The 60948-nt window shown below is 48.6% G+C and overlaps 1 protein-coding gene across 5 annotated transcripts; it reads right to left on the minus strand.

Annotated features, from left to right (window-relative positions):
* Positions 1–7063: 7063 nt before the first annotated feature.
* Positions 7064–59434, minus strand: LOC311594401 (bcl-2-like protein 1). 5 transcript variants are annotated; one of them, XM_084776048.1, is made up of 4 exons: positions 58344–58795; positions 57945–58075; positions 56979–57654; positions 7064–8698 (listed from the first exon to the last, which is right to left on the minus strand). In XM_084776048.1, exons 3-4 carry the CDS (start codon positions 57540–57542, stop codon positions 8561–8563), a joined length of 702 nt encoding a protein of 233 aa, XP_084632174.1. In that variant the 5' UTR covers positions 57543–57654; positions 57945–58075; positions 58344–58795; the 3' UTR covers positions 7064–8560. The 5 variants fall into 5 exon arrangements, with proteins under 5 accessions (XP_084632174.1, XP_084632176.1, XP_084632175.1 ...); XM_084776050.1 differs by lacking the exons at positions 57945–58075; positions 58344–58795 and adding an exon at positions 59146–59434; XM_084776049.1 differs by lacking the exons at positions 57945–58075; positions 58344–58795 and adding an exon at positions 59032–59434.
* Between the last annotated feature and the right edge of the window lie 1514 nt (positions 59435–60948).

Here is a 60948-nt window from a genome sequence, read left to right on the forward strand (position 1 = left end):
TTCCAGAGGCCCTGAGTTCAATTCCCAGCAACCACATCGTGGCTTATAACCATCTATAATGAGATCTGGTGCTGTCTTTTGGCCCGAAGGCACAGATGCAAGCAGAACATTGTTTTTTTTGTTGTTGTTGTTCTGTTTTTTGTTTTGGTTTTTCAAGACAGGGTTTCTCTGTGTAGCCTTGGCTGTCCTAGACTCACTTTGTAGACCAGGCTGGCCTTGAACTCACAGCAATCCACCTGCCTCTGCCTCCTGAGTGCTGGTGGGATTAAAGTGTGCACCACCACGCCCGGCTGCAGGCAGAACATCGTATACATAATAAATAAATCTTAATTTAAAAAAAAACAAATCCGTACACTACCCTTCCTTTTGTGCGCCTTCCCTACCTTTCTTTCTCTCTCTTGCTTTCTTTTCTTTGTTTGTTTTTGTCTTGCCATGTAGCCTGTAGCTTGTCATGTAGACCAGGCTGGCCTCGAACTCACAGCAATCCGCCTGCCTCTGCCTCCCGAGTGCTGGGATTACAGATGCATTCCACCAGTCCTGGCTTCTGGAGACAGATCTGAGCAGAGTACCTACACCCATTCCCACCCCTCCCCCCCTACCCCTACCTCCCCCCTCCCCCCCAGCCCTACCTCCCCCCAGCCCTACCTCCCCCCGCCCCACGGTGAAGGATAGATTTAGGGAAGCAGTAACAACAATATTCATCCAACCAACAAATCTGCATACCAAGTATGTCCTAGACTCCGGGGCACAGCAAATGAGGCTTCCTACTAGGGCCGTTAATTCTGGAATTGTGAATCTGACAGTCTGCAACGGGAAAAGGAACATTAGCCAGATGGCCAGTCTAGTAAATCCGAGTACAAATGAATGGCAACTAAAGAAGCCAAGTGGTATCGGGATGGCCGATCAGGGGCTTAGTCTGGAGGGCTTCCCTGAGGAGGTGTCCTCCATCACGAAAGATGAAAGGCGAAAGAGGCCAGGTAGAGAGAGAGTACTGTGCAAGGGCCCCCTGGCTGTCCTGGAACTTGCTCTGTGGACTAAGCTAGCCTCAAACTCACAGAAATCCACCTGCCTCTGCCTTTGCCTCCTGAGTGCTGGGATTAAAGGCATGGGCCACCACTCCAGCCATGTTCTCTCTCTCTCTCTCCCTCCCTCCCTCTCTCTCTCTCTCTGTCTCTCTTGGTTTTTCAAGACAGGGTTTCTCTGTGTAGCCTTGGCTGTCCTGGATTTGCTTTGTAGACCAGGCTGGCCTCGAACTCACAGATACCTGCCTGCCTCTGCTGGGATTACAGGCATGTGCCACCATGCCTAGCTGAGATTGCGTCTCAATATACAGAATCTAACAAACCAGCCCAGAACACAACAGACCCTTGGCGTGGAACCTGTGAAAATAAGATCAGCTCACTTAGGAGCAAGACAGGCAAAGCTGCTGCAATGCTTCCTTGTTATTATTTCTTTACTTATTTTTATGCGAGGCTGAAGGTAGAAGCCAGGGCCTTGTATATGTCAGGCAAGTGTTCCCTCCTCCCCCCGCCCCCCAAGCTGGCAAACCTGCTTTACTGGGCAGAAGGGGCTCTACTCCCAGAGGTACCCTCCATGGAGGTAGCGACAGGTTTTGGCTTGACTTCTGGGATTATACAAAAATCTGATAATTATCCAACAGTGCCTGGCATGGTTTCTAAAGATGTTTTCCTTCCTGTGATCAAGAATTTTAGCCTTGGGGATGGAGGGATGGCTCAGTAGTTAGGAGCACTGGCTGTTCTTCCAGAAGACCTGGGTTGGATTCTCAGCACTTGTGTTGCAGTTCATACCCACTTGTAGCTCCAGTCCCAGGAGATCTGATGCCCTCTTTCGGTCAGCACTAGGCACACACATAGTACACAGAGACATACATTCAGGAAATACACCCATATATACAAAACAGTAATAAAAATAAAATAATTGGGCAAGAGTGGCTGTGAGTTCGAGGCCAGCCTGGTCTACAAAGTGAGTCTAGGCTACACAGAGAAACTCTATATTGAAACCCCCACATGCACCTCTCCCCCCAAAAAAAGAATTCTGGCCCTTCTTGTTGGACTAATAGATGGTGACTTAATCCAGGAACCACCCAGTCCCTCCTGTGGCTGCAGCCATGGGCCTCAGGGTTTGCTCTGAGCTTGGGATAAGGCTGAGGAACTAATTGCAGCTCCTGAAGATGCCAAGCAAGTCCATGGTTACCAAGAGCAGGATAGAAGAAACATCCGTCGCTCCAGTGAGCATCGCTCTGGTTAGCATCGCTCCAGTGAGCATAGCAATAGGCTGCATTAACTTCATGTTACCGTTTGAGGGAAAACATTTTCTTAAACAATAACTGTGTCCACATCAGACTCGCTGGGGAGACGGCAAAGGAGACAGACACCATGAAGACAATGGTTCAGCTTCTGCCTCCATCGCACTGTCCCTCAGCTCTAACAGAGGTGCCACACAGGTGGTGGCACACGCTTCTGATCCCAATACTCATGAAGCAGAGTTCAAGGCCAGCATGGTCTACATTACGAGACCCATGCCAGACAGAGCTACACAGTAAGAACCTAAGTGAAAACAAAACAAAGGAGAGAACACCTACCCCCCCCCTCAGGCAAGAAGCTAAAGAAGAGAGATGGGGGTGGGGATGCAGCCTGGGGGTCGGGTGGGGGCGGTAACTTTCTTGTTTAGCATGTGTGAAGCCCTGGGGTTGATCCACAGCAGCTGGGGCAGGAGGCTCAGAGGGTCAAGGTTGCCGGGAGGTGGTGGCGCACTAGTTGGAGGCCAGCCTGATCTACAGAGTAAGTTCCAGGACAGCTAAGGCTATTGCACAGAGAACCCTGACCCCCACCCCCATCCTCCAAAAGTTCAACACATAGGAAGTTACATGAGGCTCTATCTCAACAAAACAAAACCAACAAGAGAAAAAGGTGGTGGGGGCGGGGAGAAGATTGGGAATTCCATAATTCCCCTTGAGGTCACACCCCCAAAGACCTAGGGACTTCTGTTAAGTCCTACCTCCTAAAAGTTTCATTACCTCCTACCAGCACCAGCCTGGGCACAGAGCCTTTGATATGCGGGCCTCTCTCTGAGGTCCATCACCAGAGCCACAGTAGCTGGCCACAGTCTTCCCTGCCTCACTTTACCACTTCAGGGAGATCCACAGTAAGGTGGTTTCACAGGTTAGCCTGACAACTCTGATGTAGTGGCTACTTGCCAGGTGAGTTCTGGAGCATTGTATAAGCGTTGCATCTGTGATACCCACCGCACATGGTGGGTGTGAGCATCATGCTACCCTCTTGGGATGTCACCATCCTGGGATGAACCTAGGGCCTTGCACGTGCCAGCAAGCTCTATTTCCACCTCCACTCCCACTTTTTAGGGAGAGGCAGTCTTGTTACCTAGTTTAGGCTGGCCTTGAATTTGCAGTCCTCTTGCTTTAGTCTCCCAAGTGCTGGGATTACAGGTATGTACCACCAAACCAGCCCCCTCCCTCTTTATTTATCAGGTAAAGAACCCTGGAACCTAGAATGAGCTACTTACCCCAGGCCATCTGTTGCTGACTAGCTCTCAGACACACTCTGTTCTGTCCTTGGGCTTTGCTGCTCTCCCTATGAAGCAGGCACAGAGAGAGATAGGTTCTTCTCTTCTGGCCATGATCTTCAGTGGGTAGCTGTGCAATTTGGCTGTCGGTGAGGACCACTCATTTGCTCTGGTTTTTTTTTTTTAATATTTATTTATTTATTATGTATACAACGTTGTATCTGCATGTACAACTGCACACCAGAAAAGGGCACCAGATCTCATTACAGATGGTTGTGAGCCACCATGTGGTTGCTGGGAATTGAACTCAGGACCTCTGGAAGAGCAGACAGTGTTCTTAACCTCTGAGCCATCTCTCCAACCCGTTTTATTTCTTGGTCTTTCTTTTTTGGTTATTCAAGACAGGGTTTCTCTGTGTAACAGCTCTGGCTGTCCTGGAACTCTTTTTGTAGACCAGGCTGGCTTCGAACTCAGACATCACCTTCCTCTGCCTCTGCCTCCCAAGTGTTGGGATTAAAGGTATGCACCATTGTGTCCTGGCTAGTTATTTCTTTAAATTATTTTTACTACATCTTATTTACTTATGTATGCAAGCATGTGAGGGTGTGCAAGTGCCACAGCACATGTACAGAGGTCAGCACGTGCAGGAGTGTGTTCTCCCCCTCCGCCTCCACTGAACTCAGGTTGTCAGGCTTGGCAGCAAGCACCCTTCCTCAGTGAGCCATCTTGTTCCTCTTCCCTGTAGGATTTGATACTCTTTGTTGCAATGCAGCTCTAACAGCTTTTGGGATTGGGATGTTTGCTTTTACATTAGTCCAACTTGAGCCTGACTTGCGACTTCCTGAGCAGGGTCACTTCCTCCTGAGTAGGAAGTGCAAAAACCCTGCAATTGACAGGCCACTATATCAAGTTTACATTACTTTCTATGTATTTCCAGAAAACCCTATTTTTAAAAAAATGTATTTATTTATTATGTAGACAGTGTATATTAGATCACATTATAGATGGTTGTGAGCCACCACGTGGTTGCTGGGAATTGAACTCTGGACCTCTGGAAGAGCAGACAGTGCTCTTAACCACTGAGCCATCACTCCAGCCCCAGAAAACCCTATTTTTACTTTACACCCACATTCTTATTTTTTTATTTTTAGTTTTTTGAGACAGGGTTTCTCTTTGTGGCCTTGGCTGTTCTGGGCTCACTTTATAGACCAGCTGGCTTTGAACTCAGAAAGATCCACCTGCCTCTGCCTCCCAAGTGCTGGGATTACAGGAGTGCGCCACCCTGTCTCGAAAAACAAACAAACAAGTCAGGGGCCTAGTGGCTAGCTAGTCCTTGGGGCTTGAACTCACGTTGCCAGCTTTGGCAGCAAGCATCTTTACTCACAGAACCATCACTCTGGCCCCTCTTAGGAAGTTTCCTGCATGACTTGTTAACTTTGAAAACCTGTTCAAGTAGTTAGCGCTCGAAGCTGCGATAGAACTGCCACAAGTGAGAGGCTAGCCTGGATGAGTCAATCTCAGATCAACCCAGGCTTCAGGGTGAGATCCTGTCACAAACATGCAAGGAAGAGTTGAGGGGGTAGCTAGTGACCTAGCATGTTCCAGGCTCAGGGCTGGATTATCAGATCACCAGAAATGAATAATTTAGCTAAACAGAGAAACAGGCAAGCACGTGGGCTCTTTGTCCCAGCTCTGTGTGGTGGTGCAGGCATGCTGTAGACATACAGCTGTCTCAATGGGAGTGTGTTAACAGACACATGCAGAGAGCTGTCCCTCATGGCTTCCATCCAGTCAAAGCAGAGAGGAGGGAAAGAGGGCTCTAGCACAGCGCTCCAGGCACAGGTCCTAGGAGACATTCAGGTAGCTAGCCATCCTGGGCAGATGATGCTCCAAATTCTGGGGCCTGGGGAACTAGAAGAGGTCCGTAGGCTTGCTGTTTGTATGTGTGCTTCACCATTTCTCAAATGTCATTGACAAGTAGATTTGGCTGGACATGGTGGCGCACGCCTTTAATCCCAGCACCTGGGAGGCAGAGGCAGGTGGATCGACCTGAGTTTGAGGCCAGCCAGGACAGCCAAGGCTACACAGAGAAACCCTGTCTCAAAAAACCGAAAGATTTAGAGCTCATAACTATAATGTGAGCACTCAGGAGGTGAAGGTAGGAGGTCATTCTTGTTTTAGAAGATATTCTGGGCTACAAGAGACCCTGTCTTGGAGTGTGTATGTGTGTGTTTTGTTTGAATGTATTTATGTGCACCATGTGTGTGCCTGGTGCCATTAAAGGCCAGAAGAAAGTGTCAGATTCTCTGGAACTATAGTTATAGACAGTTGTTCATATGAGAACATCGAGAAATAACTATTACATCAATGGCTGGGAAGCATCTCTCAGTGATAGAATGTTGACTCAATCTTTAGCATCATGCCCCGCCCCAAAACAAAAAGCCTTCTTTTTTTGAGACAAGGTTTTACTCTGTAGTTATAGCTGGCTTTAAAAACCTTTAATTAATCTTAGCACCTAGGAGGCAGAGGCAAGGCATCAATCAGTCACTGTGATTTTTTTGGTCAGCGTGGTCTACACACAGAGTTCCAGGCCAGCTAGGGCTACATGGTGAGATCATCTGAAAACAAAAACAACAAACAAAAACAACTTTATGCCTTTTCAAGATAGAGTTTCTCTGTAGACCAGGCTGGCCTCGACCTGCTTCTGGTTTCTGAGTGTTGGGATTAAAAGTGTGCTACTATGCCTGGCTTCTGTGTCATTTTCAAAAAAAGATTTTTTAAACTAGGTTTTTTGAGACAGAGTTTGTCTGTGTAACAGCCCTGGCTGTCCTGGACTCGCTTTGTAGACCAGGCTGGCCTCCAACTCACAGATATCCACCTGCTTCTGCCTCCAGAGTGATGGGATTATAGGCGTGGGCCACCATGGCCAAAAATTTTTTTTTGTGCATGTCTGAATAAATATGCACATGTGAGGGTACACATGCTTGTGCATGAGCAGAGTTGAGAGGGTCATATCTGCTGGGAATTTCATTTATTTGGGGACCACTCAGCTTATGAGATGGTGCTGTGATCTAAATTCTGCTCCTCAGGATTGTCATCTTTTCTCTAGAGCCATCTCTGAGACCTATCTTAATAATGTGACCTCAAGTCTGGTCATTTTATCCACTCTCAGGGCTGTCGTGCCTTGCCAGCAGCTAGTGGCTTTCTCATGGAAGCCCCAGGCCAGCCAGCACGCCCTCCACACACACCTTCTCCTCTAGTCTCACAAAGGCAGGTCTGGGCTGCAGCAGGGCTCAGGACACTCTTGTCCACTGACCATACACGTGCCGGTCAGGCTCACTAGGACGCCAGCTCCTGACGGTGCCCAAGTACTACGCCTACTCCCGTCAATGTAAGAAATGTGAAGAGCAGAAAGAAGTGTGGGGCTGCAGGAACTGTAAGGCACCACCCCGTGCCCAGGGCAGCAGAGCCGGCGCCCACCAACTCTCCCTTACCCATGCGGCGCAGTGCAGAGCCAAGGTTGTGGTTCACAGAGTCGACACCGTTTATTACTGAACTGCACTTTCACCTTCACACAAACTATTTCAAAGAGCTGGAACAAGTGTAGGGTGAGGGAAAGGAGGGCCAGGTGCCCCTCAGAAGCCAGGACCCCCAGTGGGCTTCCCCAGGCAAGGGCAGGGAGGGAGCATCAGGCTGTCAGTCTCTGGGCACCAGCTCTCCACGTGCACGCGCACAGCAAGCCAGCAGCTCCTCACACATAAATACAGACACGCTTAACAAAAATAGTATATCATCTTCACAAGGAATAAAAACTAGTCTCGAATATGTACAGCAGAGAGCCCGGGGCAGCCAGAGCTGAGCTGGGACCTCCAGGGATGAGACAGGCCAAGGGTGGAGCAGAGGAGAGAGAGGCCTGAAGGGCTCCTGGTCAGGCCGCAGTGACCGTGGCAGCCCTGCAGCCCAGGCTGGATGGGTGCAGGACACAAAGACTGAGTAGGACAAGCCCGTGCAGTCCTCCTCACCTGTGCACCAGCCTCTCCTTCCTGCCCTTCCTGCCTGAGGTAGGGAAGGCCCTGGGGCTCTCACAGCTGCTCTGTATAGCTCCCCTTCAGTTCTGGGCTGAGCCAGAGTCCCCGGCCCCTGGGGCCCAAGGCAAAGATGCCACAGGCTGATCTTGCAGGAAGTGAGGCAGCTGAAGTCATTAACAGCTCTGGGGCACCTATCTTGGGCCCAGTTGGTCCCTCAGTCATGGTCATGGGAGCCAGGGGAGGGGTAAAGAAGGGTGGTGCTAAGCTGCAAGAGCCACTTTAGCTCTAGCACGAAGGACTTTCTGCAGCTAAGCCCCTCCTTCTGGGTGGGGCTAGCCTTCAGCCAGAGGCCTCAGGAGAACATTCAGACCTGGGGTAGGGGCTTTGGCCAGGCCACAGCCTGGGAGGAGGTTCTGGTCCTTGCCTCTTTATCCCATCAGCCTGAATTTCTAATTAGTCAAAAGGGGCCTCTTAATGGCTCTTGGGGTGGAAATGGGAAAAGGGGGGCTGGGGGTGGGAGGAAGGCCCAGGGACACGGCAGGATGGGAAATGATCAATTCTGAGGCCACACACATCAAAACCAAGGCAATCTAGTCTCTTTCTGGGGAAGAGGTTTAGAAAGCTCTCCAGCTCCCTGTCAGAAAAGCACTCTTAGGCCGCTCAGGAGTTACAAGGGCCCCACCAACGAGGCAGGCCCCCCTTCCTCTAGCACACCCCTTCCTACTCCTGCGAGCCTCCAAGGGGCCGACTTGAGGGAAAACCTTGTGAATTTTGAGGCCAAGGGAATTGAGATGTGGGGGAAGGTGGCTCTCACAGAAGCATGGTAGGTTCTAGAAAGCTAACAGCAGGGGACTCGGTCTAGGCCCAACCCTATGATGGGGGAGGGGTGTGAGTTGCATGTAGTGGTTCTCCTGGTAGCAATGGTGGCTGAAGAGAGTTGTGGTGGGGGAGGGTGAGAGGCGAGAGGTGAGTGGGTGGTCAGTGTCTGGTCACTTCCGACTGAAGAGTGAGCCCAGCAGAACCACACCAGCCACAGTCATGCCCGTCAGGAACCAGCGGTTGAAACGCTCCTGGCCTTTCCGGCTCTCGGCTGCTGCATTGTTCCCGTAGAGATCCACAAAAGTGTCCTGTAGGGATGGAGAAGAAAAGATAGAGACGATGAATTCTTGCACTGAATGGGTAGTGAAAAGCGCGCCTCCATTGCAATGGCCATGGTTAGTGGAAAATCCATAACACTATTGCCCACCACGGCCAAAGAAACGGTTAAAGGCTGCCCTCTGAACCCCAGCCGGGGAAGACTAACCTAACACTCTGCTGAGAACACAGGGGCAGAGACAGTGCATTCTGCCTCCAGAAGCAAGAGCAGCTTGGAGAGAAGACCATCAGGAACTAGGAGACAACCAGAGTACAGGAGGTGGGATGGGGCAGTATCACACGAGGCTGAGTGGAGGCCAGCAGGGATGTCAGGTTCTCACGTGTCCATTGCTAGACCACAGGGAGGTGAGGAATTCCACTGGGACTCAGCTAGTGGTCTTAGGGCTTTCAGACTGGGAAGACCATTCCTGTCCCCACCCTACGGCTGTCAGTCGGGGCCCAGAAGGAGGTCAGGGGGGCACGTGACTCAATGGCACAGCCAACCCATGGAAGTGATAGCCTTGCATCCAGCAGGCTGCACTGGGCTGTCTCTTCCTCATGCAGCTGGGGCTGAGAAGCAAGGAACCCAATTAAGGTCACTCTACTTGGTCACGGATAGAACAAGAATCCAAACAGAGCTTGGCCCCTAGAAATAAGTGTTTACTGGTGTCAATGGAATGACAGAATTGAATGCTGACTTTAGAGCCCGGACTATTGCTTCTATGGGGCTACGTTAAACTCCATCTGGTCCCAATTGGCCAAGTGGAGGTTCCCTTGATAGGACTTTCATCTCCAGGTGGCTCTGCGCCCTACATCCCAGTGTGTTCACTCAGGATGCAGCCTGGTCCATCTCCCCCCACCCACCTCGAGAAAAAGTTTCTCTGTGTAGCCTTGGCTGTCCTGGACTTGCTTTGTAGACCAGGCTGGCCTCGAACTCACAGAGATGTGCCTGCCTCTGCCTGGCTGGGATTACAGGTGTGCTCCACTGAGCCCGGCTTCTGGTCCATTTCTTATCTACGATATCCACCACCATGCACCCCTAGGCCATGCTCTGTAGAGAGGACTGTTCAGAAACCCCGACCATATCACTGCACACTGCGTGCTGTCCTCCACTCTAGCAGCTTCCTGTACTTAGCAGGGAGTCTCTGCATCCCAGTACATAGCAGCAGCAGGGCACAAGCTCTGAGCAGATTGACGGGGAAAGATCAATGTTTACGATGCTGTAGGAGAGGCAGCCGTGAGCCGTGAGCCCTTATGGCAAAGCTCCCCATCCACATAGAGAAAAGAACCAGAGGCAGCAGGCAGATGCAAAGTCCTTTCTGACAACAACGCCCCCAGCTCTCCACACTCTATGTATTCCCAAGGTGTCCTCACCTCCCTCCCCACAGCTGTAGTCCTGTGAGTCTCTCTGCCTCCCTCACTGGCTACATGGTCTTTTTGTGGGTGCTCCTGGCCACACTGCCTAGAGCACCCACACTTCTGTCCACCCCCACCTTGTTGTAGTTTTTTTCTCAGCATACTCTTCTCTTCATCCACCCCTTTTCAGGAGACAGGGACTGGCCCTGAATTCTCACTCCTCCTGCCTCAGCCTCCTGAGTATTGGGAGCACTGTGGTTATAGGTGGCTATGCTTTGCTGTAATTTGCCTTCTGTACTAGATATGTCTAGTGAAGAGCTCAGATCCTGTTTGGTGATTACAATAGGGTCCAGCACAGAGCTGGTGTGCCATGAACTGTCATGCATTGGCTAACAAACAACTGTGCACACAGTCCTGCAACATTAAAACGGAGCCTGTTAGGTTTTAGTTCTTCTTTCTTTCTTTCTTTTTTTGTATTTTGAGACAGTGTTTCTCTGTGTAGAAGGCTGTCCTGGAAGTTACTCTGTAGACCAGGCTGGCCTTGAACTCACAGAGATCTGCCTGCTTCTGCCTTTCAAGTGCTGGGATTAAAGGCCTGCAGCATCACACCCAGCAGTTTTAGCTCTTTCTTTTTTTCTTTCTTCCTTCCTTTTTTTCTTTTCAAGACAGGGTTTCTCTGTGTAGCCTTGGCTATCCTAGACTCACTTTGTAGACCAGGCTGGCCTAGAACTCACAGAGATCCGCCTGCCTCTGCCTCCCAAGTGCTGGAATTAAAGGCGTGCGCCGCCACACCTGGCCATAACTCTTTCTTTTGGTTTTTCAAGACAAGGCTTCTCTATGTTATCTTGGCTATCCTGGACTCGCTTTGTAGATGAGGCTGGCCTCGAACTCATGGTGATCTGCCTCCCGAGTGCTAGGATTAAAGGCATGTGCCACCACGCCTGGCTAGTTTTAGCTCTTCCAATGAGATGTGTTCCTTATGTGTGTGTGATGTTGGTGAAAACAAGCCTACAGGGCTACCAGTCAGATAACAGTGATGCATAGCTATGAGGCACGGCTTTAATTCCAGTACTCAGGAAGCAGAGGCAGGTGGATCTCTATGAGTTTGAGGCCAGCCTGATTCACTTGGTGAGACCCTGTCTCAAAAAGAACTGACCATTGAACACACAGTTCTGTGTCATATTTAGTAGTACTTGTTAGTGGTAATAACTTTGTTATTTTTGAGTGTTCTGACACTTACAAGAAAAAGCTCAGCCGGGTGTGGTGGCACATGCTTTTAATTCTAGCACTCGGGAGGCAGAAGCAGCTGGATCTCTTGAGTTTGAGGCCAACCTGCTCTACAAAGTGAGTCTATGACAGCCAGGGAGACACAGAGAAACCCTGTTTTGAAAAACCAAACCAAACCCCTCACCACACACTGGATGTGGAGGTGCACGTCTTTAATCCCAGCACCCGGGAGGCAGAGGCAGGCAGATCTCTGTGAGATTGAGGCCAGCCTGGTCTACAAAGAGAGTCCAGACCAACCAAAGCTACACAGAGAAACCCTGTGTCAGGAGGGAAAAAAAACCTCACTATACACAGATGGGTGAGTTAGGCTGGTAATCTACAACCCTTCCTGGTTTTGCTGCCTCTCTGTGCTACACCATCATCTCTTGTGCTACCCTCTAGGTGTGTTAAGTACACACTCCAATATTCACAACAAAGTGGCCTGAGGACTTATTTCTGAGTTCATCCCTAGGAAGTTAAGCAACACGACTGCATACAAGGAGAGCAAATACATTGCACATCTACTAAGCCCCAGGTATTGCTCCATCTTCCCTCTGGGCCCTCAGAGGTAGGCCAGAGTCTCATTTCCCAGCAGAGGTAAGATGCCTGAAGCTCAAGGAGTGGAACACATTAACTAACAGATAGCAGGGCCGACTGCGGGGAGGGGGGCAGGGCTGCTGCGTCTTACAGAACATGTGGCATGGATGAGCCCCTGAGGTTCATCTTTAGCAACTCAGAGTGACTGCTGCTCCAGTTTTCATCTGCTGGGCATGTAGAACCGTCCTGTTGCAATGCCATAGGGTTTTGGGGCAAAGGAATGGTGGTGGAGAGCTGAGCGCCATCCCTGTCTCACCCATCTTGGCTAGCCTCTGTGTGAGAAGAGAACTCTTAATGAAGACAGAGGATGTAGCACAGTTGGTAGGGTGCCTGCCTAGCATGGATGAAGCCTTGAGTCCCTGGTCCCTTGCACATAACTGGTATGGTGGTACACGCCTTTAACCCCAGCATGAGAGAGATGGAGGCAAGATGACAGGTTCAAGGTTGTCCTCAGATCTATGGGTGGCCCAGGTAAAGCAACGGGAAGACGTGGGACTAGAACCCTGGGCTGGGAGAGGGACAGGAGAAAAGAGGCCACAGCTACAAGTGCTGGTTATCTCAGGGCCACAAGGAATCAAGGATGCTCAAGTGGCAGCCAAAACAGACAGCCTGGCTCCCGCACCGGAACTTTCCTGAAGAGGAGGGCTGACAGCCACAGGAAATGTTCAGCTCTGGGGCTGGGCTGAAGTAAACAGGCCCTGTCCCCATGAAGGCACAAAGCGCTCACTGTCCAGGAACAGTCATTCCAGGGTGGAGGGGCACAGAGAACAAGGCACTGACCACTCCTGCCTCTGTTCCTACTCTGCATTCTTGGCCAGGGTGAGCTTGCTCAGGGCTCCTTCCTTCTCCTTGGGGGAGCAGGGCTTTCAAGGGCGTGGGTCCTGGCAGTGGCTTTTGCAGAGAGTTGAGCAGAATAGGGCGTGCTGTTCCAGGGGCGGGGGCAGGAGAGGCTGTGGTGTGGGTATATTTAGCCCAGGTTCACACACACACACTTGGAAACAAACAGCCATTTTCTCAGCGGGCGACTGCTCTGGGTAAATAAACAGGACTGCTGAGCTCCCAGGTCTGGAAAAGCAGAGATAAGCCCCCACTGCTCCTCAGGGCTCCCACTGATTTTACTACACAGTAGGCAGGGGACTGAAGTCATGGGTGTTCCCAGAAAATCCCGGCGAGAAGGCCTCTAGGACTCTGGCTGGGTCCTAGTTAAGTGAGACAAGTCTCCCTTAGGAGTGGACGGCTGCCTTGGAGGAGCACGTGAGAGTTTTACGGTAGCTGAGGACACAACAGTTACGGACTCCCATGCAAGCAGAACAAGCAGAGGGTCAGCCCACAGCAGGTCTGCAGCAGGTCCTAGACTAAGACTCCAGTTTCCTAACTCACTCCAGGAGAAGCCCGGTCTGCGGCCCTTTACAGGTGTTTCCCTCCAACATCACTTGCACACACTCCAAGGGCCCCGAGTTCCATAGCCTTCATTTCTTCTCACACCTTTCTTCCTAACTCAGCCCACGAGACCCCACTGTGGTGCCCCCTCCTCCCTGCTCACCTCCCCATAACTCTGAAATGATCATGTCTTGTGTTCTCTGCACATTCAGTTACATCACTAATGTTCACAAATCCCCTACCATGTTTCAAGTCCAGCCCTGAAGCTAGGCAGTGAACAGGGTTTCCGGGAGATGTTTTATGTTCTAGTACATTCATTTTGTTTGTTTGTTTTTGAGACAAGGTTTCTCTGTGTAGCCTTGACTGTCCTGGACTCAGTTTGTAGACCAGGCTGGCCTTGAACTCACAGGGATCCACCTGCCTCTGCCTCCCAAGTGCCGGGATCACAGGCGTGCACCACCACACCCAGCTCTTCAAATACTTTCTTAGCAGCATTGAGATTACCTCCAAGGGCTGGAGAGATGGCTCAGCCATTACAGGCTAGGCTCACAACCAAAAATATAAGACATTACCTCCAAAAGGGCACTGTGAACACTTCTTAGATATTCCGATTGTTTGTGGCTGTATATAGGGCATAAAACGTGTTTTCACTATGGTATTCCAATTTCATGGGAAGGGACTTAGCACAAAAATGTCTAAAGAGATCCTAGAGGGAAGGTTTGAAAGAAAAGGGAGTGGGATGGGGTAGGGCTGGAGAGATGGCTCAGTGGTTAAAAGCACTGGCTGTTCTTCCAGGGGACACGGGTTTGACTGCTAGCAGTTAGCTGCGTGGTAGCTCACAACCATGTATCTAAGGTAACTCTAGTTCCAGGGATCTGATGCTCTCTTCTGGCCTCTGTTGGTACTACGTGCATGTGGTGCACAAACATACATTCAAGCAAAAACCTATACACATAATATAAAAAAGCAAGAAGAAGAGCAAGTATTACAAAAATAATAAGATAACTTGGTAAATGTCAGGGCTTTGAAGACAAGACTTGAGAGTACATGGTGTGGGTAGAGCAAAGCCTCAGGGTTATGTAGAGGAAGCCTCAATGATGAGCCAGGGCAGCCATAGAAGGCTTAGGTACAAAAGAGTATGCTCCCAGGGCTGTGGATGGTGCTCGGTGACAGAACTCTTGCCTGCCATACTTGATGTCTTGGATTTTTTTTAAATTTACCTTTCTTTTATGTGCACTGATGTTTTGCTTGCATGTATGTTTATATGAGATTGTCAGATCTTGGAGTTACAGACAGTTGTGCTAGGATTTGAACCCGGGTTCTCTGGGATAGTGGTTAAGTGTGCCTTTAACCACTGAGCCATCTCTCCAGCCCCGATGTCTTGGATCCTATGCCTAGGACCAAGGGGGTGAAAATCACGGACCACCATAGGTTCTAAAGGTACAAAGACCCCTGGCAGGATGGAGAAGAAGGAAGTCCCTATCTCTATGCTGGTCTCCCCTAACAGTCTTGGGGGTCAGTCCAAGCAGGACCAAGCCTAAGCCAGACCTTGAAACCTAGCTCACCTAAATCAGGTGTAGATGGACTTTAGACAGATCTCTGCCCAGAGGCAGCTAACTGAATGAGTCAAATTCTCACTACAACTCACGTCAACACCGAAGACGTCACGGTGACATGGTGTCTGGAGGAAGGGGCTCACCAGAGGCTGAATGGGCTGTCTTCCCTTTCTTCTCACTCACCTCTATCCATGCTTCCTTCCCAAGTGTGACTATGAGTAAGCATTCCGTCTCTCTGGTCTCTAGTGGCCTCATCTGTTAAACAGTGAGAATAAAACCATCCACTGACAGAGACCACACACTGAGCACTGAACCCAGAGCCTTGCATATGCTCAGTGCCTTCCCACTGACCTGTATGGCCTCTTCTTTACTTTCTCTTTACGATATGGGGGTCTCACTATATTGCCCAGGTTGGCCTTGGATTTTACAGGCAGCACGGGCTAGCCAGGAGCTAGAGATATTCCTGCCCCAGCCTTCCAAATAGCTGCGGTTATAGACCTGTGCTGGTGAGTTCTGGCCCTTTTTTGGGTTTGTGCCAGTCTGAGCTAAAGCACTTTCCCTCTGCTGGCCGTAGTCCCCAGTCCATCCACACTCCCATTCATGTGACAGATGATTCTTTGTCCCATCTCCCCAGCCTGCTTCTCCCCTGTTATCTCTAGGGCCTGGCAGAACATTTGGAATGTAGTAGGTGCTACAGGGGACTTTACCGCAGATGAATGAATGAATACTTGTGTTTAATGCTCTTAATAACCTTGGCAAATGTTAATGTGGAGGCTCTAGGTCACTCAAGATTCTTCCGTAAGGGGTGATGGACTTGTCATTCTTATTTATTCTGATTTCCCATCTTGCCACCAGCGTCTGCTATTATCTAACCCAAGGAAACCTAACCTCATCTGCCCCTGTAGTGGAAGCACACGGCACTTTTCCTCAGAGCCACCTTGCGAGGTGCTCTGACTTGCCCTTTCTATAGGTCAGCTCATCAGCTGTCCCCACATACTGTCACTGGGTACCACTGTTGCCTACTGGGGCTACAGATTTGTAGCTACAGTTAGGCTGAGCTCTTCTTGCTCACTTTCCAAAGAACAGACCTTCTTCTGCCCTGATAATAGGCCATGCTCATGTACCCCTGTGAAGGAAAGAGATCTGCATTCTAAGTTCAAGTAAACCATGGCTCAGAGCCATTAAGAGATCTTGCCAGGGGCTGGAGAGATGATGCAGTGGTTAAGAGCACTATTTGCTCTGCCAAAGGACCCGGGTTCAATTTCCAGCACCCACAGCAGCTCACAACTGTCTGTAATTTCAGTTCCAAGGGATATGACACCCTTACACCAACGCACATAAAATAAAATTAATTATCTTAAAAAAAAAAAAAAAAAGGAGAGAGACCTTTCCAAAGAGGGTAAGGCAGTTTAAACCCAATTCTAGGCTAGGGCCAGGCTACGGTCCTTCAAACAAGAGTAAGATGGTCTAAAGCTATCAGGCAAATGACTGAGTCCCACCCAGGCAGCTGAGAGGTGCCCCAGGGAAAGGATGTGCCGAAGACCAGGGAAAGTGAAAGCCTTCCATCTTGGCTTCAGTGAGGAACAAGCAAGCTCCGGTGCCAGACGGTGCTTCCTTCCTCCTGGGGGACTCTGGAAAGCCACCAGGCCTGTGCCCACTGCTTCCTTCCTGTTCGGTTATTTCAGGAAAGATGTGGGTGGAGAAGAGGAAGGGGCTCCTAGAAGTGACACTGTGCCAGAAATGGTGGCAGTGTGCCTTTCCCTGGCCTTGGCACAGCCCTGTATGGATAGGCTGAGTCACTTGCAGAATCACCTTCTGCTCCTAGCCTCAGTTTCTCCCAGGGAGAAGCTGATAAGTGCCAGCTGAGTAAACAAGCAGGGCCTTGTCAGGAGGGTGGGGGTGGGGAGGAGGCACACAGAGGCCTTATCTCTCTCTTGGCAGGAGTGTAGGCAGCACTGGGAAGGAGTGAGGCTTGTGGCTCCACTTCCCCTGGCATTCCTGGGGAGCTTTTGACCTGCGTGACGTGAGAGGAACATGTTCTCTGCTACCCTGAGGAACAGGCTTGGCTCTGGGCACGACAGGCAGCTGCCACTGCTGTGCTGGGCGGTGTGGAGATCAGGGGAGGCCACTGCTCAGTGAAGCAAGGCGATCTTCTGAGGGCTGCTTGGCTGAGGGTCTAGGCCACGTGAGCTTCAGGAAATCTTTGGGGACATTTTCACATCTTCCTCTAACTCTGTTGGTCATCTGTCAGCCTCTTCTTTCCTTCCCCTTCCCCCACCATTTAGTTCTAAGAAGAGGAGCCTGACAGATGTGCTCATTTCTCAGAACAGGAAGCGGCTGTGCAGGGAGGAGATAACACCTCGCTGGGGAATCGAGAAGTATCCGGCAGAGCAAGAGAGGCCTTCCAATTGCCCAGCTTTGAAACAGGCCACTCAGCTGGGCGCCAGGAGAGCATCACAGGCACTCTCTGTGCACTGGAGTTTGCAACCACCTGCTCCCAGAGGGCGGTGACATGACAACCAGTATTCATTAGGCCAGTGCCTTGAGTATAAGAAATCACCCAGCCCTCACAACAGCCACGAGGAGTGTAGGGCACGTTGCGATCCCAGAACTCAGTGGAGGCTGAGTCAGTTCTGCCAGGAGTTTGAGGACTGCATGGTCTGCACAGTGAGCTTCGGGCCAGTCAGGGCTGCCTGACACTCTCAACAACAAAACCAAACAAAATCCTCAAGAGCAAGCGCTGTTCTTACTCTTTCTGTCACGGACAAGGATGTATGTTACAGACAATGACAGAGGAGTAAAGAAGCACGGTGTCCCCAGGGTCATATCACACATCTGAGGTGAAGCTGGATCCTAGCAGCCTAGTTTCAGAGCCCAGCAAGTCACTGCTCTGTGAGGCCTTTTTTCTCATCTCAGCCATCTCAGCACAGTGACTTCCCACCCGCTCTCAAGTAGATGCTAACAGTCCTCTGAGCTCCCAGTGTGGGTGTGTGCCCTTATATACGCATGTGCACATGCACATGCCTGCTAAGGAAAGAAAAAGGCGTTGAATCCCCTGGATCTGGAGTTACAGGTGGCCATGAACTGCCAAGAACGGACGGCTGGCCTCTGCAGGAGCAGTGAGCTGCTGAGTCATCACTCCAGCCTAAGAACGACATCCTAACATTTGTATCCTTTGCATGCGATCCCAACACCACCAACTCTCTGATGGGGTCAAGGATGGACTGTCATGGTCACAGTTTGTCCCATGTACATGGTCTACACAGTAGGAAGTTACAGTCATCCCATAGCAGTTTCTCCTCTCTGTGTAGAACACTTTACATTGAGCAGCTGCACTGAACAGCCACTCTTTGGGGGAGCATGCACTCCTACTACCTAAGGCTGGCCTTGGATCTGCTCTCATCTTTGCTGTTCCAGCTGCCAAGGAAGGCACCTGTGGGCAGAAGCAGCTTTGCAGCCTCTCCTGGCCGGGGCCACTTTCCCAGCTGCTTGTTTCGTCCCCTGTGAACTGGAGGTGCTTCCCGGATAAGAACAAGCTGGGCTGTCAGAGCAAAGAGCACGCAGGTGGCCAGCAAGTCTGGCATGTAGAGTAAGATGTTTAGTTTTGAACATCTCATCTATGAAAAGGGATAAAAATTTACCTCAATTCAGATTACTATGAGGATTCAGCATAACACACGTGAATTGATACATAGTAGCTCTGAGGAACTGTTAGGTACAACTACTGTGCTCACTATGAGCCAAGGCACAATTTGAGTCTGGGTCTTCCCATGGGCTGGGAGGGAGGGAGGGAGGGAGAGCGAGCGAGCGTGTGAGGGTGTGCGTGTGTTTGTGTGTGTAGGGCCGGGCTGCTTACACGCCATACTGTTCTCCCTTAGGTTCTCTGGCATACTAGTCTCCTGGCCCAGCCTTCTCCTACTCTTAGGCTCATGGAGCACATCTTCAAGGAAGCCATCTGCTTACTTTTCCATTTGTCCATTAAGTTCTGGTTTCTGGGCCTAGGCTGGTGCTAGGTCCAGAGAAGGCGCTGACGAGAATAAAGGCCAGTTGTCTCCCTCTTCACTCCCATCTTTCTTGGCAACAGTACAAAGAAGGCCTCGCAATATCAAGCAACTAGGCAGGAAGCTGGCACTCTCCAGACACCAAGTCCTCAGAGGTTCATGCAGAAGGATGGGAAAGTTGTGGGAAAGTGGTAGAAAAGACATCTTCCGTGAGCACACGCCTCTAGTCCCAGCACTTGGGAGGCAGAGGCAGATCCTTGAGCTGGAGACCAGCCAGGTCTACAGCGTGAGTTTCAACCCTGTCTCAAAACAAACAAGCAAGCACACAGGCAAACACACCAACAGCCATCTTCTGTGGGGCAGTGAGAATGCTCGGCAGGTAAAGGTGCCTGCTGTCCATGTCTAACAACCTGAGTTCAATCCCCAGAACCTACATGGTGGAAGGAAAGAACCAACTCCCATGCATGTGCTATAGTACCTGTGCCCCACCACCTAAACATATGAATTTTAAAAAATGGCATCTCTGCACTGTGCTGGGACAACCGGGTGGGGTCCACAGCAGCCTCTCCTGCCTCCTTCCCAGGTCATCCCTGGCCTGGGGCTCAGTCCTGGCTGCTGTGGAAGAACACTGGCAGAGTGAGTTTTTCTTCCTAGCTCCACTGCTAGTTTGCTTGAGGTAAATCCACTCCCCGGGCTGGTGTTTCCCTACCTATAAAGTGAAGGAGGGGCTGAAGATGTGGCTCAGCAGTTAAAAGCACTTGTCCCTGCAGAAAATTCGGACTCAGTTCCCAGCAACCACATGGTGGCTAACAGCAATCCGTAACTCCAGTTCCAGAGAATCCAACTCTAGTGTCCTCCTCTGACACCCAAGGGCACCAAACACACGCGTAGTGCACAGACATACATGCAGTTGAAGCACTCATAACATAAAAAAATAAACCTCAAACAAACAAATAAAGTGAAAGCGATTACACCACAGGGACTCTGCATGGGCTACTGGGAAGGGTTAGAAAGTAACTCATTTGGGCAACTAAGCAGTAATTGGGTCCTTTCAGGGGCATCCAAAAGGCCAAGTGTCCTGTGTTTGAAGATGAGAACCAACATTCTGGGGGATGTGCTGCTGCACAGGGGTCTGTCCCTCCCCTACCTCACAGCCCAGTGGCTTTGCTCCCATGCTGAGGACTGCAGGGGAAGAGGACAGTGGCACATCTATGAGCCAGGGCAAGCTCCCAAGTGGTCAGACATTGCTCAAGCACTGCAGCCTTCACCTCTTCACCCCAGCACTGCCTCCAGCTAGTCCGGACAAGTCCGGGGTATTTTCAGCTACCTTTATCTGATCAGAAATGCCTGGAATTCCACAGGCTGAAGGCAACCACTCTGGAGGATTATGCAATGGGTACAAATCTCTAAACCGCTCTCTGCTACATATGACTGTACCCCACTCCTCAATTAACCGGAACCTTAGAGGTCCTCACAGGCTCCATGCACCGCCAGCCAGGTTCTTCAGGCCCCACTGTGCAGAGCTACAGGACGCCTACCAAAGACCTGGGGCTGCAGACACTCAGGGAAGGGCCACCCAGAGGTGTGCTGTTCAAGGGACTGATAGGAGTGCGTAGCTAACTATCCGCTGAGGCATATGGATTCCTCAGAAATCTTAGTGTCATGATGTATGGCCCCTGGGTAGGTCAATTTGTCTCAAAAGATGGACACTGAAATCCAGGGATATCCCCAGAGACCACCAGACGTAAGTCAAAGCCTGACTTCTGGGGCAAAGACTTTCCACTCTGCTGAGCCTGGTGTTCTAGTACAAGTGAACAGCTGCACCTACTCCACAGGCACAACAGCAGAATTAAACAGGCCTTAGTATGTGCCCAGTACATGCTTTGACTCCAGCTAAAGATGAGGGGCACTTTTCACAGAGTCTGTTAGTTTTAGCTTTATTTATAACAGCTAGTATCCCTCCCTGAAAAGTCTTACTATATATCCCTGCTGGTGTTGTTGAATTCATTTTGTAAGCTGACCTTGAACTCCAATGATCCTATTCCCTTGGCCTTAAGTGTTCAGAGTACAAGCAGGTACCACTACAGGCTGAGAGTTCTTCCTTTTGCTGCCCTTTACCACACTCATTGCTCTTAGGCTTGGAAGTTGGAGGTGACTTTGAGACAGAAATGCAATATGCTCTCTGGTTCCCTGGGCATCTCAAGAGATCATAATGGAAGGACATGTTGACTGTGTTCTGCTCTACCCACCACCCATCTGTAGAGGCCCTCTTTGTAAGCCAGGCTGCCTGGAGTTAGTTGCAGGAAGGTCCAGACAAGCTGCCCTGTTTATCCCTGGGCCTTCATTTATCCAATCTGTATTGTATGCTGGGCATGGGGGCACACGTCTTTAATCCCAGCATTCAGGAGGCAAAGGCAGGTGGACTGCTTTGAGTTTGAGGTGGGCCTGGTCTACAAAGTCCAGGACAGCCAAGGCTACACAGAGAAACCCTATCTCAAAAAAACAAAGAAACAAAAAACAAAAATAACAGAAACAAAAATAAAAACAAACAAACCAATCTGTATTGTATCAGGGGTTGAGCACTGATGAGCTGAGGCAAAGCAGTGGGCAAAAGTCCACCGTGCCTGAGCCCTGAGCATCCTCTGTCTAGGCCTAACACAGCTCCACTGGAAAGATGCTGGACCAAGATTATGTATGCATGGGCTTTATTTAAGACAACTAGAGGTGCTAGGTGTGGTGATGCACACCTTTAATCCTGGCACCTGAGAGGCAGAGAAGTAAGTAGATCTCTGAGTTCAAGGCTAGCTAGTTTACATCAAGGACTACACTGAGAGACCCTGTTTAAAAACAAAACAGAACAAAACCAAAACACAAGTCAGCCTTGGGGCCAACCTCTGTCCCCAGAATGTAAGAAGGAGAGTCTCAGAGAAGGTGTGGCTAGGCAGGGCAGCGGAGCCTGCTTCAGGCCAGAAGAACCCTCCTTGTGCCAGGCACAGAGCTGGCGGTTATATAGAGAACAAAGGCCAGAAAGGCTTGAGGGGCCTAGTGGGGCAGCTTTGTGGGGGACGGGCACGCACAAACGTGTAGGTGAGGTCCATGGAGATCAGACAGCTGAGAGCAGAAATGAAAACAGGCTGGGTCCCAAAGGGCGGCAGCTTTAGCTCTGTAAACACCAGACAGGCAGAGGGTTCAGGTGCAGGTCTGGGGACCCAGCTGAGCTCAGCAGGAGGATGGGACCTCCCCAGTCTCCTCCATCAGTGATGATGACAATAAGCTGAACAGAAGCCACAGACACGCCTGGGCAGAGCCATCTTCTCAGTCCCACATTCCAGATGGTCTTTTCCGACCCTCTGTTTAATCCAGCCAGCTCCACCCACAAGCCCTGATAATCCTATCCCTGTTTAGAGAGGGGCATCCCTTCCCTGCCCCATGGCTCTCTGAGAACATGGCTGCAGGTGCAGGAGCAAAGTCAGAGCTGCTGTAACTGCCAGGCCAGCAGTGCCTGACCTACATCTCCATGCTTGGTTGCATGAAAGAAAATACCAGGGCTTTCCGTTATAGCTGTCTATATGCAGCTGGTTCAGGGAAGCCTGAGCTGTCTGAAGGCCTGTGGAGAGAAGGGCAAGATGGCCTCCAAAGTATGGCCTGGCTTTGGGGACTTCTATAGATTTCAGAGATTAGAATCCCCCTTCTACCAAGGTCTCCACTAAAGCTTTCTTCTTTTTCTAATATATTATCCTTATTAAGAGAACACACGAACACACGAACACACACACACACACACACACACACACACACACACACACACACACACACACACGCAGGGGTGGGGAGAGGGAGAGAGAGAGAAACAACCAACCAACCCCCTAACAGTGTAAAGGTTCTGGCCAGGAGTGGCTAGGTACACCTGTAACCCCAGCACTGGGAGGTGGAGGCAGGAGACCAGAAGCTAAAGCTAATTAGAGACCAGCCTGGACTGTGTAAGAGTGGAAAGAAAGAAAGAGAAAGAAAGAGAGAGAAAGAGAGAGAGAGAGAGAGAGAGAGAGAGAGAAAGAAAGAAAGAGAAGAAAAGAAAGAAAAAGAGAAAAGCTGACAAAGCTTGGCTGTGGAAAGGACCTGGTCAGGAGACATGGGTTTTCTCTTGTTCAAGTGTGGCACTCCCCGGCTAGAGCCATTTCAGTTAGGTGGGCGTTCCTTACGTACTTACATCGGTAGATGGACCGATGAGCTCAGAGCTCTCACTCTGGTTCCAAAGCCCTATGACCCTTCTCTGGGAATTTTGCTCCCCTCAAGGGAATGGTAGAATGTAAAAAAAATAATAATAATAATAAAAATAAAAAAATAAAAAAGGGACTGAGGTTTTATGTTAAAAAAAAAGAAAGAAAGAAAAGAAAAAAAGGTTTTATCTGGAGCCAACAAACTCATGAATCTTAGAGAAGAGCCCTCTACCTCTACCACCACTTTACAAAATCAGTACAATTCCTAACTACACTCTAAACACCGTTACACCTACAGCTGTGAACCTCACTCTCCTCACAGAACGCCACAGTTGTCTAAATGTGGAGAACAACTGATCACTAAAGATGCATGGCCTCAGTGGATAAATCTGCAGCACCCACCCCACACCTAAGCCTTAGGGAGCACTGTGGAGGGGACTGTGTTAAGATTTTAAGGCTGGAGAGATGACTCAGAGGTTAAGAGCATTTTCTGCTCTTCCAAAGGCCCTGAGTTCAATTCCCAGCAACCACATGGTGGTTCACAACCATTTATAATGAGATCTGGTGCCCACTTCTGGTGTGCATGCATGCAAGCAAGCAAAACACTGTATATGTAATAAATAAATAAATCTTAAAAAGAAAAAAGAAAGAAAAAAACCTTTCTAAAAACAAAGAAAAAGACCTTTTCTTAAAAAAAAAAAAAAAAAAAAAGAGAGAAAGAAAGAAAGAGATTTTACGAGTCAGAGGACCAAGAAGTCTGCCTCGAGAGTGTGTCCTAGAATGACAGGGCAACAACAGGGCTGCCTAAATAAGGTCTGACCAATGGCAACACCTATGGACATGCTAACACGAAAGGGGGAAATCCAACCCTAGAAAAAGAACCATGGGAATCCATTGTTGAGGGACGGGAAATTGTAGTCTTTTTCAGGGAAGTGGTCCTTACTTGGTTATCCGGTACTAAGTGGTCATCCCTGAGGCCATACACATACAATCAACACTAAACAGACTCTGCAGATTGTACTTAGATTGTTATGCATATTTTACATATATTTGTGCAACAATAATTTTTAAAGGATTCATTTACTTATCATATATACACAGTGTTTTGCCTGCATGTACACCAGAACTCATTATAGATGGTTGTGAGCCACCATGTGGTTGATGGGAATTGAACTCAGGACCTCTGGAAGAGCAGCCAGTGCTCTTAACCGCTGAGCCATCTCTCCAGCCTGTGCAACAATAATTAAAGAAAAAGAGGCCAGCCAGGCCGTGGTGGTGCACGCCTTTAATCCCAGCACTCGGGAGGCAGAGGCCGGCAGATCGCTGTGAGTTCGAGGCCACTGGGGTCTACAAGGGGAGCCCAGGATAGTCAAGGCCACACAGAGAAACCCTGTCTCGAACCTACCCCCCCCAAAAAAAAGAAAAAGAAAAAGAGGCTATGAATTTGCAAAGGAGTGAAAGGGGACTACAGAAGGGTTTGGTGGAAGGAGAGGGAGGAGTGAAATGATGTCACTCTATTTTAATTTCAAAGTTGGGGGAGGGGATGGAAAGATGGCCCTGTGGTGGTTAAGAGCATTTGCTTCTCTTATGGAAGGCCTGGTTTGTTTCCCAGCACCCACGTGGTGGCTTCTAACTGCCTGTAACTCCAGTTCCAGGGAGCCATGCCTCTTCTGACCTCCATAGTTCCTGCATCTACATGGTGCACAGACGTACAGCCAAGGGCACACACATAAATAAAACAAATTTTTAAAAATGTGCAAAAAATTTTTAACATTGAAAAAAAAAATCACCCCTCGCCATGTGTGTGGCGAGCATGGCAAGGGTCAGAGAACAATCTCATGGAGCTGATTCTCTCCTTCCACCTCATGGGGGCCCAAGGGTGGAACAAAAGCCAGACGCCTTGGAAAGAACATCAAACAGTAAGAAAAAGCGCATGGGGTAGAAGGAGAGCTGACGGAAGCCTGGGACCTCTGTGATAGAGAAAGGGTGGATGATGGGAAGCTCAGTGGTTAAGAGGACCTAGGTTCAATTCCCAGCACTCAATGGTGGCTCACAGCCATCTGTAAGTCCAGTCCCAAGAGGTCTGCATCCTCTCTGGCTCTGTGGGCACTTCAGAAACACATGGTGCACAGACATACATGCAGACAGAAGGCTTATACATGTAAAACAAATACATTTAATTGAAAAAATAAAGAAGCCAGGCATCGTAGGTAGCCTTTCATCCCAGCACTCAGGGACACAAAGGCAGGCAGATGGCTGTGAGTTCAAGGCCAGCCTGGTCTATGTAGTCCAGGACAGGCAAAGCTACACAGAGAAATCCTGTCCTGAAAAACCAAAAAAGAGGGCTGGAAAGATGGCTCAGGTTAAGAACACCACATGTTCTTCCAGAGGACCAGAGTTCAATTCCCAGCAACCAGGTGGTGGCTCACAACCATCTATAAAGAGATTTGGTGTCTTCTTTTAGCCTCCAGGTATAAAGCAGTCATATACATTAAATAAATAAATAAATCTTTAAAAAAAGAAGAGTAAGTGATGGTCTGAACTGAGTTTTATTAGTGTTTATTAGTATTAGATCTTATAACTTGTTTTGTATTATTAGACCTTTATTAGTATTAGACCTTTTAACCATTATTTAACTTGGCTGACTTCCCATGTTCTCGTACAGACAATGAGAACAAAGAATACACCTTTAGGGGTAGTCGGCTTACCCTGCCATGTATAAGGTCCTAGGATCCACTCTCAGTACAACAAGAAAAAAACACACCCCTCAAAAGAACTTCACATTTCCCAAGCAGGACTGTTTGGAGACTAAAACTGACTGTGCACCTACAGCATCCTGCATACTGTAGTATTTGTCATTAGTATATTAGTTATGGATGGGTCATTCCTAGAGACCCTCTGATGGTCAAGAGATTACTTAAAGCTCCCCATAGTAAAAAACCTCTGATAGCAGAAGCTGACAGAACCCTAACAGGATCTGGAGACTTTCCATGGAGAAAGGCTGGCAGCTCAGCATGACCACTATAGGCCATAGAGGATATATATGGCCTCCTCCTGGAAACTCCATAGATCCTAGGTGTGTACTCATGTAGACAGTTACCCTCTCAAAGCCCAACTCCTCATCAGCATGCAACTCCATTGCCAAGTATTACTCCACCTGAAATACACAGCACGTTTCACTGGCCAGGCATGGTGGTGCACGCCTTTAATACCACAGGAGACAGAGGCTGAGCCAAGAAGACACAGGCCAGTCAAGGCTATATTAGTGAGACCATCTCAAAAGCAATAAACAAACAAGGAAAAGTTTAAGAATAAATAAATAAAGACTGTAGGTGCTAGCCTGGTGGCCCATGTCTTTAATTCTGGCACTTGGGAGGCAGAGACAGAAGGATGTCTATTGAGTTCAAGGCCACGCTGTCTATATAGTGAATTTCAGACAAGCCAAAGTTTCATAGTGAGACCTTGTCAACCAACCCTCCACTTCTAAGGAAAAAAATTAAAAAGTAGGGGTGTGATGCTGGAGAGGTGGCTTAGCTGTTAAGGGCACTGGTTGTTCTTTCAGAGAACCCAGGTTCAATTCCACGACCCACATGGCAGCTCACAACTGCCTGTAAGTCCAGCTCCAGGGGATCTGACACCTCCACACAAACATACAACCAGAGGGGGCGGATACAAATTTACATATAAATATTTTTTTAAATGGGGGTACTATATGAGAATTAACCTGGATTTAATTTTTGCTTTCCACCACTCAACTAGGTAGGCCAGAAACCCTGGTACACATATTTAATCCTTTGTCTTCTGTTTTTCTTTTGTTTTTTGTTTTCCCTCACATTTCTCTATTGGGTGGTTGAGTGCTATGGTGGCATGCAGCAAGTTTCCCTTGACACTAGAAAATGTTATTTTGTATCCCTGTCATAAAGGAGCAGTACCAAACAAACCTCCCAAGGAAGATGTATGTGTAGAGGAAAAGATGCTTGCTGTTCCTCCAGAGGACCCCAGCTTTGCTCCCAGCGCCAGTATTTGGCAGCTTACAATCATCATCTCTTATTTTGAGACAGGGTTCTGTGTAGGCCTGAGTGTCCTGGAACTTGATCTGTAGACGAGGCTGACCTAGGGCTCAGATCTACCTGCCTCTGCCTCTCAAGCGCATGTGCCAACAAATCTACTTGTAGTGATTTATTCCCTATAGCTGTATGATATTCACAGATGGTCTAAGAAACATATAAGGTGTTAAGTGAGTAATCTCGGAGGGTGATGGGGAATGGCAGGCCTGAAACTGCATACCTTGTAATCCTAGCCCTTAGCAGGTGGAGAATGGGAGGGGCATCACCTGAGCTGCAAGTTTGAGGTCAACCTGGACAACACAGCAAGACTCCCATCTCAAAAACCAAAATAATACAGAAATTAATAGCAATATTGGTGTATAAATGTTAACCATTTTTCCCAGTTGTGCGAGGATAACTAACCCACAGTATTAAATAAGACCTTATCTAGGGGGGTTGGTTACAGAAATTAAAAGTATTTTCTAAGTAACAAAAACAAAACAGTGACAAAAATGAACCCATCACTGAGGTTCCACAACTATTAATTCAGTGCCAACCTGATACCATCTGTTCCTCCACTGCTCTCTACCCTGTGGTACTGTGAGGCAAATCCCAGATGCACTTCAGTATGTGTTTCTGAGAAGCAAGGAACATTCACGACAAATTTTATGTCTAAAATTTGAACCCTGCCCCCAACCAAAATCTTGGAACGTTTTTTTTTAAAAAAATAACTTATTTACTTTTATTTTATATGCATTGGTGTTTTGCCTGCATGTATGTCTGTGTGAGGGTGTCAGATTTTGGATTTATAGACAGTTTTGAGCTGCAATGTGGGTGCTGGGAATTGAACCCGGGGCCTTTGGAAGAGCAGTTAGTGCTCTTAGCCACTGAGCCATCTCTCCAGCCCTTGGAAAGGTTTTAAATGTGGTCAAAACTCGTTCCCAGAAAGGACGGCTTTGCTCAGTATGAGGGGGATGCAGTGTATGTAATACGCTCTAAGCACAACTGAAGTCATAAATGATTTAGATTTACAGCCAGTTAAAAACCACTAAACTAAAGGTGTCCCACCAACAAAAGCACTGAAGAGAGAGAGAGAGAGAGGGAGAGGATATATGTGTGTGTTCCAGACGTATCATGGACTTAAATGTTGAAACTATTAGAAGAGGGTTGTCAAGGAGGCTGGGGGTAGGGAGTAGGACGGGACCCGTGTGGGGAGAAGAACAGACTCCTGAAAGTTGTCCTCTGACCTGAACATGTACACACAAAACATATAGACGCATCTATAAAACAAATCAATTTAATTTGAAAAGTTAAGAAATATTTTAGAAGAAAATATAGACAATGTCTTTAGGCATCACAAAGAAGAAAGAGAGCGTACTAAGATATAATGTTATAAACCATAAAAGTTTCAATTCTATTAAAACACTGAATGGCTTGTTGCCAGCCTGGTCTACAAAGTGAGCCCACGACAGCCAAGGCTACACAGAGAAATCCTGTCTCAGAAAACCAAACCAAACCAAACAAAAACCAAACAAACAACAACAACAACAACAAAAAAAAACCCACTGACAGGCTAAGAGCACTTACTATTCTTGTAGGACCTAAATCCCATTTCCAGCACCTACATTAGGTAGCTCACAGCTACCTGTAACTCCAGCTCTAGGAAACCTGATACCTCTGGCCTCCGAAGGTACCAGCACTACTCATTTATAGACACACACAGACACATAGACATACACATTAATTAAAATAAATCTTTAAAAAATTCTAAGTATAAGTCAGAAACTTTAAAATGTTATTATAACATAAGTAGACAAAATATTAACATTAAGGATAATACAAGGAAGCCTACAAATCCTTAGGAAGACACAGACTCTGTAGATGTGAAACAAAGATTTCACATGTATTTTAAGAGGAAACATGAATGGCCAGCACACACAAGAAATCTCTCAGTGTCATTTGTAACCTGAAAGATGCAAATTAAAACCACAGGATGCATGGCGGGAGTGGCGTGGTGGCCGCACATGTCATTAATACCATCACTTTGGGGGGAGGGGCAGAGACCATCTTGATCTACAAAGCGAGTCCAGGACAGCCAAGGCTACACAGAGAAACCCTGTCTTAAACAAACAAATAAACAAACAAATTAAAAAACAAAACAAAACAAAAATGATACCACCTCACACCAAACAGATCCGTAAGAATTTACATCTAACCAGATCAAGATTAGCAAAGATGCACATGATAGCAACAGTGTAAACTCACATAAACCCATGGAAAAAAAATTCAGTATTACCTTCCTATCAATGATTCCATACCATTCCTGAGTATACACTTGACAATCATCCTGAAAATGTGGTTCAAGGGCCTGCCGCAGCAGGAGCAACAGCTGAGAGCTTGACAGCCACTCAGGGTCCAAATCAGACACGTACAGACTCTGAGGAAGAGCTCACACCCTGTGCTGTATGCAAAGCCTACAGGTGACTCTGATAGGCTGCCCTAGCAGAACTGCCGCCCTGGAGAAACTTCTGAAGGTGTATGCATAGAAGCGCAGGACACACAAGATGCATGTTTGAAATAGTGAAAACAGGACCCACCAGAACGCTGGACACACACCTCGAGACCTACTCACACAAAATGGGAATGCTGAGCTGGGAAAGTGGCTTATGCCTATACAATCCCTGCCCGAAGGGGCTGAAGAAGAACTCTCCTGAGTTTGGAGCAAGTATGGACTACATAGTAAGTTTTAGAAGCCTGGATTGAAGAGTAATAATACCTTGTCTCTTAAAACATTCTTTAAAAAAATAAAACAAACAAAAACAACCTCCCAAAAGAAAAATGGATAAACTATAGCTATACATATAACATGTGTGGATCTCAATGCTGAGTGAAAAAAGCAAACTACATAGGAACACGCACGTCTAAGTAGCGCTTACAGGCATGGAGAAGCAGAGTTGGCATTGCTTGTGGATATGTGCTGAAGCTCAGGAGCTACCACTCCTAGATAAGCTGCTGGAGGTGCTGACTGCCTCACGCTGACTCCAGCACTGGGGGCAGCAGAGGAGCGCAGGGAGGGCACCACCACCTTCCCTGTAAGCTGAGGGCAGACCACCGTGCAAAAGGAAAACAAGTGTCATGAACCCACTCCCTGGCAACCTCACAGCCAGGGAGACCAAGAAGAGCTGACCACAACACAGTCCAGACACACTTCATCACAGGCTCCCCCATTTTCTTCTGTGGGAACCTCAGGTGCCGACAGCCCACACCTCTCTCCTATGAATCCCCAGATCTCATCATTGGGTATTTGTGTTCCTTCATGCCATGCCCACCCCTGTACAAGCAATGAGCCTGTAAACGCCACATACCATCTCACCTGTTAACTTACCCACTGATAATTTATCCTCAGGAGAATGAGTAATGGGTGCCTATGACAGGAAGAGTAAAGAGGACTTTATGGTACTCTTGAATGTTAGAATTTGCTTTTTATGTAAGTTTGTCCAATCATCCATCTATCTTATTAGTGTGTGTGTGTGTGTGTGTGTGTGTGTGTGTGTACTCACACTGTTGACCTGTGAAGGTCACAGACTAAACTGTGGGAATCAGTTCTCTTCTTCTACTGTGTGGTTTCCAAAGAGGGTGAACTCAGGTTGTCAAGCTTGGTGGTAGGTAGCATCTGAGACATCTAACCAGCCCATATGCTGATATTTTAATTTTTAAATTTTATTTATTCTTCATAGTGTAAGATTTACTATTTGAGCATTTGAGATTTCTCACTTTTACTCAGCATTAATAATGTGTTGATGTACTATTTAAAAAATAAATAAATAAATTTTATTTATTTATGTACTTTTGTTTTTTTCGAGAGAGGGTCTCACTGTGTAGCTCTGACTGCCCTGAACTCAGAGTTTTTTTTAAAGAGCTTACACATATTTCTTATTCTTGAAGCCATACACATGCATTAGTTGCTTTCTGTTTGTTGCCCGGCAAGTGGCTCATATGATACAAAGCCCAGCACTTGGAAGTTTAAAGCAGGAGGGCATGAGTTCAAGGCCAGTCTGGGCCATATATAGTAAATTCCAGGCCAATTGGGGCTAAAAAATGAGGCCCTGTCTCAAAAGACTAAAACCAAATTAATTCTCTGCTGTATTTTTAATAAATTTATTTTACAAAACAACTCCCAGTATAAAGGACCACTAAAACAAATACTCCAAGGGAAAGCTGCAACCATAGCTGACCGCACGTGTGGGAACTGAAGGGTTAAGCTACTTTCTCTGCCTAGAAGATGGAAGGGCCAGCAGCTGGGCCACAGTGGGAGTTCCTGGCTCCAGCTGGCTTCAGCCGGAGGAACTGGCACCTGGGGGAGGGGTCTGGACAGGTGGTACCTATAGTCTCTGGTGACCTGCTCTGTGTGAAGGGCTGGATCCAATCAGATGTGGGTCTCCAGCTAGAGCTCCTCCCGCTGCTAAGGAGTCTGAGGGTGGCAGCCTGAAGGTGGTGAGAAGGGGGATGAGAGCCTAGGTGGCAAAATGGGGGTGGAGAAGGAAGTGGGTGGGCTGGGCTGAGATACCAGGGGAGGCTGCTGGGATTACCACCTGCTGAGAGTGAGATTAGGTTTCTTGGGAAGGGCTCTTCTATCTAATACTCCCTTGAGAGCTGTCTCCCGGTGGCTTTTCTCTGCTGGACAGATGGTGTCTGAGCTGTCTCTTGGAGGGTGGGCTTCTTAAGGGAATGGTGGAAGCGGGGTGGAGCCCGCTGCCGGCTCCTCAGAAGCCTGTTAAGCCTAGGGACTCCCCGCTTTCCAACAACTCCAGCCTGTGCTCTCAGTCAGACCTTATTCCGAGTCAGGCAGTGCCCTCCCTGAGTCTGTCACAATTTACTCCCATTTAATTTTTACATCACCCAACTGCTTAAAGCTTAGACACAGACTTATATTTGAAGAAACTGAAGCTTGGTAAAGTTAAACACCTGCCCAAAGTCAAAGAACAAGTAACCAAAACCTGAATGCAAGCAGCCCAAGGCCACAGCCCCAGCAGGAAAGCATTGTTTGCTATAATTTGTTCTCCTATATGGGAGCAAGTTTCTCCTTGTTCAGGCTGGATACCTGGACGCTCTCTCTTCCCTCCTTCCTCTCACTAGTCACCACCAAAACCAGTACACCAAGCTCTGACCACGGCTCGCCATGTCTGCCGTACCTCTACCATGGTACAGGCGACTACCAGCCCCTTGTTCCTGCTCTTGCTTCATTCTCTATAGAGCAGTGGCTCTTTTTATTTTCCCCCGAGACAGGGTTTCTCTGTGTAGCTTTAGCTGTCCTGGACTTACATTGTAGACCAGGCTGGCCTCGAACTCACGGTGATCCACCTGCCCCTGCCTCCCTAGTGCTGGGATTAAAGGTGTGTGCCACCACATCCGTCTTAGAGCAGTGGTTCTTAACCTTCCTGATGCTACAACTCTTTAATACAGTTCCTCATGTTGTGGTGACTCCAACCATAAAATTACTTTATTGCTACTTCATAACTGTGATTTTGCCTCTGTTATTGAATCATAATGCAAATATCTGATATGTCACCCCTGTGAGAGGGTTGTTCAATCCCTAAGGGGGGTGGTGTCACAACTCACAGGCTGCAATCCTTGCTCCTGAGTAACCAGACAGAGTCTCCTACAACCTAAATTGGATCTGGCTATATCTTGGCTCAAAAACCCTCCATGCCTTCCCACCTGTTGTCAGAATAAAAGCAACATCCTATGTGGCCCTATAGGCGGGCCTGGCTGCAAATTACTACTCAGGCTCAATTTCCGCACACTCCTTGTTTCACTGATACTAACATATTTGAGGTCTCTTTTGGACTGTTTCCTCTATTTCAGTATTCTTTCCCCTAATACTTGCATGGATCACACCTTAGTGCGACCAGGCCCAAGGTCACCTTATCAAAGGCCTTCCTGACTGCACTAACTACAACAGAAGTCTTCCCTCTGTATTTTTTTCCTGGGATCTTAAATACTACCTGACATGTTAATTACAATGTACTTAGGATCTCAGAATCTTTCTCTCTTACTAGAATGTCAGTTGACGACTGACGTATAGCAGGAACTCTGTGTTTGTTAATGAACAAATGAATGAATGACCAACATCCCTCAGGAAATGACTCACTCCAGAGAGCAAGGCTGTCTAAATACTCTTGGCTTTTTCTTAGCCTCATGACCTTCGGTAGCCCCAGAGCAGTGGTCAATGTCCTTCCCTGTTACAAAATGTCCTGGGCACACACCATCATCGCTGTGTCATCCCCTTGTGCTTGCAGGCATGTGTACACACAGGGACACGGGAGTTGGGACACAGGGCTGGTTCTGAGAGGGAACAAGCGTGGGTACTTTAAGAGACCAGGAACAGTGAACTCTATGCACTTGTCGTTGCTGCCCTGCCAAGGCCCCTGTACTACACACTTGTAATCACAGCGTTCAGGAAGCTGAGGCAGGATGACTAAGTTAAGTTCAAGGCCAGCCTGGGCTATCTACCAAGATGGAGTGAGGGTGGAGAGAAAGCTAGTGGAAGATTTTGAGTCAAGGAGTAACAGCTTGACCTACAATTCTAAAAGGTTCACATTTGCTGTGTGAAGGGAGCCAGGGCAGGGCAGGCAGACTATGGGGGAAGTGGCTTCCTTGACTCGTGAAGGGGAGAATGAGCAATAGCTGTGTAATTCCCAGCCTAGGCCTGGCTATTTCCACTGCAGAAAGCAAGCCTGGGTTCTATTCAAAGTTTCTCGTTGTGGCACCTGGTCTGTTCTGCCGATACCCTGGTGAAGAGGGTGTCAGCAAAATTCACATTTTGCAGAGAAGAAATCTGAGGCTCTAAGACACAAAGTTCCCTTCTAAAGATTACACAGCAAATCATCAAGAAGGTGACAGATGCTGGCAAAGATGTGATGAGAGAGGAGCCCTTATTGACTGCTGGTGGGTATGCAAACTAGTACAGTCATTATGGAAATCACAGGTTTCTCAAAAATTTAAAAATAGAGCCACCATATCACCTTACTTCTGGGCATCTACCCAAAGGACTCCATACCCCACCGCTGAAATCCTTGTATACCCACAGTCACTGTGCTCTACTCACACTAACCATGGAACCAGCCTATATGCCCACCAACACGACAATGGATACTGAAAATGTGTGTACACACAAATATGTGTGTATATTATATATGTTATATAGTAATATATTATACATATTATGTAGCAAAATATAGTATATAGAGTAACATATGGTAATATATAGTAATTTGTTGCAGTTATATTACATTATTAGGCCTGTGATTATTATTATGGCAGTATTTTCTAACTCACTAGCAATCAGTCAAGACACAGATACCTGTTATATTTTAAAATAGTCTTTGTTAGGATTCTGCTTCAGCCTGCCTACCTCTGATGTCATTGCCCACCTGCTTGGGGGCATGTCCTGCCCAGTATATAAAAGGACAGATACTCTTCGTGGCCCTCTCTCCCCTCTCTTCCTGTCTCTGTCTCTCTCTGGGGTACCCCTCCCCTCTTTCCTTCTCGCCCCATGCTCATTTAATAAACCTCATATATTCTAATATCTGGCATCTGGTATCTTATCATTTTTATTAAACATAAAAGCCTCAGTTAACCTGGGGCAGGGCAGATATCAATCCCCTAAACTACTTCCCAAAGGGATACCTGCCCCAATCCCATCCCATCGCTTCTAATAATTTCTATCAGGCCACCTCCAGGCCACAATCCCAAATGCCTGCTAATTATCATCATCTGGGCCAAGTCTCCACCCACGCCAGCCATGTGCTTCTCCTCTACCTATTCCATGGCAGCCTTCTTCCTCTCCTCTCCTCACTCTCTCTTCCTCCCAAGATCCTCGGTCTCCCCAAGCCCTGGAACCTTAGCCACGCCTATCCCATTGGCCCTGCCCAGGTGTGATGGCCTTTCACTGGTCAAACAGGTCAGGCTCTTAGGCAAGGTATAGGTGGAGCACAGAGACAGCAAGCAGTAATTAGCATCAAAATACACCAGGCCAACCTCCAGCAGTAATATATATAATACAAACACACACATATGTGCACACACACACACAGGCACGCACGCACGCACACACGCACATCAGGTCCCAAAGAAACCCAGGGCCAGACTCAGTGGGCATCTATCCATGGCTACTCCCAGCACTTCTCACCCTGTCCCCTCCCTAACCCTCTCCAGGCCTCTCTGCACCCCCCACCCCTGCCCCAGCTTCTCATTCCTATATAAACCGGCCTTTGTGGCCATGTGCTCTGTTGGTCCTTGGCTCTTGGTTCCCTCTCTTACCCCTTTTCTCTTCCTCTCTTCCTCCCTACCCCTCTCATGGTCCAGTTCACTCTGGAGTCTTCCAGACACCTCTGGCTGTACTCTCTCTCCCCCATACATTCACATATGTATAATGTACACACATAGACACACACACACATATACACACATTTTTAATTTTTTTTTTGGTTGAGACAGGGTTTCTCTGTGTAGCCTTGGCTGTCCTGAACTCACTTTGTAGACCAGGCTGGCCTCGAACTCACAGTGATCCACCTGCCTCTGCCTCCCAAGTGCTGGGATTAAAGGCGTGTGCCACCATGCCTGGTTTACACACACGAATTTTATTCAGTCATAAAGAAAAATAAAATCATGAACTTTGCAAAGAAATTGATGAATCTGGAAATTATAATATTAAACAAAGTGACACAACAAATTGCCAGCCTTCAACGGTGCTCTATTTTTACTTGATGGACTACACCTATTAACACCCTAACCAGGCTCCAAGTCCAGTTCCAAGGCAACATATCCCCCAAAGCCTCATCCCAGCTTACCCAATGGCCGGTCTCCTGTCAAGAACATATCAAAGGGGCTGCCACCACTGAGTGTTCCTTAGGTGCTGGGTGCACCATTCTGTTGCCCACATTCATAGGTCATGCAATCCTCCTGCCTGGGCCTCCAGTAGCTAGGACTATGTACCTATGTTACTGCACCTAGCTCTAAATGCTTCTAATGTGATCTCTCATGTCATCAGTGTGACAGACAGGCAAAGTCACAGGCAACAAGTTTGTATGATGCCTTACGGTCACAGAACTAACTCATCCTCTTGTCACTGTCATTGTATGTCCTCCCCACTTGTTTTGCTTTTGACTGGATCTTAATATGCAGCTAAGGCTATCCTGGAATTCACTATATAGCCCAGGCTAGTCTCAAACTGGTAGCAATCCTCCTGTCCCAGTCTTCTAGGTGCTGATATTATGAGTATGAGCCACATAAATAATAATGATGATGACAGTAATAATACTTTTTAAAACTTTAAATTATGTGTGGGAGTATGCGCATGTGAGTGCAGGTACCTGTGGCGGCCAGAAGAGGGTGTAAACTCCTCTCAAGATGGAGTTACAGGTGGTACTGGGGAATGACCTGGGGTCCTCTGCATGAACAGGAAGCACTCTTTAACAGCTGAGACATCTCTCTAGCGTCCCACTTCTTTCTTTTTGAAAAAATATACTTAACATATTTTTGATTATTGGATCAAGGGGGAGCTCAAACAGATGGCATTGTGGTGTTGCTCTACTTGGAAGTATACAAGTTTGTTTGAATCCTCCTAATCAGACTCTAAAAAGTTTAAATTCAAAATCCAAATCCACAAATAAATTTTGTTTGCCCATCTACAGTGCTGGCTTGAGCTTAGGACTTAGGCAAAAAGAGACAGAAAGATCAAGAGTCACAGGGTTAAATGAAGGCAGAAAAGAAAACCTTCGTGAGACTCCTCTTGTCCTTCCAACAACAACAACAACACAACAAAAACCCCAAAACCTTTTACACCTGCCATGTTGGCATACACCTAGAACTCCAGCACAGAAGGCCATGAGTTCAAAGCTTGCCAGGGCTACAAAGTAAGACTATCTGGAGGAAGATGATGAAGGAAATGCATCTTTTAGCTACTTTGTTTTATTCTATAAACAGGGTCTCACTAGGCACTTGAGAGGCAGAGGCAGGCAGATCTGTGAGAGTTCAAGGCCAGCCTAGTCTACATACATACATACATAAATACATACATCAAGTTCCAGGTCAGAGCTACATAGAGACACCCTATCTAAAACAAAACAAAACAAAAACAACAACACAAACAAGCAAAACAATATGGTCTCCTTATGCAGCTCTGGCTGTCTTAGAACTTGCTATGTAGTCCAGGCTGGCCTAAACCTCAGACACCCACCTCCCTCTGCCTGTCAAGCATTGGGATTAAAGGCGAGTGCTACCTGGGCGACTTGCTAGCTCTTAGAACAGTGAGCACTGCAAGTTATAGCCATGGCCCTGTCGACAGGTGGAACCCCCATGCCCTAACTTTATTCTGGAGAGACTTGCAAAGCAGGAAGGGGCAACGACTTTCAGTTCCCGTAAGTCTACAGCGACAGCTGATTCAGCTGGATGATGTCACCTTCACAAACCTCCTGACTAGCAGCTGAGAGGGGAAAGCAGGAAATTAGAGGATACTGAATGGCTAAGTTCAAACATGCCTGTGGCAAAGCCTACAATGACTCGGAGCCCTACACATCCCTTTGCAGGCGAGCTTCTCAGCAGCAGGGCAGTGGGCATCCCTCGAATCTCAAGACGCTTCTCCCCCAACCCTCTTCTGCACATTCTCAAACACAGTGGCAACAGCCACAGAAAGAAGCCTGGCTTTGGAGCAGACCTGTCTGAGTCCAAATCTAGGTTTTGTCTTATACAAGTTGAGGACCTTAATTAGCATGTAATTTCATCTCTCTGGGCCTCTATTTCCTCACTGGAAAGAAGGTAGCACCACTTACTACTCAAGAATATGCTTGTAGGCCAGAGCTGGAGAAGCAGAGGAAAGTGGACGCTTACTTGGAACCTGTTGGTGAGGCAGCCTAGCCTAATGAGGACAAATGATGGAATCTGTCTCAAAGGACATAAATAACACTGCTGAGGATGACACCTGAGGCTTTGTCTTCTGCCCTTCAAAGGTATCCATGTGCATACACACAAACTGCACATACACATTAAAAAAAAGACATTTTAGGGATAAGTGGCAAAAAGAATACATGTAAATTACTGAGTACAGCACTTGGTACTTGGACTCCTACTATCTAGAACTCCCGCCCCCCCCCCCAAAAAAAAAGATGGTAGGTTGAAAGAACACTATTAATTTTCTTTTCTTTTCTTTTCTTTTTGTTTTTTCTCTGTGTCATCCTGACTGTCCTGGACTTGATTTGTAGACTAGGCTGACCTCAAACTCACAGAAATCCACCTGCCTCTGCCTCCCGAGTGCTGGGATTAAAGGCGTACACCACCACCACCATCGGGCTATTTGTTGAGACAGGGTTTCTCTGTGTAGTCTAGATGTCCTGGACTTGTTTTGTAGACTAGGCTGGCCTTGAATTCACAGAGACCTGCCTGCCTCTGCCTGGGGTTACAGACACAAATCCAGCAAACACTACTAATTCTTAGTAGCTTTTGTTGTTGTTTTGAGACAGGGTTTTGTGTAGTTCAGGTTGGCTTCCCATTCACTATGTGGCTGAGGATGAGGAGGAAGAACTCCTCTTCCTAAGCACCGAGATTAGGGGGCACATAGGCACTATACCTCACTTTACACCAGGTTCTAAAAGGCCGCTCTGGCTGCAGTGCTGTTGAGGCAGGTGTGATTTTTTATATGGTCTTGATCTCCTGCCTGTTGTCCTATCCTTCTAGACACTCAGAAACAGGACAAGAAAGATATGAAACAACTACAGAAGGACTGAGGAGATAGGAGTGATTTCTGCCCTGGTCAAAGGGTGGGAATCTGTGGTGCTTTGCTCTGCAGGTAAAGGGAGCTCCCGCTCAGGGAGGAGTGAGAACCCTAAGCCACTGTGTTGTTTCTGCCTCCTTTGTGGGAGTTTTTGCCAATGACACAAAGCTCTGGAATGCAACCCCCCTCAACACACTGACACTCACAGGTGTGCACGCACGCACGCACGCACGCACGCACGCACAAACAGACAGACTCACTCTCTCTCTCTCTCTCTCTCTCTCTCTCTCTCTCTCTCTCTCTCTCTCTCTCTTCGTTCACAGAAGCACAGCTGTGCTTTGCAGTCCTCCCAGGATCTGTTGGGAGATAGCCTACAGGAAATGGTCGATAAAGAGCTACTGATTGATTAATGAAGAGAGGGAATATTCTCTGCCATTAAGCAGATATTAACGAGCACTATGAGTACTGCCTTAGTCTCTGGGGTCTGAGGTGATTAGGATGGGTGTCTGGATTTTTTCTGAGTTCAGAATCAGCAGAGAGGGCTAAACCGAAGAACTACAGTGCTGGATACAACAGTGACAGCGGCAGCATTTGCTCGTCTCCCCACGCACCCACAACAGACAAAGGGCTTCTGAGGCAGACTGCTTGGGGTCTGAGCATGACTTTACCACTCACTGGCTGGATTCTGTGATCAGTTTCCTTCTCTGTGCCTTCTTTTCCCACTGTAAAATGAAATCAAAAGAATAATTCTTCCTGGTTTGAGGTTTGGTTTTTTTGTTTGTTTTTTGTTGTTTTTGAGATAGTGTCTTCTGACCTGAACTCAATTCCTAACATTCATGTTTGAGAAGCCAGGTGTGGTGGCATGCACCTGTAACAATATTACATGACAGATGGAGACAGGTAGGTCCCTGGGGCTCACTGGCCAGCAGTTTCGACTAAGTAGCAAGAGACCATGTCTCAAAATAAATTAAAAGTGGAGAGTGACAGAGGAAAAGTAGTTGAAGCCAATCTCTGGCTTCCTTAACATTTGCACACACAGACAAGTGCACATATACACATACACACCTACACAACACACACAAACATAACATACATGAAAGAAAAAAAAGTGCAGCTACTGTCCAGCATTAGTATGTGATGACACCCAGACTCAAACCCATTAACTGCAATTCTTTTTTTTTTTGGCTTTATAGACCAGGTTGTCCTTGAATTCACAGTGATCTGTCTGCTTCTGCCTTCCAAGCGCTGGGATTAAAGGTGTGCATCACCACACCTGGCTTTTAACTACAATTCTACTCCATGCTTTCAACTAAAGCAATTTCCTTCTCATAAAGATCCAGCACCAGGGACCAGAGAGATGGCTTGGCAGGAAAAATGTCAAGAAGGCGCATGTCTTTAATCCCAGCACTCAGGAGGCAGAAGCTGGAGGATCTCTCTGAGTTTGAGGCCAGCTTGTTTTACAGAGTGAGTTCCAGAACAGCCAGAACTACACAAAGAAACCCTGCCTCAAAACAAAACAAAAACCCGCAAACAACAACAACAAAACTGACCTCTGGCCTCTACACACTTGCTGTGGCACACATGTCTAAACACACATACACACACACACACACACACTAACAATGATGATTCTCATAATCATGATGATAAAATAAAATAGAAAACAGTGCCTCAAACAACAGAGCCTCACAAAGAAAGACAATTATCAGGTCATTCTCCCTGGACCCTTTCCAATATAGGTACCGAGAAACCCAAAGGAGTCGAGACCTCTCTTTCACCCTGAAGGGCTCAAAGGGTCTGATGTCAACTGTAGGCTTTGTTCTGAACTTCCACACACTACTTGAGATACTAATATGGAACCTTATCTTCTACCTCCAAATCAGAGCCCAGGAAGTGCCACAGGTGCAATCCACCTGCATGGACAGGCAGGCGGGACGGACTTTTGTCTGGTCCTAAACACCTTTCAGTTTCACCACTCAGCCACCAACCTGGGGCCTCATATCTGCACCTGCTGCCTGACCCAGCTCCAGGAGGCCTGGAGCCCTAGACTTGGGCTTCCTCCCTGGACCCTGTCCTAAAGGATCATTTCTGAGTGACTCCCTAAAGCTCTCCCTAGCATGGTACCCTAAGGGTTCCATCTGAATGTGGCTGCTGTGAGTAAAGGGAGCAGGTGGAGCAGGTGGAACAAGGGTTGGCTACTCGTGTTCTGAATCAGAGGTGAGTGTGGGGTGAAGCGTTGTGTGCCCTGGGCTTTATATGTAAGTGACACTGCTCTGAGCTGGGTCAAGCTCCTACTAGTGCCCTAGCTGGACAGGCAAGGACATCCTGGGATTAGAAACCAATAGCCATTTCTACTTCTCATTTGAGTTACGCTCAATAGTCTGAGCTTCCCTGCTAATTTCATGGCAGAAGTCAACCAACAGCCAAATCGGTGAGGGACCAAGCTACACAGAGAAAGAAATTATAAAGACCTAGAATCTGGTGAGCTTATTCTCTATGAGGCAGTGTACAGAGCACTTTCCACACACCAGCCATCACTAGATACTTACCACTAGGTGGGAGGCCCAACAGTAGCTGCTAAGACTGAGTAAGATGACCCTGTGCTCAGTCACCTTAGAGCTTCCTCCTTAGTGGACCCCTCTCCCCAACAACTCCCCAGTGAAACTACCTGTCTAGAAAGAACTACTTCCCCTTTATAGATGTCTAGGCTTAGAGAAGTGAGGTAGTCCAAACTCATGAAAATAGGGAAATATTAAGTCAAGGTTTCTTTCTAGCTTTTCTTTTTTTTCTTCTTTTAAATGCTTGCTGGTTCAGTGAATGAATGAATGGTACAGATATCTATGTCTGTGGCCTTAATCAAGGAGGAGCAACAAGACCAAACATTTATAGTTCTTAAAGTGCTTTTTCACTTATCACCTCCTTGAGCCTCCCTGCCAGCTCAGGAGGGAGGCAAAGCGGGTGTTATCTGTCTTCAACATATGAGGCGACAGGCAGAGCTTAGCAAGAGGCCTATGGCCACTGAACAAACAAGAAATGAGGCCATCCCAGAAAAACTCCACAGTATCCACAACACATAGTTTAGTTATACAGAGATGGACGCACCCACTATGTGCTTGGCATGCTCCTGTACACTTTAAGTGTTCAACTCATAAATCTTCCAGTCATCAAATATAAGGGGTCTGCCATCTAGGAGAACCTTGGCCAAGATTAGAGAAAATACACACCATGGCCAAATGCCTAACCAACAACGTGGGTTAAGCTGTATACAAGTTCTGGCTTGAGGCCCTGGTGAGGGATGTGGGGGCGAGTGTGAAAGTCAAGGTCCTAGATTTCCTAAGTCTTGGGCCAAAGGCTAGCCACATCTTCTGCAGTCCAAACACTTGCTCTCAGAAAAGTAGCTCCTTTAACCCCAACACTCTGGTGGCAGAGGCAAGCAGATTACTCTAAGTTTGAGGCCAGCCTGGTCTATATAGTGAGTTCCAGGACAGCCAGGGCTACATAGGGCAACCTTATCTCCCCCACCCCCACCCCCAAAAAAAAGCCAGGCAGTGGTGGTGCACGCCTTTAATCCCAGCACTCGGGAGGCAGAGGCAGTCGGATCACTGTGAGTGAGGCCAGCCTGGTCTACAAAGCAAGTCCAGGACAGCCAGGGCTACACAGCGAACCCCCATCACAGGGAAAACCCACAACAACAAAAGTAATTCCAACAACAATCAAAGCAACTTAATCATGCGTGACAGCACCCAGACAACAGTGAGAGCAGCCACTGTCACGCTGAGTGGTTACTATGCCAGGCTCCATGCATCTTAACAGTCGTTTTCAGGCTCAGAGTGTTTCCAGAAAAGCACGATAATTTATTATCTTCTTGCTGTTTTTCTAAAAAGCACATTTATTTATTTTTTGGGTGGTGCAGCCCTTGTTTGTTTGTTTGTTTTTCCCCAGAGAGGTCTCACTCTATAGTGCAGGTTGGCTGTAGCCCAAACACTTGCACTCAGAAATCAGCCCCTTTAAACCAACACTCTGGCAGTCTTGATGGCATTCTTCCTGCCTCAGCCTCCCAAGTGCTGGGGTTACAGGCAGGAGTTACTATGTCCTGCTACTGTAGCCAACTTGTTAATTATTTACTTTTTGTTATTCTGAGACAGGGTTTAGGCTAGTTCAGAACTCCTTCAAAGATGACCTAGAACGTCTGATGCTCCTGAATACTGAGTTTCAGACCTGTGTTACAAAGCCTAGGTAAGTGCAGTGCTTAGGTTCAAACCCAGGACTTCCTGCATACTAGGGAAACACTCTACCAGGTGAGCTAACTCCTAGCCCTACTTATGGAACTCTTCAACAGTGATCACTGATTTTCTTCCAAGGAGAGTACCACAAACACCAGGAGCAGCTGCTACCAGAGAGCGTGGAGGCCTCCAGAGACCCCAGAACCTTTCTACTCATCCAGATGTAGTCTCAACCAGTTTCTATCTGTTTTGAGACAGGGTCTCTGTGGAGACCAGCTGGTCCTGAACTCAGTTTTGTCACATCCTCCCAGATAGCTGGTTTTACCATCCTACTGAGAGAGGAAAAGGACTTATGTTCAAGGCAACAGCAGTTTCTCCCTCTATGTCCCTCAAGGAGTTTGTAGCGTCTACTGGCCATTCACCCCCCAAGGCATGGACTGTGAGACTTCTCCTGGGCTTGGCAGGAGGCACAGCAGAGGAGCCTTATTGACTGTGTCCTCCCTTGGGCAACAAGCCTACACATGTGACAAGGAGCATATACTTCACATGGAACTGCTTTGGGGACATTCCAGGGTACCTTTTGGGCCCAAGAAGTCTCAAGGATGAGAGACTGGCACAGCCCTGAACTGCAAGCTAAGCTAACTATTTCTAAGCATTGTAACTAGGTCATCAGGTTCCTGGAGAAGCCAGCTGTGCCTGGGGGGGGGGGGGGGGCAGGGGAGGGAAGCTTTGTAGCCTACAAAGATCCCTACTTCCCCTCAGGCCACACCCTCCTCGAAATCTGCACCTGCTCTCGGGCTGACCCCTCCCCCTAGTTGGCGCAGCTGTCCTGGCTCCCAAGGCCCTTCTCTGCCTTCCTTGGTGGGAAGGCCCTTCAGGAGGAGACACCTTATTGTCATCTGAGACTTTCAGAGGAGCTAAAGAAGTAGCCGCCTCTCTGGAGGGTAGTTTTGCTCTACCAGGGCAGCAAGAAAGCTGGGCCTCTTTGGGACTGCCAGGGTTCCTTGCTGGCAGTCACAGCAGGTGGCAGGAGACAGGTGATGTTTACCCTACAAAGGCTAGAGTTGCCAAAAGGCTTCAATCAATCCTTTGAATCTGCACCTGGCTCTGAGCCCCAAATAACAACCAGGGCAGCCTACCTGATCTGCAGGTCCCAGGTGCCTTTTGACTTTTCCCTCCCCGCAGCTCTGCCTGCTGAGTCCCAGCTGGCAAGGGCTTCTTTCTCCCAGTGGTTACTGGAGACCTGACTGAATCCCATGGGTGCTCTGGTCTGTCCATCACTACCATCAGCTGCCCTCAGCCCTATGCCCCAGGCCTACATCAGTCAGGCTCTGCTTCCTTCTGCTTGACCAGTTTTAACCGCCAGCCAAGATCCTCCTCAGCCAAAGCTGTGATAGCTCACCATCTCCCGGTGCACCCTTCAGATTTGGCTGGCTGGTTTTTACCCAGCTAGCCTGTCCCAGCCACATTCCTTTCACCTATTTAAATCTTTCATCCATCGAGCTGGTGTGGTGGTGCAAGCCCATAATCCCAGCTACTGGGGAAGGTGTCACAGGAAGACTGAGTTCAGGACCAGATGGCTCTACAAGGACCCCGTTTCAAAACAGGCAGAAAACGCTGGGGCTATAGACTAGACTGAGGGAAGAACGCTTGCACAGCATGGTTAAGGCCGGGGGTTCAACCCCCAGCATGCAGAGTAGGAAGGAGCAAAGAAGCCTTCATGTTCAGATCTTCCTAACAAGTGACAGATAGCCCCAAAAACTGAGTCTACCATACACCTGGCAGAGGGCTGAGTGGCCTACGCTCTACAGAGTCACTCTCTCAAAAAGTATAGGCCATTGTCACCTAATTCCAAACATTGTGCCAGATGCTGGTGACAGAGGAAAGCTTTCAGGACAAAGGCAAATACTCTGGGAGCTTACATTTCCCCGAATTAGACAGTAAACATGTAAACATGAGTAGCCTCTGGGGAAGCGGTACTTTAGGTTGAGACCTGAATGATAAAGGAGTCCTAATCAACCTGAGGCAGGCAGCGTGCCTCCCAGCAGAGGAAAAGCATGGAGCCTCTGAGGAAGAGACCCATTACCATTATCTTCATCTCACAGATGAGGAAACGGAGGCCTCAGCACACCAAGTGGAAAGGCTATGGTTACTTAAGCCTCCAGTGACTTTCCCCACTCTGACCCCTTCCCCTGGGCGTGCAAGAAGAGTCTAGACTGGCTATCTGGTTGGCCTGGGGCCAGGTGGAAGGTGACGATGCAGACTGAGGGTGGAGGCCTCCGGGCCAAGTAATCTAATGGGTGGTGATGGGAGGAGTGGGAGCGTTTGGCAGAGGCGCAGGCCACCTGTAGGATGTGATCAGTGGTCTGGCCTCCTCCACCTTTTGAGTCTACGCCACAGATTTGGCACAAGTGTTTGGGGCTTACTCCCGACTCAGATGTGTTTGCTTCCTCAGGGACTGACAGGGTACTACTACATCTAGGAGTAACAAGCCTCCTGTTCCCTAAACAGACCCTAGCCAATCCCCTGCTGAAGCCTGGGCACTGTGCCAGGTATTCAGGATAAAATAAACCAACCCAGGTCTGCAGAAAAAGCAACAACACAGTGCCATAAGGATAGACTTTGGCACAAGGCATGTTGTCAGGCTGTGCTCTGCCTCTTAGAAGATGTGTTACTACGGAGGTCTCTGAGTCCTGGCTGTGCCCTCTTCACACCACAGCAACGTGGAGACCAAATAAGACAATTACGTCAAGGGCATAAACACAGCACCTGGCACAGAGCAAGAGCGCACTCCACACACAGCACCTGCTATTATTCCTAGCAACACACAGGCATTCACTTTCTCATTTATGCCTGGCTTACTCTGGCAAGGTTGGCGTTATCTTCTCAGGTGTATGGAGTTGAGAATTGGAACTCGCTTCACACGAGTCCAGGGTTTTCTCTATGTGTTTGTTAAAAGTAATGAATAAATACCATTTTGGCCTGGCTCTGAAAGATCCCTCAGAAACCTATGCAATAGCCAGGCACAGTGACATATGAGTGTTAGCCTAGTACTTTCCAGGTAGAAAGAGGACTGTAGTGAGTGCCAAGTTAGCTTGGACTACAGAAACAAAACCCCCAAAATCTCATGTGTTAAAGACATGGTCCCTAGTGCAACAGAGGGCAGGGGCAATGATGGGTTCACTGACTGACTGGGATCAAACTATTTTATTTAGAGACTTGAAGGTGGGGAGGGGTTAAAAAGGTCTGGTCAACCTGACATCCTCTTTTCTTCACTAAAGAGCAGAGTCATAATTTAATGTTCTATTGGGCAATGGGGAAAATGTTGGGGGGAAGTAAATCACTAGGGGCAGACAGTGATGACAGTGATGGGTACATTCTTTCCTAGCTCCCTCTCTCATGCCTCTTGCTTCCTTGCTGCCATGAAGTAAGCAACTTTGCTGACTACTCATAAATCAGAGACAATGGAGCCTAGGGCCATGAATTGCAAGTTCGGAAACAGTGAGCTAAAATGTCTGGAAGCCGAGGGGACAGACAGATGATCACACAGACTGACTGAAATGGCAAGAAGGACACTAGCCAGTCCCATGGTATGAAGCACTGAGACAGAACAGGGCGCACAGTCTCTCCCTCCACCATAGCGATGGCTTTACTTACTTAAACTAAGTGAGTCCAGCTTTCGGAGAGGCAGGCAGCACAAGTAACACTAGGGTAAAAGCCAGACACAGGAGCAGGGCATGGTAGAGCATGCCTGTAATCCCAGAAAGTGAAGGGAGGAGGATCAGGAGTTCAAAGTGATCCTCAGCAACCTAGTGAGTCTGAGGCCAGCCTAGGATACATGAGACCACTTTTCTCTCAGCCTTGGTTTTTTCTTAACCATAAAATGAAGATGCTACCTACTTTGCAGGCTGTTTCAAGGATGAGAAATAAACAGCCTAAACTCTAACAAGGCAGACCTGGGGTCAAGTCCTGACTCTGCCTCCTGTTATGCCCTTCAAAGTTCAGCTAGCTTTCCTCCCAAGCTTTGCCCAGTACCAACTGTGCTATGCAAACAGGCTGCTTTACTCCTGTGCCTCAGTTGTGGAAAAGGGCTAATAATAGTACCTACTTCATCGAGTGCTGCTGTGCGAATGGAATCAATTAGTACTTGTAGCGCACACTGAACAATGCCTGGCATAGAGTAAGCATTCAATAAATGCTAGGTGCTATTAATAGCAATGCTAACAATAATATTAATCACCAAGCGGAATAAGAGGGAGGGGTTGCTTAGTCCTGGGACATGGGCAGCCTATGGAATAATTCCACAGAAGTGCCTGCACATTTTCCTGGAAGCAACCTTTCAGTCTGTGGGAGACTCTCCTGTGGAAAGGGCACGGAGCTAGGCTCCCAGGTCCCCGTCCCACTGACCAGGGGCCAGCCTCTGGGGAGGCAAGTCAGGTTCCTCTGAAGGGACACTGTGTTCCCAGTGCTTGTGTTCCAGGCGCTGCCTGACTCTGCCTTGGAGAACAAAGGCACATGTGTGTGGCCAGGGTGGAGGGAGGGGACTGTTTCCCTTTCAAGAGCTGGAACAAAGGATCTGAGGCATAGTTGAGTGCATTCCAAGCCCCTCCCAGGCAGCTCCCACTCTTCAGATGACTGTCCAACAAGGTTCCCCACCTTCAGCTTCCTCCTGAAAGGTGACTTGGGAAGGGGGGGCGAGCTCTGTCACTCCGCCGCCCTGTCATCAATCTCCAAGAGACAGGATTTTAAATGTAGAACCCTGGATACCTCTCTTAGCAACCTTTGTCCTACGCTTGATGGGTAGGGACCCCTGGGAGAAGTCAGTTCAAGGACGACCCAAGTGACAGATCTAAAGCCCTGTCCATGAAGAGTCCATAACTGACAAAGCCGAGGAGACAGTCTAGCATCAGGGGCAGAATTACCAGAAAGACATCCCAGTTCTAAGGGGGAGGCCAGCAGGTTGGAGAGAGAGAGACTAGGTGAAGGGGGAAGGGAATGAGAGCAGAGAAAGTGACTGAAAGAGGAAAAGGAGGGGCAACAAAAAAAAGTAGGGGGGCATGCCTCTTGGGACATTACTTTCCAGTTTCCACACTCTGCAGCAAGAATCTGGCTGCTGGGCCGGGACAGGAAGAAGTCATTGCAATGGCATTTCCTGAAGAGCACGAGAAAAAGCTCTAGTTCCGAGGGGAACTCTATTCCCCTATCCAGAGAACTCCGTAGCTTGGAGCCAGTGTAGGCCTGGCCTGAGACTCACTGGGGATGAAACCAATCAGCACAAGGTCCCAAAGGTGGTTTCTCTCTACAGAACAGTGACTGAAGGAGCCCAAGGATCACGACAGCACTGCCTGGATGACTGTCACTATTCTGAACACTTTAGGGCCAGGAACTGCCTTTCTGAACCTTCCCAACAGGTCACATGCAGGTGACCAGTGAAGTCACTAATCTTTGAGCCTTCCTGCTTCTGTGACGTGGGGACGGCACTGTCCTGACCCCCAATCTGCATGGCTGAAAGTGTCACAAAGACAAGGTAGGTAGGCAAGTGCTCTGTAAGCTGGAATGTGCTTGTCAGTGTGCACGAGACATCACCCTGTGGTGACATGTGTCCTGGACAGGCAAAGACTACTCTAAAATAACTGCCGTGAGCACTCAGAGGCAGAAAGAGATGGATCACTGTGAGTTCGAGGCCAGCCTGGTCTACAAATGGAATCTAGGACAGCCAAGGGCTGAAAGAGAAACACTGTCCTGATAAACCTAAAAAAATAAAATAACTGCTATGAAATAGCCTTTTTGGTGAAATTTGCCACAGGGCTGAAGGCCTGTGAGAATCCAGACACGTAGGATGTCATTCAAGATCCTATCATGAGGGAGAAACTGAGGTCTAGGAACGAAGGGATGTGTTGACAGACTGAATACGCACGCTAAGAGAGTATATTTTGGATCTTTACCCTGAGACCAGGGAGAGCTTGGTCCACCAGGGCATAGACACACTAGAGCTCACACCATGACAGAAGGCTGCCATGAGACTGCGCTAATGGGTAACTATAAAGAAAAGGCAGAATGGACTCTTTGTGAATGAGCCAAGACTTCCATGGTACATGACATCAATATGCTGTCAAGCTCGGCATATTTCAATATTTTATCATTGTGCCCAAGATTCAGGAAGGTCAAAAGAGCTTGTGTGGGGTGGGAGTGGGTGTTAAGATTTTAACTTAGACAAGCTGCAGTTTTTCAGGCAGAAACAGAAGAATAGAAGAGGGCTATCTGTAAAGAGTATCTGTGGAGAAATGTTTCTGAAGAAGAGTTAGATTTTTTGTTTGTTTTTGTTTTGTTTTGTTTTTCGAGACAGGGTATCTCTATGTTAGCCTTGGCTGTCAAAGACTCACTTTGTAGACCAGGCTGGCCTCGAACTCACAGTGATCTCCCTGCCTCTGCCTCCCGGAGTGCAGGGATTAAAGACCACGCCCGGCTGAGTAAGAGTATTTAAACCTAGGAGAAGGGCTACATCCCTGTCTGGCCTTGAATTCACGATGCAGTCTGTACTAGCCTCAAACCCAAAGCAATCTTTCTGCCTCAACCTCCCAAGCACTAGGATTATAGCCATGCACCACCATACCCAGCCTAAGAGCTTATCAGCCCTCACTGTATCTAGAATCTCCATATGGCTTCCAACATGACTGGATGGACCAATTCCATGTCTTGTGGAATACCATGAGCAAAGTTGGTTTCCTCTCCCATCTCTTCTCACTACCTCTACATCCACTTAAAGCCAAGATGCTTTCTCACCTGCCAGTGGCACCAGCTTCTTTGCAAGGTGAAGATCTGCTTACACCCTTACAGAATTCTGAGCATTACCTACCTGCTCCAAACCTACTCTTGGCTTCTAAATCACTCCAAATCAAAGCTTCAACCTGTCCTGTAGCGCCCGTGTGCTCTGACCCCAGCCTCCTGTCCTGTAGCGCCCGTGTGCTCTGACCCCAGCCTCCTGTCCTGTAGCGCCCCTGTGCTCTGACCCCAGCCTCCTGTCCTGTAGCGCCCGTGTGCTCTGACCCCAGCCTCCTGTCCTGTAGCGCCCGTGTGCTCTGACCCCAGCCTCCTGTCCTGTAGCGCCCGTGTGCTCTGACCCCAGCCTCCTGTCCTGTAGCGCCCCTGTGCTCTGACCCCAGCCTCCTGTCCTGTAGCGCCCGTGTGCTCTGACCCCAGCCTCCTGTCCTGTAGCGCCCGTGTGCTCTGACCCCAGCCTCCTGTCCTGTAGCGCCCGTGTGCTCTGACCCCAGCCTCCTGTCCTGTAGCGCCCGTGTGCTCTGACCCCAGCCTCCTCTCCCTTCAAGCTCTCTCTGCCTTTATTTCCCACCATGCTGTTCCCTGCTGCTGCTTCAGCCAAACTGTCCTTTTGCCACCCTGAAAATGCCAAGCATCTTTCCACTCTTCTGCTTGAAAAGCTCTCTATGTGGACCCACAGTGAACTGTCTCCCCTCCTTCAGCTCTTGGCTCAAATACCACCACCTTCAGGTATTACCCTTTGTGTGTACGGCATACCTGAAGCTGGGAATTCTGAGAAATCCACACTCAGAGAGTACACATAGGAGTAATCTGAAAGCTGTTTTCTTTTCTCTCTTTCTTTTTTTTTTTTTTGTTGTTGTTGGTTTTGGACACAGGATTTCTTTGTGTAGCCTTGGCTGTGCTGGAGAAAAGCTGTTTTCTATAGAAACATCTATAAAAATATGTCTGTTACAAAACTATTTGTATCAGCTATTGGGTTGTTCTACAACTTTTATTACCTAAGATATATTATGTGAATAGCAAGACAGTATTTACTCACTGTAATTCACAGCTAAGCTTTCTATAACTTGAATGGCCACTGTATAAAGCCCTATCTATTCCTTCCTTCCATTTATTTACTTACTTAATTATTGGTTGGCCTCCAACTCAGAGATCTGGCTGCCTCTGGCTCCTGGGTGCTGGCATGACAGCAGTGTGCCGCTACACTCAGCCTCCTATTCCTCTCTGTAGCTCAGGAAGCTACATGAGCTCAATCATGAATCCAGTCCTTCTTTTTGTTTGGCTCTTGTACACACATGATTTATCAAAATGTTTGGGTTTTCTCCTGTTAATTTGTCTTATGTCAAGTTAATTCACATTCTAGCCAAAGAACCTCAATAGGTGAGGGGTGAGCTATTTTTCATTCCGGTACATCTTGGTTGTCCATTTTTTTTGATCACTCTTGAAGTTTCATTCCCTTATCTGTGTATTTACTTACAGGGGATGGGGCATGCCATGGCACATATGGAAGTCAGAGGTCACCTTGCAGAGTTAGCTCTTCCCTCCCACTATGTGGGAACCAGAGACCTAACTCGGGATGCCAGCACGCACCTTTCCTAGCTGAACCATCTTGCCAGGCCCTTTGATTACCATTTTTAAAGTACTGCCCCACCCTGCCTTGCCGGGCATTACCTAGGAACCAATCTGCCTTATTTTCCTTATTTTCTTCAGAGTACCTACTATCAGCTGATGTATCACAGACAGAGAGAGACACACATAGACACACACTGGAAACCAAACTTTGATCTTCTGGAACAGCAGCAAGAGCTCTAAAACACTGTGCCATCTCTCCAGCTCCCGAGGCACACAGTATCTATGGACTGCTGTGCCATATGCACTCACTCCATCATTGAGTAAAATGTCATACAACTCTGTGTGTGTGTGTGTGTGTGTTTGCACTCAGCTTAGCTTGTATATATATGAACACGAGCATGAACATGCATTTGGAGGCCACAGGTAAACCCTGGGGATTGCTCCCCAGAAGCTATCTCCCTTACTGGTCTGGAAGAAAACTACTAGGCTAGAGTGGCTGGCTCAGAAACCCCCTTGCCTCTGCTTTCCAGCTTTCGGATTACAAGTGCACACCACTATGTCTTGCTTTTTTTTTTTTTTTTTTTGGTTTTGTTTTGTTTTTTGAAACATCTTTTCTGTGTATCATTGGGTTTCCTGGAAGTCACTCTGTAGAACAGGCTGGCCTTGAACTCAGAGATCACCTGCCTCTGCCTCCCAAGTGTCAAGATTAAAGGTGTATGTCATCACTGCCTGGGTCAAACTTGGATTCTTTTTTTGTTTGTTTGTTTGTTTGTTTTTCAAGACAGGGTTTCTCTGTGTAGCCTTGGCTGTCCTGGACTCGCTTTGTAGACCAGGCTGGCCTCGAACTCACAGCGATCCGCCTGCCTCTGCCTCCCAAGTGCTGGGATTAAAGGCGTGCGCCATCACACCCGGCCAAACTTAGATTCTTATGCTAGCATAGCAAGCATTTTACAGACTGAGCCTTAGCCTCCATTATAGTTTTTGTTTGTTTGCTTTTTGTCTTTCCACTAGAATGAACTACATGAGGCAATAACTTAGTTTTGCTTGGTATTTGTTTCCCAGTGCCTAGAAGAGTCGGGGCTCAATAATTTGGTTAGAGGAAGCTTCCACCATTAATATTCTGGTTTGCTAAGGTCTTTTCCTCAGATCCTCAGTCTCAGTGCTCTGGGTTGAGATAACCAATGTGAGCAAGATGTGGACTATACCTCAGCTCCTGAGAGAGTACAGCTGTTAGAAACGTCTTCTCTGCAGCAACTTAAAACTACCAGTTAGCTTAACTTCCTTTAAACAAAATGCTGGGGACCTCATATATAAGATGAATAACAAACTGGTGGCAATTTGTCTGGATCTCTCTTTCCCTAGGTGAAACAAAAACCCAGGGGGACTATCTGTATCACTCCATGCCCAATGGAGGCGGGGAAGACACACTGTGAGTTGCACAGACAACAGAGGATCCAGAGTGAGTCCTGCAAGAAAAGAGGAGGAGTCCTAGGGAGGAGCCTCCAGGCTGGGGATGGAGACAGCAACCTTGGTAGACCAAGGTTGTTGAGGGTGCTGTTTCTATTGCAGAGCAGATCACTGGTGATTACCCTTAAATCTAACCACACTAAACCCAGACAAGCAGCAACTGCAGAAAAGCAAGACTCGATGTAAGCTGAGGGCTGGGGAAAAACCAAGAGGAGAATGGCACCCGAATCCACCAGCCTTGAGACAGGCGTCTGCTAGGAGAAGGGGTCGGCTAACAATACTGCTTCACTCAGCCCAAACAAAACTGGTGGTTGCCCACAAGAAAGTCAGGAATTTCTCCAGGTTCCACTGGGCCCTAAAAAGTACCTGGGTAATTTTCAAGCAGAAGGTGAAGAACCCCATGTGGCTGCTGGGGACATTGTTTTAGGGAGTCTGGAAAACCCTGTGATGGCAAAAAGACTTTTAAGAGCCACTTAAAAAAGGATACTGAGAAGAAGTGGGTGTTCCAAGGGGGAGCCCCTCAGACACTTCTACTCCATTTGAGACCTGAATGAGATTACTAAAAATTTCTCTGCTGGGGTTTCTGATGGGGCTTCCCCCAAGAAAACCACAGAACTGCAGAATTTGCAAATGGAGCTGAGGTGCATCAACTAAGCACAAATTCCTATCTGTGTCTCACTGAAGAAGCCAGAACAGGTAAGAAGAGATCTGCAGCTTGGGAAAGGCCAAACTAGGGGTTCTCCCCTATAATGCTTGCTCTATGCTCCTAACAATGGTGACTCCATTGGGCAAAAGGGTATCTCCAGGGCTGGCTGTACCAGTGACTGGCCCACTTGGGGCCTCACCCACATTCAAAACACCCCACCCAAAGTTTCACCCACTGGGGGCTAGGTCTCAGTGAACTGGCTAGTTTCTTGAGGAGTAACTCCAGGGGGTAAAGTTCAGAGCCTTGAGGGAAGAAGCTCATTCTGGAGAAGAAGTGCGTCTACCCTACAATTAAGGGTAGGGAAGGGCTTGTATTCCTGCAGCTGCATATCATTATTCCATTTTACAGGTGGGAGAATCAGTAGACAAGAGACCCAAACAGGTTCAACATTTTTCAGGTGACTCAGGCAGGCTGGTAGTAAGATGGCCAGAGGGGAGTTCCAATCCTTAGAGCATCACCCCACAATTAGCAGAGATTCTGGGGCAGGCCATCTCCCCGCAGACATGCCACTCTCAGTGACTGACAAGGCTGAGATTTTAACAATGAAGCCCATCAAGGCTGGGCAAACTCCTGATGCCACTCAACACTTGCTACGCCTGAGCTTTAGGAGGGCCACCATCTGAGGTCTCCACATATTTGGGAACCTGTGCTGCTGATAAAGGCACTGTTTTCAGACACCTGAACAACGCCACAAGTGCAGCAAGAAATGAGCACCTTCTACAGGCATGCTTTCCTCAGCCCAACAGCAACTGGCATTCTGTGGTTGTCTGTCTGGATTACTAGTTCCTGAGCAAGGTATGGATAGAAAGGATTTGAACTCCGAAATTAGGCCTACCTCAATTTAAATTTCACACGCAGACACTTAGTTGGCTGAGAAACATTTCAGCTCATTTAGCTACTGGGAGCTTTATGTGGAACGTGGGAATAAACTGACCTACCTTGGAAAGTTACTGTGTGGAGCATATGAATGACCACATATTTCCGTGATGGAGAGAGAGCACTGAAAACACCACTTGCCTTATAGTAGCTGCTCAGTAAATCGGCTACATTGAAATATAAAGCACAATGTGAATGCATGAGGCGCTCAAGTTACTCAGGAAAGGCAAAGTTCTTTTCCCTTGGCTAAAGGCTAAAGGGTGGCTCAGCGCATACCCTGAGCGAACCACCGGGACTCTGAGCGTGGTGGCTGCGGCCTCCAGGAAGTTTGGGAATGCTACTGTAGCAGCATCTCACAGCTCAGAGAAGGGCTGTGCCTAAAAGGAAATGGGCAGGCACCTTCTTCCACCGAGGCTCAGCTAACACTCAGTGGAATGTTCTTTACCCCCTGGTTTCGGGGAAGAGTGCATGCCCAGAATTGGTTCTGCCGTAACTGGCTCTTCTGCACACATTCCCTCGGCTTACCAAGCAGAAGTAGCAGGTTACCAGGTATGTTGCCCAACAGGCTCCAGAAAGTCTTGAGTGGAGAGACACCAGGAGGTGGAATTTTAGTCAGTGGAGATCTATCGAACTTGCCCTAAGCTGCAGCCTGAGATAGATTTAGCATTTTTCCAGGTTAGTGAAACAAGACACGCAATAGGGAGCAGCTGGCAACTCTGCAGAGGCTGGCAGTCCAGCAGGTACCTCTTCCTTCTGCCTACGGTTTGTAGCTGGCACGGGCCTACCTGGTATTCGGACCACTAGCTAAAGACAGCGGGCAAGCAATAGAGGCAGAGGGCCCCAGTCTCCTTGCCGATGCCTCAAAGGGTGTGTCTGAAGGGCAGGAATCCTGTCCCTCCTGTCATCAGCTGAACAAATATTTGCCCCAAAAGAGAATCAAAGCAAGAATGAACAGAAGAGGTCACAGCACAAACCAACAGGAACTATTTAATCATTCATCTCCCCAGGGAGCTCATTTACAGATTGGCTTTCAAGGCTGGCAATCCTTAGCTCAAGGGAGCCCACCTTTACCTCAGCCAACTCTACTCTGGTCATCTGACCTCTACTGACAAGTGACCTCCTTGCCTTTACACGAGCTACTGACCGAGCAGAGCAGGTAAAGTTTCAAGAAATGGGAAACTAGAGACAGGATGGGGTCCCTGGGCAAACCCAGGAGGTCTCTTTCTCAGCAGTAAAGCAAAGTGCCTGCCCCGCCCTAGGCCCAGCCTAGGACAACTGAATTCTTGACATTCCGGAGTCCATGGTGCATGGCTCTTCCACCTCACTTCCTCCAATGGATGACTTATTTTCACAGCCTGTCCATTTTCTACATACTCTGAGGGGACAGAACATGTCTCAGAAGCCCCAAGCTCCCTTCTTCCAGAATGGAGTTTACTCTGAAGGGTGAAAACTGCCTACTCCAGTGGCCACTGGTGAGGAAGCTCTCACCTCTACCTCACCCTGACTAGGTGACAAGCAGAAGGATTCTCTGAAGAAAAGGGACTCACTGGCGTCAGCCTCTGTGAGTCACAGTGGTCTGCTAAGCAAGGCAAGCTGGCCACATTTTTCTAGTGCGAGAACTAAGGCCCCAGAACGTAAACCAGCCTGTCCAAGATCACATGGCCAGTTAAGTGACAGGGCCAGGACTCACACCCACATCCAGTCTGTCACCAAACCTTAATTTCCTATGGAGCCTTACAGACCAGGTTCTTGCTCTGCCGGCAAACAGCTGCCTCAGTAAAGAGGCCCCAGGGCCCTGACCAGAAAAGCACTAGGCAGAACAGCTGGAGATCCCCACCCGACCCTGGGGCAGTGAGGTGCAAAGTCCTGGGGCTCAGTATATGACACAGCAAGAGCTCCACAAACAAACCAACCATGCAGAAAGTTGCATACCTTGGGGAAAATGAACTTAGGGCCACAGCACAAACACAACCAGCCCAGACCACTTTTTAAAGCCAGACAGCACTCAGCCACTCAAGACAGTGGGGCTCCTGCCTGGCCAAATGGTCTGAGTACTGTGCATGCAATTACCCTGGGCTTGAGATCACCGGCCCTTCTGTTTCTCCATGTACCGTGTTCTTCACCCCCAGCCAAGGTGACCCACGACACGAGGGCGGGCAGGACGCAGGGAGAACTTGCCACTCATAGGTTTTAAGCCAAGGAAACAGCCTATGTTTTTCTTTGCTGAGAGAGAAACTGGAACAAAACTATGAAACTGTGGGGCTAGAATGAAAGACGAAGGTCCTTCAAGAACTGGGTCGTCTGTATTTTCAAGGCTAACCTCTTGTTTCGATAGCAAGCCAGGAATGTCTCCCCAACAATCAACAGCCTCAACAATCATGCCATGCAACAGAAAAGAGACCGACAAGGGCAGTTGGGATTCACCACAGAGAGGAGACACACAAGGGGCGTGGCTCTTACCCAGCCGCCGTTCTCCTGGATCCAAGGCTCTAGGTGGTCATTCAGGTAGGTGGCCATCCAACCTGCGATCCGACTCACCAATACCTGCATCTCCTTGTCCACGCTTTCCACGCACAGTGCCCCGCCGAAGGAGAAAAAGGCCACGATGCGACCCCAGTTTACCCCATCCCGGAAGAGTTCATTGACTACCTGTTCAAAGCTCTGATACGCTGTCCCTGGGGTTATATGGAGCTGGGATGTTAGATCACTGAACGCCCGCCGGTACCGCAGTTCAAACTCATCGCCGGCCTCTCTCAGCGCTTGCTTCACTGCTGCCATGGGAATCACCTCCCGTGCTTCCAAGCTGCTGCTGTGGCCAGTGGCTCCATTCACCGCCCGGCTGTCCGCCAGGTGCCAGGATGGGTTGCCATTGACGGCACTGGGGGTCTCCCTCTCTGACTCAGTTACTTCTGGGGCCTCAGTCCTGTTCTCTTCGACATCACTAAACTGGCTCCAGCTGTATCCTTTCTGGGAAAGCTTGTAGGAGAGAAAGTCAACCACCAGCTCCCGGTTGCTCTGAGACATTTTTATAATAGAGATGGGCTCAACCAGTCCATTGTCCAAAACACCTGCTCACTCACTGGGTCTGCTCGGTGTTTAGCGATTCTCTTCCAGGATCCAAAGCCAAGAGACGGTTCTGAAGAGAGAGAAAGAGCTTCAGGAGAAAAATTTTAATATGCATGTCATTTACCTTACAATATCCCCATTCCTCTCCTCCAGGTACCAGAATTGGTTTTTTTGTGGCTCTTAGGAAGGTCTGGGTCCAGGTTCTAAAGGACTTCAATTAAGTCAGATTGAAAGGACCAGCAAGCTTTGAATTGTTTCATCAGCCTCTTTTTACTACAACCACCCACCCCTTTTTCTCCGAAATGCCTTTCTCAAAAAGTCACCCCCATTGGCATACAACCCCCCCCCCTCCCCACCTACATTCAAATCTATCTCCGGCGACAGCTAGCAGGTGCAGCCCCCCGGAAGATCTTTTGTATCATAGGTCGGGAGGAGGTGGTTCTGGGTCGCCGGTAACTCAGCCAAAGCCCCGGTCAGAGGGATCGTGCGACCTGGTAGGCAAGCCCAGAAGGAGACCAATTGCGAAGCTTAGGAACCCTCGCTTGCTTTTTCCATCGTCCAGATCGAGAGCGGCCTCTCTCTGCTCCGCAGCCTCCAGCCACCCGGGAGCCCAACCCCCTCGCTCTAGCACGCCCCTTGGCTCTCCGCCTCCTACTGGGAGCCAGGAGAACTCTCCCGGAGGTATGGGCTTAGTGTAATTCCGCCCCCCCTCCCCCCCTCCCCCGCGCCGCCCAGCTTTCTTTCTTTCTATTTAAGTACCAGCCCTGGATGAGGCTTCCGAAACCCTAAAGGGACTTCTCAGGGAACCTCAAGGTTTCGCGCAGGGTCGCGAGGAGGGGGAAACGGCCTCGGCTCTGCGATCTGATTTCGGAAAGACCACCCCCGGGCCTTTCCGAGAGGCTGTATGCTGGAGACCCCCCACAAACACCGCTGGTTGTTTCTGAATTTCCCAAAAGGCCCTGGACAGGGCGTTGGGGAACTGCCAGATCCTCCATTCCGCGCCCGGACACAATGGCCGCCGGCACCCCGCACAAAGACGGGGGTGAGAGGGAGGCGCTGCGCCCCGCCACCGGCCAGGAAGAAGGGTCGAGGCTCCCACGGCGGAGACCTCGTTTTCCTGAGGCCGGGCCCAAGGCGGCCTCCTGGAGCCCCCTGCAGGGCTCCGGGGCCGCCGGCTGCTACGCGCAGAAGCCCCGGGTGGGTGGGCTGAGGCCTCGCTTACAGCTCGCGCTCCCCCGGGCCGGGTACCCGCCGAGCCACCGCCCCGTTGCTAGGCAACCGCCTTCCCTCAGGGGCGCCCCCTAGACCTCTCCTGGAAGGAGGGGTCTCGCCCCCGCGGCCCGCCCCAGCATAGCCAATCCGCGGGCCGAAGCGGCACGGAAGCGGGACGGCAAAGGCTCCCATTGGGCGCACGGCCTGTCAGGCACAAGGGAGGCGGCGCTCTCACCTGCGAGCCCAGTGAGCCGTGGGGGGCCACATCCCCCCTTCATCGGCCTGGTGGCTTCCAGACGCGACGGCGCTTCGCGGCTGAGTTGTACACCGCGGACTTGGGTCGGCCTACCTGGCTTGACTGCTCGCGCCGCGTCTCCCGGAGAAGCCGGCCTCAGTTTCCCCTGAAGAGACCGGGGGAACTTGCAAGCGCAGTCACTTCCGGTGCCGAGGCAGCGCGCGCGAGCCCGAGACGCAAGAGGAGTGCGCGCCAGGAGGGACTGGCTTCGAGACGTGGGAAACGGCGCCCCCTGGCGACGGATTTGAGGAGTCGCAGGCGCTTTCTGTGGTTCTTCCATCCTTCCGTTTTTTATACTCAAAAGAGCACTTTTTCTTGGGTGTCCAACATCGGACAGGTTTCTCAATTTGTGTATATTGTCCTTAATTGTAAAACTGATAGCAGTATTGACCTCTCATCGAGTGTGCATCAGCTATCACTTAGAAACCCCGAAGAATAGAAAACCCTTAATTTGATTGGATCATTGAAGACAGTTGTGAACAAGGCAAGGCTTGGTCTCTGTTTTCGTGAAGACTTATGCCTTAGGAATGGAGACAGTGTCCAAATAGGAAAATACACAAAAAAAATATATTGAAAAAAAACACCCCAATCCTGACATTTTGATAGCAATGACTAAATGAGAGTTGCTTTAGCGTGAGTGATCTTTTTCAAAATGCAAAGTTTGACTCTGACTGACCACTGCAGTAGAATGACATTTATTTAACAGGTTTTCTGCCCAAGCTGTCAAGTTTTATGTCCTCAAGATGACCTTAATTTCTGATCCTCCTGTCTCACGATTATACCCAGTTTCTGTGTCGCTGGGGATCAAACGGAGAGCCTTGTGCATACCAGGCAGGCGGCAGGCATCCTACCGAATGAGTTATAGCCCCAGTTTTTTTAAACTATTATTTTATTTGGGGTGTGAGTGTGTGTGTAGGTGTAGGTGTATATGTGCCATCAGGTGTGTGTGGAGATCAAAGGACAACGTTTGGGAGTTGATTCTTTCCAAGAGTGGAACTTAGACCTTCAGGCTTGCAAGGCAAGTTCCCTCTTTTCATACAGAGTCTACTTAGGTAGCTCTGTAACTCAGGCTGCCCTTGACCTCGAACTCACTGGATAGCCTAGGTTGGTCTTGAACTCATAGCAGTCTCCCAGCTTTGGTGGACTGAGAGCTACTGGGATCTCATTCCCTCACGTGCATATGGCCACTGTTGGATGCCCAGTTTGTAACATAATACATGCACTCTCTTCCTCTCCTGCTTCCTGGCTGATGAAGGACATGGCATCTGGAAGAAGCTGTTCCTTTGTCCATCACTGGACAGTCTGGAGACAGAATCCCACGGTCTTTTGCATAAGAAGGGGCAGCATATGCTGTAGGCAACAGAGTTCATTCCACGCTTTCGGGAAGCCCCCTGTGCGCTGGGTGTGAGAGAGCCGGTGTGGAACGGACACACCAGAATTGTTTCAAACTCATTATCTTCTCTGAGCCGCCTAGATCTCTCAGGTGGGTGTAACTGAGCCAGCCTGAGGAAGCAGAGACTAAAAGAAACTAATAAGTTACTCAGAGTAAGAAAGACAGTGGGGGGGCGGGGCCAGGGAGGGGCATAGATATGAAACAAAAAATGTAAGTGCTGGGGCCTGGAGAGGTGGCTTAGTGGCTAAGGGCACTGTCTGCTCTTCTAGAGGTCCCAAGTTCAATTCCCAGCAACCATGTGGTGGCTCACAACCATCTCTAATGTGATCCTCTTCTGGCCTGCAGGTGTACTTGCAAATAGAGCACTCATCAACATAAAAATAAATAAAATCTTTAAAAAAAAAATAAAGATAGGTGTTGGAGCGGAATGGCCCTGGGCTGGTTGGAAACTGAAGCCGTTGCTT

This window comes from Acomys minous, assembly GCF_964271855.1.
Source record: "Acomys minous genome assembly, chromosome: 3".
In the NCBI taxonomy this organism is placed as follows: domain Eukaryota; kingdom Metazoa; phylum Chordata; class Mammalia; order Rodentia; family Muridae; genus Acomys; species Acomys minous.

Excerpts from the sequence above, each read along its gene's own strand:
- LOC311594401 (XM_084776050.1), bottom strand. The coding sequence starts at position 57,542 with ATGTCTCAGAGCAACCGGGAGCTGGTGGTTGACTTTCTCTCCTACAAG. Across the intron at positions 8,699-56,978 it reads TCCAGGAGAACGGCGGCTGG|GACACTTTTGTGGATCTCTA; the intron begins GTAAGAGCCACG and ends CCATCCCTACAG.